General features: G+C 44.0%; 1 protein-coding gene and 1 pseudogene across 5 annotated transcripts; one reads left to right on the plus strand and one right to left on the minus strand.

Annotated features, from left to right (window-relative positions):
- Window positions 1–2528: 2528 nt before the first annotated feature.
- On the minus strand, window positions 2529–48850 carry IWS1 (interacts with SUPT6H, CTD assembly factor 1). Of its 4 annotated transcripts, none has more exons than XM_079781780.1 (14): window positions 48450–48850; window positions 46682–46800; window positions 29483–30551; window positions 28452–28638; window positions 27839–27896; window positions 21237–21334; window positions 20008–20158; window positions 18616–18698; window positions 14984–15113; window positions 13999–14116; window positions 12061–12172; window positions 11490–11546; window positions 10202–10313; window positions 2529–2891 (listed from the first exon to the last, which is right to left on the minus strand). In XM_079781780.1, exons 1-14 carry the CDS (start codon window positions 48481–48483, stop codon window positions 2760–2762), a joined length of 2460 nt encoding a protein of 819 aa, XP_079637906.1. In that variant the 5' UTR covers window positions 48484–48850; the 3' UTR covers window positions 2529–2759. The 4 variants fall into 4 exon arrangements, with proteins under 4 accessions (XP_079637906.1, XP_079637904.1, XP_079637905.1 ...); XM_079781778.1 differs by having other exon boundaries at window positions 28452–28641; window positions 48450–48845; XM_079781779.1 differs by having other exon boundaries at window positions 28452–28641; window positions 46682–46797; window positions 48450–48844.
- An 8599-nt stretch (window positions 48851–57449) lies between these two features.
- On the plus strand, window positions 57450–58178 carry LOC307106079 (non-selective voltage-gated ion channel VDAC2-like; annotated as a pseudogene). Its single transcript has one exon. The product of its transcript is annotated as a non-selective voltage-gated ion channel VDAC2-like (transcript).
- The last annotated feature ends 13911 nt before the right edge of the window (window positions 58179–72089 follow it).

Raw genomic sequence — 72089 nt, forward strand, 5'->3', positions numbered from 1 at the left:
CATCTTGACCAAAAGCCTACACCAAATTCAGAGTAAAATTCCTGTAATGAAAATGAATTCCTGATTCTTTCACTTAACCATCTGGACTAATCAGTGTTTTCTAATTACATCTGCAGACTTAAAATAGTTTAAAAGTATCCCCAAAATAGGATATAGCCATAAGTTATAATGATCTCTATCTCAATTGCCTGCCTGCTATAAGCAGTTGGTATAGTGATGCTAAATTGTATTCACACTTCCTCTAGGACAGTATTTCACAATCTTTTTTTCATTATAGCATCCCCAAAGGACAATTTAAATTGCAGACATATATCGTCTTATTGCACTCCACTTCCTTTTTTTAAAATATATTTTTATTGATTTCAGAGAGGAAGGGAGAGGGAGAAATAGAAACATCAATGATGAAAGAAAATCATTGATTGGCTGCTTCCTGCACACCCCACACTGGGGATTGAGCCCACAACCAGGCATGTGCCCTGACCAGGAATAGAATGGGCGACCTCCTGGTGCAGGGATCAAGGCTCAATCACTGAGCCACACTGGCCAGGGCTCAGAGGCTTGAGAATCGCCTGATTCTCAAGGCACGAGCCTGTCCAACTCCTCCAAATCCCTAATCAACTCTTTGGTGTGGACAGAGGAGCCACTCTCCCGGCCAGCAACGGCCGCTCCGCCCAGGCTCTGGGTTCGTTTGGTCAGAATTCCCTCCCACGCGGAGTTCCCAGCCCCGAGCCCAGGCAGCGTCTGACTAGGTGCCAGGCGGAGCAGCTGGACCAGGGGCAGCAAAACTTCTCTATGGCGATGGGAGAGGACAGAGGAAGCCTTGGGGATCACTGGGCAGCGGACACACACCTCCAGCTGGACACCATCACGAAGAACACATTCTCATGCTTCTTCCCACAGGGAGGCCCGGCTTGCTGCACTTTAGGTATGTTCTCTCCCCCCCTCCCCCCCAATGAAAGTTTGTGGCAACCCAGTGTGTGCAAGTCTATCAGTGCCATTTTTCCTGTATTTGCTCACTTTGTGTCTGCCTCATTTTGGTAATTCTTGCAGTATTTCAAACTTTTCATTACTATCTGTTATGGTGATCTATGGCGAGTTATCTTTCAGAAATCGTTTGTGAAAGGAAGTCAACTAATGCATCAAACTTCATTGTTGTCTTATTTTAAGACATCATCACAGCTCCCCCCAACCTTCAGCAAATGCCACCCTGATCAGTCAGCAGCCATCAACACGGGGCAAGACTCTCCACCAGCAAAGAGATTATGATTGCGGAAGGCTCAGGTGATGGTTAGCATTTTTTAGCAATAATGTATTTTTAAATTTAGGTAGGCACATTTAACAAACTACAGTGTAGTGTAACAACTTTTTATATACACTGGGAAACAAAAAAGCTCCTGTGATTGCTTTATTGCAATGTTTGCTTTATTGGGGTGATCTGGAACTGATCCTGCAATATTTCTGAGGTGTGGCTACAATTAAAGGCAAGTCTGGCTAGCGTGGCTCAGTGGTTGAGCATTGACCTATGAACCAGGAGGCAAGGACACATGCCCAGGTTGCGGGCTGATCCCCAGTGGACATGTAGAAGGCGGCCGATCATTGATGTTTCTATCTCACCCTCTCTGAAATCAATAAAAATATATTAAAAAAAAAAAATCAAAAGAATGAAAATTTCCCTGACAAGAGAGATACGAAGAAACAAAATTGTGTTGGTAGGTTGTTTTCCCTGCAGCCAAGATACTGCAATTCCGACATCAATAACCTGGAATTGGCACCAGACTTCCTGGCTGAAGGGCGCAGACCCCACAAGACGGTCCATTCCAGCTGCCAGCTGCCGTGGAGCCCATCTACCCTCGCTGACTGCTCACAAGTCTGAGGGCTCCCATGAAGCCCTCTGGTTCAAGAATTCACTAACATGGCTCACAGAAATCAGAAAAGCACTATCTTTGTAGTTTTATTATAAAGGATTCAAGTCAGGAGGATCAGCCCAACGACGACCCAGAGGCGAGGTCTGGGAGGAAACCGCTTCCCACCCTTTCGTGGTGGAATCAGGCATGTCGCCATCTCAGCACGTCAGTGTGCTCACCAATCAGAAAGCTCCGCTGAGTTTTGGTACCTGGAGTTCTTAATTAGGGCCTCACCATTTAGACACGATTGACAAAAATCAATCGATGCGACTGAACGGCTACTCAGTCTTTAGCACCTTGTAGGTCAGGCCTTCCCGAAGTCCCAATCCTCCACGATAGAGCTCTGGGTTCTTCCTGGTGACTTGACCCACCCTTCAGCCACATACGGGTCACAAGTCACCTCATTAGAATCACAGGTATTGCCATCACCCAGGACACCCAAAGGCTTCCGAAGCTCCTGGTCGGGAACCCAGGACAGAGACCGGGCAAATGCCCTGTTATACGACAGTAGGCAGGCTGAACTCTGAAAGATCACAAACCACTGTCATAGCTAAGATTCTCTTTCACTCACCAAGAACCAATTCTCACCCCACTGATGACTCCTCCCAGACAATGAAGACAGCCTCCCAAAACCAGACTGGCATTTATTGTGAAAGTCTACAGAAGGGGGGCTAGTTATTCCTCTGTACAAAGCCCACACCAATGGTTTTAAATACAACGGAGAGAAAGGCAAGTGCTAGGACAATATTTGATACAAGCTGAACCATTTACAGATACACTAAAAAATTTAAAATACCATCTTTCTCCGAAGAGTCCACTGCGCATTTCCTAGCGCAGGATGGGGACCCAGGAAGGTCACAAAGGCATTTTGTTGCCCTCGATGCTGATTTTCACTGCGTGTGCAGATCGGCTTTTTTTCCTGATGTCTGTGAACTTCCTCATCTGTTTATCCAGTCGACTGATACCCTTCTTGGAGGTCCCCTGAAACTACAAGTGGGATAAAAATTAAAGAGCCATCATTGAAACCCATGACCCTAGTTTAGCTTTCATCTTCGTTTATCTGAAAGTTAGCAGCCAGGAGAGCTCCTCGCTCGGGAATAACCAGACATGCTGTGGTGACTTCCGGAGCAGCAGAGCAAGGGTCCACAGAATGTTAGCAAACACAAGACACTCTCCGTGCAGAGTAACTCTGTCTGTGCCTTACTGGTAAATTTTGTCTCAGTCCATGGAAATTTCCTAGATGAGCGAAAGGAGGAAAAATAGAAACTATAACCCCCCAATTCCATCAGATTACATCTTGCCTATATGCTTTTCCCTTTCAAAGACTGACGTGGAGTTGATCACTTGACAGATGCACCTTCCAACAGTCCTGGCATCAAGAACGATGACCTTCGAGGAAAAGGAGAGTCATCTGCGAAAGAGCTGTGAGTGTGACGGCTGCGGTCAGAGGGTCAGCAAGGCAAACCCCTGAAGCAGAGCTCTGGCTTCACACCCGGGGGACCCCTGCTCTGCTCGGCAGGTTCTGTGACCCTGGCAGGTCACGCCCCGGGCCAGCACTCCTCTCAGGACTGCTGGGAGACGTAAATGAGAAAACACTGTCAGCCAGAAGGAGGGTCTGGCACAGAGCCAATGCTCAAATGTCACCATGACTATTATTACTCCTAGTAGCAATCCATTAGGCTTAGGTTTAACAAGTATATCTGACACAAAAAGAAAAGGAAATTTAGTCAATCCAGGGGGCTTCTTATTTCTTACACCTCTTCCTGCTTGTCCCTTATGTCTAGAGGTTTGGTTATTACTTTTATATTGAAAATATTGTATGTTTTAAAAAGATGTGGTCGTCAAGAAATTGACACCTTTTAGAAGTGCTGAAAAGGCCTGCCCTTCATGTCGAAGATCAGGGTGAACTCTTCTTGCTGACTCTAGGGTCGCCAACAATTCCAACCTCTTAAGAACGTTGAGTGGTTAAAAAGAGATGGGTTTTCCTAATCCCCCCTCCTGCCCATGCTGACTAGTAAGTTACCCATGAAGCTCAAGGCAAAGCTGCTAAAGGAAGGCAGGGCCTGGGAGGCACTCCAGGGTCAGTGCTGGTGTGGGAAGCTCCTGTGTCGGGAGCCTCCCCAGTCGCTATCCCACCTCCCTTGAATAAGAATCATACTGATCATCAACCCTAGATTTTCTAGGAATATCCCAATTCTAAATAGTACTTCATATCAACTTGAACATATGGCACTAATACCGAGTTAGCATACAAATTCGTTATCAGACGAGAAAGAGCTGTGCTACCCTCTCCCTAATGAATACCCCCTTGGGGGAAGAGGGATGGAGGGATGAAGAGAGGGGACTTTTGAACATCAGCCATTTGACCTTGGGGTTTTGTCTTCAGATTCCCTGAAGAGTCCCCAGTATCTGCTCCCTTTCAGACAATGTAACCCGATTTATATACTTGCAGTGAGTCCACACTGGAAGTCTTACCGGCTCAGATCTCTGCCAACTACCCAACTGCCAGCCTAGATTTCTCCTTGCTCACTCCCAGATCTCCTCCACAGTCTGAGCCCCCATCCCAGCGACTGAAATGCCCACACCCACGTCATGCTGATCTACAGCTAGTTACCGCTCGGAAGGCTTGTAGCTGCCAGATGCCTAGTGACCCCAAGCCTGAAATCACACAGAACACTGTAACTAACACACTAAATTCAACAAACTAATCTCTGATCCATCAACTCCACACCACTTCCTTAGGGATAATACAACTGCAATGCACTGGTGAACAGTTTTATCACAGTTTTACCAGTGAAAAACCAAGAGTAGCCTAAAAGATTAGCAAGAGGGGTTTGCTTAAAATAATTATGGTAGCCGAAACTGGTTTGGCTCAGTGGATAGAGCATCGGCCTGCGGACTCAAGGGTCCCAGGTTCGATTCCGGTCAAGGGCATGTACCTTGGTTGCAGGCACATCCCCAGTAGGGGGTGTGCAAGAGGCAGCTGATCGATGTTTCTCTCTCATCGATGTTTCTAACTCTCTATCCCTCTCTCTTCCTCTCTGTAAAAAATCAATAAAATATATTAAAAAAATAATTATGGTAAAACTATATTTAGTGACACAATGTCACTAAAGAATGTTTACTAAAAAGAATTTTTACCATGCAAAGTCAAAGACAAAACCCAACAAGGAATACAATATGATCAAGATTTTGCTTAAGAGTTCAACAACTCAAAACCAGCAATCATGTTTATGTATGCATTTAGAAAAGACCAAAAAGAAGTAACTCAAAATGTTAATGTTAATGTTAAGGTGCAGTGGATTTGAGTAACATTAATTTTATCTGTGCTTTCTCTATTTAAAAGTTTACATAAAAGCATGTATTGCTTTTGTCATTTTAATGTTATTTAAAAGCACTACATGGAATAAACTAACACATAAACATACAATGCAGTGTAGGCTACTGCATTATTTAGGAGGAAAAATCAGAAACTATAGAAGTGACTAAGCAAATTACATATTCACATGATACACTACTATGCAGCCATTATAAATTATAAATCTATAAGGTGATTTAAGGAGAAGTGATCAAAATTATATACAAGCATAATTTTAATTGAAACAGTAATCGAAAAAAGGCAAAAACTACAACCAAGTGCTTTTGAATAGTGAGTGCTTTTTCTCTTCACTACCTCTACACATTTTCTACAATTATAACAAGAAAAAACTAAGGAGAACCAAGATGGCGGCATAGGTAAACACCCGTACTTGCTGTCTCCCACAACCACATCAAAATTACAAAAGATGAACAACTATCATCCAGAACCGCGGGAAAGCTGGCTGAGTGGAAGTACTACAACTAAGAGGTAAAGAAGAAAACGCATGAGACTGGTAGGAGGTGCGGAGGCGTGGAACGGGCTGGCACCCAGGTGTGCTTTTTTAATCGGAAGGGATATACAAGCTCCCGCTTGCTCTGAGCTCCAGTGCTGGGCGAGATTCTGGGGGACCCAGACACATATGGAGAGAAACTGGACTGTCTGCTATTGGGCAGGAATGGGGGAGGGGGTGGCTTTCTTCCAGACGGAGGTGCTCGCAGCGGTAATTGTTCCTGTGCTGGGACCTCCCCGGTGCAGGGCTGACTGGCAGCCATTGCTGTTTGCTCTGCCCTGGAGATTCCCTGAGACCCCGCCCCACCCAAGCTGTGTGCAGCGGCTTTTGCATATGAATGGCCTGTCCTTTCTTAGCCTAAAACCTTCAAAAAAGCTGCAGCTGGGCCAGGGAGCCCCAAAGCTATCAAAAGAAGGCCCAAGGCTAGCACCAGCAGCAGCCTGCCTTGCTTCACAGCTGGACTCCTCTGGGCACTTCTACACCCCATATAAAGAGGAGGAATCTGCAGATCTGTCTGTAGGTCCTGCTGGGTGGCCCCAGGCAGTGGCTGACTTTGCACCTCTCTGGAGGCCCTAGAGCCAGTGTACCCAGTGGTCAGTGTGAGACCATACCAGATTACAACTCTACACATCCATAAGTGACACATTCAAGGGTCAGACTCAGTGAGCACCAAAGCCCCACTGAAGCAAGACCTGCCCCATAAGGGTGTCTCCTGCACAGCAGCTCTTCCAGTGTAGACACAGCTGGTCCCCACAGCCTATTGGCCTGGAGGTCAATTCCTCCCAGTGATACCAACAGCAATCAAGGCTCACCAACAAGACTGTGCACACAGCCCACAAAGTGGTGCACCAAGAGTGTCCACCTCAGGTGACTGGGGAGGCTGAGCCACTGGGCCCTATAGGACACCTACCACACAAAGCCACCCATCAACACAGGGAAGCAGCAAAAATGCGGAAACAAAGAAACAGGTCACAAATGAAAGAAATGGAAGAAAGCAAAATACTGGATATAGAGTTCAAAACCATGGTTATAAGGTTTCTCAAGAATCTTCTAGAAACCTCCGAGGAACTTAGTGAGACCTTCAAGGATTTTAGTGAGAATGCCAAAAAAATGGAAAAGGACCAGTCAGAAATTAAGCATACACTGACTGAAATAAAGAATAATATACAGAGATTCAACAGTAGACTAGAGGATCCCAAGAATTAAGTCAAAGATTTGAAATACGAGGAAGCAAAAACACCCAACCGGAAGAAGAAAAAGAAAAAAGAATCCAAAAAGTTGAAGATAGTGTAAGGAGCCTCTGGGACAACTTCAAGCGTACCAACATCAGAATTACGGGGGTGCCAGAAGAAGAGAGAGAGCAGGATATTGAAAACCTATTTGAAGAAATAATGACAGAAAACTCCCCCTACCTGGTGAAAGAAATAGACTTACCATTCCAGGAAGCGCAGAGAATCCCAAACAAGAGGAATCCAAAGAGGACCACACCAAGACACATCATAATTAAAATGCCAAGGGCAAAAGACAAAGAGAGAATCTTAAAAGCAGCAAGAGAAAAATAGTTAGTTACCTACAAGGGAGCACCCATATGATTGTCAGCTGATTTCTCAACAGACACTATGCAGGTCAGATGGGAGTGGCAAGAAATATACAATGTGATGAATAGCAAGAACCTAAAACCAAGATTACTCGACCCAGCAAAGTTATCATTTAGAATTGAAGGTCAGATAAAGAGCTTCACAGATAAGAAAAAGCTAAAGGAGTTCATCACAACCAAACCAATATTATATGAAATGCTGAAGGGTATTCTTTAAGAAGAGGAAGAAGAAGAAAAAGGTAAAGACAGAAAATATGAACAGCAAAGTGACAACAAATACATACCTATCAACAAGTGAATCTAAAAATCAAATGAATAAAAAATCTGATGAACAGAATAAACTGGCGAAAATAGAATCAGGGGCATGGAAATGGAGCCGAGTGACAATTCTTGGGGGGGGCAGGGAATGTCGGGGGAGTGCAGGAAGAGATTGGACAAAGATCTTATATGCATGTATGCAGTACCTATGGATGCGGACAGTGGAGTGGCGAGGGCCTGGGGTGGAGTGGGAACCAGGTGGAGGGGAGCTATGGGGGGAAGGGCGGGGAAGAGGAACATCTGTAATAATCTGAACAATAAAGATTAAAATAAAATAAATAATAAAAAAAGAAAAGAAAAAACTAAGCTTGAAGCATTTCGGGAGATACATTTAACACACCAAACTATTATCAGTGGTGACTTAGAGGAAGGGCAGGACTTTGGGAACCGTTTATTCTACAGTGTTTAATGTTTATTTATATAATTTCAAAAATAAAAATGACATACAGGAGTGGGTGAAAGTAGGTTTACAGTTGTGAGTACACAAAATAGACTTATTTTTGTATTAGCATTTATCCATTATTGTATTATTTTTCATTTGAACAACTGTAAACCTACTTTTGCCCACACTGGTATAAAACAAACACTTCCATTTGAAAGCCATCGACTCACTCCAATTGTCTTCGTGGACAATGTTTCGTATGAATACTCATTAGTGGTGGTGCAATGTGCGCCCCGAGTGAACATGCAGGAACCCTTCCTGAGCAGGGACACAGCCACATGGCTTAAGGACAATATACTGAAAAGTAAAATGAGACCACCAGCCCCAAAACGTGCATTTTTTTCAAGAGCTCTATAAGCCAGACTCAGGCCTAGATAAATGCCAGCACGTTATGATCTTGGGATTGCTGAGGACAAAGGAAAGGAACTGCACTAGAAGTTCCCTCTCCTCACGCGGGTCACCTGTCTGCTCTAGCAGAGGTTGGGTCACCTCATCCCACCACCTCATCAGCCACAGGGAAGGCAGGACCAGAACCATCAACAACAGCAGACAGGCGCATCCCCCCGGGACGAAAGGCAGGCTTCCAAAGAAGAGGGTCACACAGACTGCTTAAGACATTTCCTCTGCCACATCATAATTCTCCCTCTCACAAAGGCGTGTGCTGGGGAAGAGAAAAATAGGCAAGACAGGGATGAAAAGAGGGAAGAGGCAGTGAGAAAAGGTAAGGTAGGAGTGAAGGGATATCGAGGAGCATGGATATGGATGAAAGGAAAAAGGGAAGGCATTCCAGATGAAGAAGTCCGTGGCCCTGAGCTAGTGCTCTGCTACCCGCTATTTATTCTAACAAATACAAAGTAGGCTTTGTTTCGCCATTAGCTTCTCAACGAAGTCAAGTGGCAGGAAGGTGAGTGTAAATCATGAAGTAGCTGCCAAAGTGGGGTCATGGAGAAGTCACGGGAGGCACCCAGCATCCTCCGACTGTCCAGAACATACTGCGATAAAGGTGCTGTCACTCGCAGAGTGCGGCAGGTCAGAGACCGGCTTTACGAACGTTCCAAAGTCTCTTTCATTTCCAACCACATATCGAATATATAGTCATCAGATTTATCTCTTAAATATTAAGTGTCAGGCTTTATGTGATGAGTCCTCAAAGGCATGTTGCTGAGCCACTGACAGTAGTAAAAGCAGCCACATCCCTCCCACCAAGAAGCTAACTGGCTTATATGCCTGGGACACAGACTACTATGGCCCTAGGCCCTAACAAAAGCCCTTTTAATAAAAATGGGCGCAGTCAAGAAGACCAAAATGCTTCTCAGGGAAGTGATTATCTGTGGGCCTCTAGGGCACCAGTAAAGGAGGAGTCCACTTCCATGCCAATGCCAATTTCCAGATGTTCAGGAAGACCTAAAATGTCACCAAGTGCCTGTGTGGGTCATTATTTCAGAAACTAAAAGTGGACCTGGCCTTGTCTGGTTAAACACACACCCCCACACACGCACGCGCGCGCTTGTCCTCACTTTAGCTACTGACATTCAAGCGCATGCACAGAGCACGCCTCCTTGGGGATACCTCCTGGACACGCTCTGGCAGGGCCAGGCCTACAGGGGCATCCTGTTGCCTTCAATGCTGAACTTGACAGCATGGTGCACTCTGCTGAGTCGTTTCTGCTCGGCAAACCGCCTCTTATGCTTTTCCAATCGGTTTAGGCCCTTTTTAAGAATACCAGGCTAGAAAGAATGGTTGGAATGGAGAATAAAAAAAGATTACTAAAAAGCAATGACGATCACTGAGCAGTATTTACAGTGATGACAGAGGAAGTATCTCCTCTACATATTTCACAACAGAGTTACTTAAAACAGCGGAGAGGAAGGAAAGGGGACACTGCAGCAGCAGGCGAGTTCTGATTCTCCGAGTTAAAAAAAAATGACCGTATCAAAATACGAAGGCTCCAAGATTTGGTTGAAATAAAGGGATAAATAAGGAAAAACTTGACTTGCTAATGCTGCTACATGAACTGAAGTGAAGTAGTCATTGGCAGGAGAGCCACCTTGCTGGTGCCCTGCTTGCTTACCCTGGACGACTCCATTTCCACATTCCACTTGGGCCTGACAACATAGTCCTTGTTGGAGGGCATGGGCACCCTCGCGCGGGCACAGAATCCAGGATCTCCGGGTCTGAGGGCCCTGAGAGAAGAGCATGCTGCTTACGGAGCCAACCACATCTGGGCCCTCCCCTTCAGATAAACGCCCGCTTCAAACCGCCTCCGCCCTCCCAAGGTCACCCCCCGCCCGTCTCAGCTGGCCTCATCATCACTCCGATTTCTGCATGGGCCCCTCAGCTTCCCTCCCAGGGCCTGCTGCCTCCTCTCCCTTAGTGACTGCCATCCTCTCAGCTACTCAGGCTAAAATTCTGGTTGGTGTCTTCAAACCTAGCCAACTCCTCCCCCACTGCGTCACCTACTCCCAGCAACTCTGCCCCTGCAAAGGCTTCTCAACCTTCTGCTTCCCCACAGCCTTCTCAGTTTAGCCATTCACTGCTTTCAGTTACTCCCCTCCAACCCATCCTGCACACACCATCAGCACCCAAATCAAATCTGATGACTTCATGTCCTTGCTCAAAAACTTTCTATGAGAGGAGAAGTGAAAAGTCTTCATCTAGATTTAAAGCTGTTCAAAATTTGGTCCAAATCTACATTTCCAACCTTATCTTCCAGCATCTCAGGCACCACCTACTGCCCAACCACTCCAGTCCAATGGCCATTCCTAAAATAGGCCTTGCACACACTTACCCCACAGCCTTAAGCCCTCCCTTTGTCTATAATCCCTCTAAAAACTTTTTGAGAGCATGGACTATTTTACATTCAATTCTGTATTTCCAGAGCTTAATGCAGAAATCTAGTACATAGCAAGCAGCAATAAAATCTATATTATTATTTTTTTAAGACTATTGCCTTTAAAAAAATTTGATTCGGGAGAGAGGCAGGGAGGTAGAGTTAAGAAACATTGACCCGCTGCCTCCTGCACCCATCCTGACCGGGGATTAAACCCACAAACTGGTTATGTGTCCTGAGGCTGGAAATCAAATCTGCCACCCCTTGGTATATAGGACAACACTGAACCAACCGAGCTACACTGGCCAGGGCTAAAATCTTTACTGAATGAACTATTTCTCAATCTTCCTTATATCCTCCAGAGCACCCAATACAATGCGTTGTGACTATTCAATGAATGTTAAACTGAAAAGTCATCTCTTGTCAATGTGAACATACATCATTTCATTTGCTATTTTTCTTAAAACAAAGCAGCAAACAGAACATTCTCTCTACAGTCCAAGAAAGAAAACTATTGCAAAATTCTTACTTCTCCTCTCCTGTCAGCACCTTTTCCAGGTCTCTTCGGGGCGTCTGACCACCAGCGCTGGGAACAAAGTAATCAGTGAACTATTAGGGATGGTAGAATCTTGTAACTTTACAAGAAAAGAAGAGCAAAGTGGTACATCAAACATAGACCACAAGGAAGCCCTTTACAACGGAAAAGTAATTTTCAATCTTGCATGCCAGGGTTCATTATGGGTGAATGGTGACTGCCATGGATACAACTGTACCCAGTTTACTGATACAAACTGAACCAATATTCTCTTTCTTTCCTAAGAATTTGGAAATGGGACTGGAAAGACAAAGTTTTTTCTGCAAGTGGCCAGGACAAGAAAAGCAACCTCCAGACTGTGGCAGAGTCTGGGAGGGTGTGGGCCTTCACTTACACACTGTCCACAGAAATTAGTGGGTTTTATGAGCAACATGGACACATCAAGCCGAGAGGAAAGACAAAATCCTATCATCTTAGGAGGTTTCCTAATGATCTTACTGACAAAAAAGCTGAATTGCTGTAACAGTAACATTTACTCCACTTCCTCATGCCTGTTCCCTCATACCTGTTCATTCTTCGTCGCTGAGGCATTTGCTCTAGGTCTCTCTGCTCCCTCTCTTCTCTCGTCATTCCTTTGTAATTTGAGGTAAGACCAAATATAGGCCGAGACCATTCATCTGTCACCAGGAAAAGGCAATTATTTAGCCCACAGAGTTGCATTCCTCCTACCATGTCTTGAAATAGCCACACCCTAGTGTTATGCTATATTCTAGGTATTTAGAATATTCTTCCCTTAAAGATACCATTATCTCAGGACCATTCATAGGATAAACGCAGCCTAATACCAACATTACAATTAGCTCCAGTTGATTCAGGAAATTCAGTATAAAAAGGTCATTTAAATCTATAATCACCAGATGTTTGAGAGTAATTCCTGACCCACTTTAACAGTCAACAACAAGTTGTGTTGTCATTTCATAAAGACAGTCTAATTTCTAATTTACTCTATTAAAAAAGAGAAAATCTGGCCCAGCAGGCATGGCTCTATGGTTGAGCATTGACCTATGAACCAGGAGGTCACAGTTCAATTCCTGGTCAGAGCACATGCCTGGGTTGAGGGCTCAATCCCCAGTGGGGGGTGTGCAGGAGGCAGCCGACTAATGATTCCTATCATTGATATTTCTATCTCTTTCTGCCTTCCTCTCTGAAATCAATCAATAAAAATATTTTTTAAAACAGAGAAAAATCTCGAAATTCTTCTACTTTCTCATTCTAAAATAAAGTTCCCTTGGTACTTGTCAAAATGATCTAGATCTTTAAAAATTATATTTTAATAGTGTAGGTTCATTAAATCTAAGAAAGCTGCTAGGATGAACATGAAAAAAAGTACTATAGGCCGACTGTTTAGTTAGTAAAAGTCTAAAGGTGCTTTTATTTTGAAACATGGTGTAGACTATTGTTGCATTTAATATACTATCAAGTGTTGTCAAACTAATAAGAAATCAGAGGAGATGGTCTAAATATCTTTGAAAACTGACCCACCAGCCCCTCCCCTGGATTCAGAATCACTGTGAAAATGAGCAATGAGTATTATTTTTTTAGTGGAAAGGACTTAATCACTGGGAATATTCTGCTTTTCTCAGTCTAGGGCAAAAAGAGGGTCGAGAAAGACTGCACAAAAGCATCAAAAGTTTATTATTTAATAGGTAGTAAATTACAAATTATTAAAACAAGGTAAAAAATATAAAACATTTAAATTTATTAAAAAATTTAAATTTCCCTAAAAAACTTCTGATACTCTTAAACAATTCAATAGAAAAATAATTATTATCTTCAGAAGTAGTTGCTTTTTCAGTCTAGTTTGGAAGTTTAAAAATTCCTTCCCAACATGGAGCACAGCAAGTCAAGGAGAATGATGAAAATGCTCGCTTTTCATTCTTAAAACTGAAGGATTTTAAAAACATTACAGCAACTGATTAGATGAAGGCTTGGAAGCCCATTATAAAAGTAACAATGATAGCAGCAGTGGCTAACATTTCCTGAGGCGTATATATGTGTGTATGTATATCTATGGCTTTCTATATACGCTCTCATCTAATCTTTACAAAAAACCCAAAGCAAGCACACAATTCCCCGTTTTGCAGAGGACACCAGGGCCTGAGCGGAAAGCAGGAGCCTAGGGATGCGCAGTAAGGCAGGTGGCGCATCCAGGACCTGAAACCGGGGAGGACTAATGGCAGGACCAGCATTCCAGCGCCTCTTCACGACCTGCTCTTGGTCCCTGATTAGAAAATGCACATTTTACCTGCTGAACTTACTACTGAATTACACACTTAAATATACTGAGGAGCCTTTTCAGTGTAAAGGGAAAAAGCTGGTACCTATAAGAAGGCACCAAACATTTTTTCTACTCTACTTTATTGATTCATTTTAAATATATATTGGTACAAATGTAGTTACCTTTTATATATCCATAAACACAACAAACACAAAATGTACATACTGATGAGTTTCCCTGCCATGTCCTTGTTGGACCGTGACTCCTTGGGATGTTTGTAGAGATACATCACTGCCCGTCCGATCCCGCTGTGCTTCAGGGTCTCTTGGCTCACACTGGGCAGCTGAGGACATAAGCACATGCGCACAACATTAATCACGCAGAACTGGGTCCTGCCAGTCTATTCTAGAGGAGCCTCTGAGACCTGGCTCATTCACAATAGGGTAAGTAACAAAAACCTCCATTTTCAGGATCTACAGATATTGAACACAAATGTATTCTGTGTTCACATCTCGAGTTGAGAGTTCAGTATTAGTGCTGCGTCCAAGTAAAACTTAACAACGGGAGAAAATGTGAACTACGCATACTCAGAGGTTAACAGTTTAACACAAGATGCAGCACCGGCCCAGAATCAAATAGACCTAAGTCTGGACCCAAGCACAGCCATCTGAGAGCAATGTGACCTTGGACAAGTCATTTAACTTCTCTGAGTCTTAACTTCCTCATCTGTAAAATGGAGACAATACACCCACCTTGCAGGTTTGCTGTGAGGAATAAGAACACCTAGCACATAGGAGGGTTCTCGAGAATTCCCTTAGAAGTCAAGTCGCTTGCCCAAGGTGTCACGGCGATGTAAAAGCGGCCAGCTGGATTCCAATGCAGGCTTACCTGACGCTGAAGTTGGTGTTTTTTTACTTCGTTCCTCCCCCAAACATGCCCACTACTGTACTACTCTACACAGAAACCACAGCTACTCCAGGATCTCTTTCCTTCAATGCCAGAGGCACATAAAGTTTATCAGGGCCTACTTCATTTATGCTCATTTTATTTTGCTATGTTCCTAAAAAACACACTGAAGAAAACCCTTCTTCTGGCAGGCTATGGCAGAGAGAATATATAAATACCAGGTAATATAAATACAGAGACTGCAATAACACAAGACACATTAAATAATTAACGACGCGTGAACAACTAGATCACTGCCTCTAACCTCTTGTAGAATCTTCAGCAGCTCCTCTCGGATCTTTAGTGCTGGCAAGCTCCTATCCGGGAGAGGCGAGAGCCACTCTTTGATGGCAGACATCACACCACTGTCAATGAATGTTTCTTTAAGGTCCTGCCTGCAATAAGAATTAAATAAAAAAGTCATGTCTGTATATGTTGGTTCTACTATAGCTCCCTTTGGATTTTCTTATGTATTTAGTGATGCTTCCAAAGCCCCCTCCCAGAGTTAGCCTGCACTCTTGTTTACGCCCCTCTCCGCAGGTCTCAGAGCAACAGGACATTTAGATCCTATTTTCACAAGCACACTTGACAGGCTAAGATGGTTTGTTTAAAACAAAACAAACCCAAATTACACAAGTCAGGTTAATGTTAATATAAATGGTACAGACAGTAAGGATAATGAGCTCCAATTATTACAACTATAAAATTAATGCTTAATCTGCCAGGACAGTGATTCTAAAACTGTTTTGGGTGAAAGAAAACTCAGAATTATGCAAGATACCAGGGAGAAAAGCATTTGCTTAGCAGGAAAAAATTGCCAATGAATTACTGACATTTAAATTTCATTTTATGTACTAGAATCAATTATGTTAATATACAACATGACAATATCAGAGGTAGCAATTTTCTAGTAGAAAGTCCTAGACCATGCTATTGGTGCACTGGTGTGCATTTCTCTACAGCCATCAAAGAGTAGGCTATGGCTGGGTTCAAGGTGAAATCAAAATTGTTCACGCATCGCCCTGGCTGGTTTGGCTCAGTGGATAGAGTGTCAGCCTGTGGACTGAAGGTTCCTGGGTTCGATTCCAGCCAAGGTCACATGCCCAGGTTGTGGGCTCAATCCTCATTGGGGAGTGTGCAGGAAGCAGCTGATCAATGATTCTCTCTCATCACTGATGTTTCTATCTCTCTCTCCCTTGCTCTTCCTCTCTGAAATCAATAAAAAATATATTTAAAAAAATTATTCAGGCACCTGAACAAAACAATGAAAGACCATGGTAACAATGATTCATCAAGAAAGGACCCGGCAGAGAAACCAAGATGGCGGCATAGGTAAGCACCTAAACTGCTGCCTCGCACAGCAATTTCAAAACTACAACTAAAAGACAGAACGGACACCATCCAGAACCACAGGAAAGCTGGCTGAGTGGAAATTCTACAACTAGAAGGAAAGAGAAAAGCTCACGGAGAATCAGAGGAGCTGCAAAGAGCTGAGATACGGAGACACGTGCGCAGAGAGGAAGGGCAGCTGAGTGTCTGGCTGGCTTTCTCTGGCGGGAGGGGGAAGGAAGCTCCCGACAGCACTGAACCCCAATTCCGACTGCACTGAACCCCAGTTCCGGCCGAAACCCCGTGGACCCGGGCTCATACGGGGGGAGTCTGGACTGTCAGGTAGAGAGAAAGGCACTCGGAGACTCGGGGGAGCCGCGGCGGGCAGGGGTCTGGAGGCGTGCGAGAGAGTGCATGCAGAGAATCCTGACTGTGGAGGTTGCCGCAGGCTTTCCCTAATGGAAGGGAGTCGGAAGCTCCTGACTGCACTGAACCCCAGTTCTGGGCGAGCCGCTGGGGACCCACGCTATTACAGGGGAATCTGGACTGTCAGGCGGAAACTCAGGGGAGCTGCGGAAGGCAGAGGTCTGGAGGCACGCGCGCAAGGGCAGGGCTGGGGAAGCCAAGACTGTCTGCTCAGCCCGGAGACTCCGCCCCATCCAAGCTGAGTACAGAGGCTTTTGCCATTTTGCAAGTCTGGTCCTATTAGGCTGTCTCCAGCACAGAAGGTCTCCCAGCGTAGACACAGCTGATCCTCACGGCCAGTTGGCCTGGAGGTCAATTCCTCCCAGTGATACCAACAACAATCAAGACTTAACTACAACAAGGCTGTACACACAGTCCACAAAGGGGTGCACCAAGAGTGTCCACCTCAAGTAACTGGGGAGGCCGACCCACTGGGCCATATAGGACACCTAGCACACAAAGCCACTCTATCAACTCAGGGAAGCAGCCAAAATGTGGAGACAAAAAAAACAGATTACAAACGAAAGAAATGGAGGAAAACAAACAACTGGATATAGAATTCAAAACCACGGTTATTAGGTTTTTCAAGAATTTCCTAGAAAAGGCCGATAAATTTAGCGAGACGTTGAGAATATCAAAAAGGGCCAACTAGAAATTAAACATACACTGACTGAAATAAACAATATTATACAAAGACCCAACAGCAGACTAGAGGAATGCAAGAATCAAGTCAAAGATTTGAAATACAAAGAAGCAAAAAACACTCAACCGGAAAAGCAAAAAGCAAAAAGAATCCAAAAAGTTGAAGATAGTGTGAGGAGCCTCTGGGACAACTTCAAGCATACCAACATCAGAATTATGGGGGTGCCAGAAGAAGAGAGAGAGAGCAAGACACTGAAAACCTATCCTAAGAAATAATGACTGAAAACTTCCCCACCTGGTGAAAGAAATAGACTTACAAGTCCAGGAAGCGCACAGAACCCCAAACAAAAGGAATCCAAAGAGGACCACACCAAGACACATCATAATTAAAATGCCAAGAGCAAAAGACAAAGAGAGAATCTTAAAAGCAGCAAGAGAAAAGCAGTTAGTTACCTACAAGGGAGCACCCATACAATTGTCAGCTGATTTCTCAACAGAAACTATGCAGGCCAGAAGGGAGTGGCCAGAAATATTCAAAGTAATGAATAGCAAGAACCTACAACCAAGATTACTCTACCCAGCAAAGTTATCATTCAGAATGGAAGGTCAGATTAAGAGCTTCACAGACAAGAAAAAGCTAAAGGAGTTCATCACCACCAAACCAGTATTATATGAAATGCTGAGTATTTTTTAAGAAGAGGACGAAGAAAAAAGTAAAGATAAAAATTATGAACAACAAATACGTATCTATCAACAAGTGAACCTAAAAATCAAGTGAATTAAAAATCTGAGGAACAGAATAAACTGGTGAATATAATAGAACCAGGGGCATAGAAAGGGAGTGGACTGATAATTCTCAGGGGGAAAGGGGTATGGGGGGTGTGGGAAGAGACTGGACAAAAATCATACACCTGTGGATGAGGACAGTGTGGGGGGAGGTAAGGGTAGAGGGTGGGGTGGGAACCAGGTGGAGGGGAGCTATGGGGGGAAAAAGAAGAAACAATTGTAATAATCTGAACAATAAAGATTTACTAAATTAAAAAAAAAATAAAAAAGAAAGGACCCTAATTCCAGAAGTACCAATGACATAGTTCATGACAGAACAGGCCACATCAGCCTTGTACGATATGTGCTTCCCTCTTCCGTAATTTGCTCTGTTCTCACTCACACTCGGGAAACAGATGTCAATTTACCAGATTGAAAACTGTCTATAAAGAACAATATTAGTGGTTTCCAAGTTTTTCTTTCATTAATATCAGTTTGCTATCTGTTCTGTTTGCATCAGGAATCAAGGTTTAAAAGAAATTTGTAAGAAGGTAACGTAACTTAGGAAATTCTATTCATTATTGTTCTATGAATTGACAGAAGGCAATCATTCTTTAATATCTCAGGAACACCAATACATAGTTTGACTATCATTCCATTAAAAGGAAAAGACTTTTTCAATAAAACAATACTTACTTCTTAAGGTGCATAACCACAGTAGGTAATAATGTTAATTTTTTCAGTGCTGGCTTCTTTTGATTGTTCAACTGTCTGTCTTCCTATCCAGGAAGAAAAAGATTAAAAAAATAATAAAGAAATAAAGCCATTGTTAATAATGAATTTCAACCACTATACTAGTAATTTAGAGTCTAAAATAAAGCAGCAATTTCCCTATACTTTTTCCTACAAGAAAGAAAAATTAAGTTAAAAATTGACTTTTGTCCTAACTGGTTTGGCTCAGTGGATAGAGCGTCAGCCTGTGGACTGAAGGATCCCAGGTTTGATTCCGATCAAGGACATGTACCTTGGTTACGGGCACATCCCCAGGGGGGAGTGTTCAGGAGGCAGCTGATGGATGTTTCTCTCTCATCAATGTTTCTAACTCTCTATCCCTCTCCCTTCCTCTCTGTAAAAAATCAATAAAATATATTTTTTTAAAATTGACTTTTGTGTATAGCCCCAAATTTTGTATCTGTCCATGTCAATCAAACCCATAAAGCCATTAAAATAGCTTTAACAATTACAAATTGAGAAAACAATTTTAATTCAAAATACTGGCATAATTGTAAAGTTTTCAGAGTTCATGTAAGGCACAAAATTATACCTGGGAAAATTTGGTTTATCATCAGAAATAATTTTCCAGCTGAGAGGTTTGTATAATAATGGGATGTTTTAAGGAGAATTTCAGTCTTTACTTGGGCAAAAAATGCCCAATTTCGAATTCCACAACAGAAAACAAAATAATATACTCCTGTTATGTACAGTTGAACAACTAAACACACATGGTCAGTCTTATTTTAGCTATTTCTCTAGCTACTTCCCCTCAACCTTGAATTATTTCAAAACAAATCCTAGACATGTATCATTGAATGCATTAATACTTCAGGAAGTGTTTCCAAAAGATCAGCACTGTTTTTAAACATAATACTTGGTCAATTGAAAAAACTAGGGCAGAATTTTAAAGCACAATGAGTTAAATGCAATCTCTTAATCAGAGGCAAAAGAATGACATGGGTTTATAACAAAATAAACATGAGTTTATGACTTTTTATATGTGAAGAAAAATTAAACTTTGTGGCAAACCAGCCAAACTGGAGAGAAAATCATTCCCCCATAAAATTAGCAAAGCCAGTAGGCTGAAAAGGCGCATTTTACTTAATACTTCCGTCTTTTCACTTTTTCTAAACATGTTACTAAAAAATTAAAAATTTTTCTGTGCTTAAAGTTTAGAATAGTAAGTGCTTTATTACAAAATACAAAGTGTCTTAAATGTAGTGTAAGCAAGGGCTAAGCTAAAAAACAAACCAACCAAAAGCCACAGAACCAATTAAGTGGGAGAAAGATTAAGCTGGAAGTGAGCCAACTCACCTCAGCAGCTTCATTCATCTTGACGATCATGGCGCTCACCACATCGTCTGCATCACTAATAAAAGTACCACCATCACGATTACGTCTGCGCTTACCGCTCATGCTCTTTTTCCGCTGCAACATCATCTCAAAATCCGACAGAAAGTCCATACTAAGCAGTAACACAAAAATCAAGTGATATACAAACTGCCTTTTAAAACACATTTCCTTTGATCATAGTTAAGAACCAAATTTCTTAATTGTAATTCAATGGAGAATTCTCTTAAAGTATTACAAGTACTTATAACTTGCCTTTACAAGAGCATGTGACCCTGGGTTGTATGTTCAACCTCTATACTACCCCAATTGTTACACACTAAGCTTTCCACACACTATGTTAACACTTGCATGGATCAGCTGGAGAAAGAACATTTCAAATGCCAAGTTCTCGTTCAGGGGGTAGTGCCTGCAATTCCATGGTTCCGCTATTGCTGCACTGCCTTTTGGGGAGATACAGTAGTGTTCACTCCTTTGGGTGTTTTGTCTTCTACGCATGAGTAGAAAGAAAGAAAAGAAACCGCTGCTTTTCAGTGGTACAGCTCAAAATGTAAGGTCACTGAGATCAAGGTGGACATCTACAGACTTGCCGAGAGCTCAAAGCTGTAGGGCTTTCACCTGAATCCTTGCCCTCAAAGAGGAGTGAACCTGCTCTCTGCCACTGTCAGGTAAATGAGATGCGACTTAGGTGATGATTTCCAAAGGCATTCCCAAGCCCCGTCAGCGTGTCACAGGAGTAAAAGGGGAATACTTTTGAAGCATCATCTTTACAGCTGTAAGCAACAGCTAATGAGTCATTCCATGTTGGGCTTGTTCCGGACAGATGGACAGAAGTGTGTGAAATACAATCAAGTGATAATTTGCAATTACGACTTCAGCGTTATTTCCATCAGGACCCCAAAATCAACTTTCCTTCTAAAAGCACATTTTTTGGAAGCGCTTACGTGGTGAGATATAAATGAAGAGCCTGGCACCATAAAACTCCACAAACTACAACAGCTGGGCACAGGCAAAACTAACAAGAGCAGTAGTTTATGGACAGCACTGTAGACAGAGAGACAGAGGGAGGAAAATGGAACAGATTCCTTCCTCTACCTAATCAGAAGCCAACGCAAGAAAAAAACGAAGCTTGTTAGCCTTTACCTTCATTTTTATAGTCTCTTTAAAAAATTCCTTTTAAATGAAAGACTTACTGTTTTCCTCTCTTTATGTTATCATCAGAATCTGAATCGTCAGCTTCTTTTACCTGTGTTTCACTTTTTTCTTCTTCCAAATCTTCTTGGTTAAAACCCTAAAAGCAGGGTAAATTAGCCAGTTATCACAACCACATTACAGATTTCCTTCTGTGTAACTGCTCTTACTTTTCTTGTACTTTCACTGCAATACATTCACAAAGAATGAAAATTAAGTAGGTATCAAAAGGTATATAGCAAAAAAGCTCCCTCCCACCCTAGCCACTAGTGTTACTACGCTTTCTTGTGTCTCCTTCCAGTTATATTATAGTCATTTAAACAAGCACTTCTACACGTTATATTTACCCCTTTTATTATACAAACTAGAGTCCAGGTGCATGAAAATTCATGCACTGGAGGGGGGATCCCTCAGCCCAGCCTGCCCCCTCTCACAGTCTGGGAGCCCTCCGGGCTGGGAGGCGACCCGGTGATCAGGGGAAAGCAATGCCCCCATCACCCCTCTGCTGCTGCCACTGCCGGCAGCACAAGCCTTGTCCAGCCCTGGTTACCTAAGCCTTGGGTGGCCCTGGGAGGCCGGGCAGCCGCCATCCAAGGCTTGCGTGAGCCACGGGCCGGCCCTGGGTGGCTGGGGGGCTAAGGGAACTGGGGGACTCTGGAGGCAGGCACACGGAGCAGCCGGACCTGCGTGGGGGCGGGCCCAGCCGTGCTGTGCGCCTTCTACCCATCTTTGAGGGCATGGCAGTCAATTAGCATATTCCCTCCTTATTGGCTGTGGGCGCCGCCATCTTTGTGAGGTTGTGACAGTCAATTACCATATTCCCTCTTTATTAGATAGGATGGCAGCATACCACACACACTAGGTACAGTATATCGCCATGCACTTTCCACATCGTATATAATAAAAGCCTAATTGTCCCCTCAACTGGGAGTTTGACCACTTGCTATGGCATGCGCTGACCACCATGGGTGATACGGAACACAGCGGGTGTCGGTGAGGAGGCGCTGGCAGCGGGCAGCAGTGGAGGCGCAGCCATTCCCAATGGGCTTCCGGGTGAGCCGGGCCACAGCTGCTGGGACTGCAGGGGCCGGTCAGGCTCCCTGTGGGTTCGCGCAGGAGCCGGTCTGCAAGGTCGGCCGGGAGAATGTGCCCTGCCTGCCCAGCTTCCGTGCGGAGCCACCAGGCAGCCCAGAGGCCCATGCTGCGCTCTTCCACACCAGACACTCACGTTTCTAGCGCCGGTCAGGCCTAGGGACCGCACCTGTGCATGAATTTCGTGCACTGGGCCTCTAGTATAATAAAATCTGGAGACCAAGTCCTATCAGCATAAAGCATCCTCCTTCTTTTGAAGGCTTGGCTATTTCACCACATGACTGTAACCATAATTTGTTTATACATTTCCCTACTGACATTTAGATATGTGTGTTTGAAATTTTGAGAAATATTTGCCAAACTGTCTTCCATAGAGGTTATGCCAATAAACTCTCTTTCCAGTGTCATCTTCATAGGTGATCAAACACTGATATTTCCCAATCTCTGAACAAAAAACAAAGGCATCTATGTAGCTTTCTTTGCATTCTGTTATGAGTAAGGCTGGGCTTTTTTTTTTTTTCATGTTTAAAAGCCATTTGTAATTCTATGTGAACTCTCAACATCCTCTGCTATTTTACCTTGGATCTTTGCCTAATTGGTATGAAAAACCTCTTTAAAAATTAGCTCTCTTTAAGTGACAGGAACTGCAGAACCAATACAGTTTGCTTTTGTTTATGGTAATGTTTTCCAGGCATGATTTTTTATGATCAGATGTGTTGTTGTTTTTACTAGGCACGATTCTTTATGTAATTGAAATAAATGATCAATCTCTGCTTTATAGCTTCTAACTCTTAGGCCATATCTAGCAAGGACTTCCCAATGCCTGTTGGGTCGTATATTTTTCTCAATGAAATGAGTCTACAGCAAAGTTGACATTAACTCTCCAAACTAGAGAAACATATCTTATTCTTGTACAATGCTGTTTAACCAAGTATAAGCTCCATGAGGGCAATTTACAAACAACCTTTTGCAGAGAGGCTCTCAAATACTTGCTGACTCATCTAGTTTCACTCTCTTTTGCTTTAGTAATAAAAGTACTGATTTCTTTTGTAACCCAAGAACTATTTAACAAGGAAGTTTTAAATTTCTGGGTGGCAAGGGTGTTTTGGTTGCTATTTTTATTATTAATTTTCAGTTTCACTGCATTGCAATTCAGAAAATGTTGTCTATACTTTGTACTTTTTGCAAAAGCTTGATTTTAAAATTTATATAAAAATGCAAACCAAGAAAAGTCAAGTCAATCTTGAAAAGTAACAACCTTTGAGGACATAACCAACTAAATATAAAAAGACACTGCAGACACATAGTGGATAATATATACAGACACTTGATTTATGACAAAAATGGCATTATACAGTAGTGGGAACAAGTGAGCTAGGTCAACTGAATATTCCAAATGGGGGAAAATCTTGACTCTATCTCATACCTACGACACAAAAACCTGACTGTACAAGTAAATGTGAAAGATGAAACAATCAAGCTTCTAGAGAATAACTCAGGAGAATATTTTTATAACCTTGGGGACAAGCAAAAATTTTCTTAGAATTAAAAAGCTTTCAACATAAAGGAAAGGATAGGTAAAGTTGATTTATATTAAAACTAGAAGCCCGATGCACGAAGATTCATGCAAGAATGGGCCTTCCTTTCCCTGTCTGCTGGCACCGCCTTTCCGCTCCGGCCCTGCCTTCCCACACTGCCCAGAGGCCCTGAGTGGCTGGGGCGGTGCAGAATGCCTGCGTCCCGCCCCGCCCTGCCCACTCAGCACCTGTGTATGCAAATTAACCCAACATCTTTGTTGGGTTAATTTGCATACTCACTCCTGATTGGCTGGTGGGCATCACAAAGGTATGGTCAATTAGTATGTTACTCTTTTATTAGGCAGATTAAGAAGTTCTGTTCCTCAAGACTCCACCAAGAAAGTAAAAAGACAAGCCACAGAATAGAAGAAATTTTTAAGTTTTATAATCACCAAAGGATTTTTATCCAGATTATATATAGAGAGAAAAACTCTTCTGCAGTTTTTTGGTCTGCTTATTCTTTCAGTTACATTAAAACATAGATTATACATCTGTCATTTCTCTTTGCAGTTTATCAATTTTTGTTTTGTATGTACCTATTTGTTTTGTATGAACATGGCTAGGTACAATTTTAAAAACTTCTACCAGTATAAAGTGATTATCTTTATCTCAAATGTTTTTTAACTTAAAGTCTATCTCTTTGCTATTCATATAGAGCTACCATTTTTTTTTTTGGTAATGTTCAGATAAAGTATCCTTTTCTATCCTTTTATTTTCAACTTTTTTTTATCTCGTTACAGATGAATCTTGAAATTATTATACAGCAGGTTTTTTAAAATCTGTCTGACCATCTTTATCTTTAAAAAAAATTTTTTTTATTGATTTTAGAGGGGAAGGAAGACGGAGAGATAGAAACATCAATGATGAGAGGGAATCACTGATCATTTGCCTTCTGCACACCCCACAATGAGGATCGAGCCTGCAACCCGGGCATATGCCCTGAGCAGGAATCAAACCTTCTGGTTCATAGGTTAATGCTCAACCACTGAGCAACACTGGCCAGGCTCATCTTTGTTTTTTAACTGGAGCACTTAATTCAATTTAATGAAATTTCTGATATTACCAGAGTTTAAATCTGTTCCCTTACTATGTAATCTTCTCAGTGGTCATTTAGAGATTACAAGGGGCACCCTAACTTATTAAAGTCTAATGGGCTTTTACAAACATTTGCAAAGGCCTGTGAACACTTCAATTCCATGTATATTCCCAATTTGTTACTGCTGTCACGTGGTTTAGTTTTACATATACTTTAACCACACCAGACATGATTTGTTTGGTATAGATAACACTCACTTAGACTTATCCACATAATCTTGTTGCTTTCTTCCCTTCCTGCATCCCTCACCTTCCATTTGAGACTTCCTTTCTGCCTTTAGCATGTCCTTTGGTGGTACACTGCTAAGATGAAATGAGGAAATGTTCATTCCTGACAAGTGTTTTTGCTGAACGTAACAGAGTTCTAAGTTTGCAGTTATTGGATTCTATTGTTTCTGTTAAGAAGTCAGCTGTTAGTGTAATTGTAGTCTCTTTTTTTGAATGTAAATTTCCCCACCCTAGCTGCTTTTAAGATGTCTCTTTTCTTTGGTTTCTTGCAATTTTACTGATGTATTTAGATAATTTCCTTATTTATTCTGCCCGTAATTTATATCACTAGATCAGTCTATATGTGTCATTTCTTTAATACTGCTTCTTCAATGTGTATTTCTTCTCCTTCTGGGATTCCAATTCACTATGTTCAACCTTCCACATGTATAAATTATGTTTTATTCTTACATTTCCCATACTAATATATCCCACTTTATTCTAAATAGTTCCTACTAGCCTATCTTCCAGTTAACTCATTTTCTTTTCAAATACATCTAATCTGTTGTTAAATTCATTCAATGAATTTTTAATTTCAGTAACTGTATTTTTAGTTCCAGAATTTCTCCTTGGTTCTTTTCCAAATCTGCCTTACCTCTTAAGAATTATTTGCGCTATCAAAATTTTAATCTTTTATGTCCCTGACCATATATATATATATACTAGAGGCCCAGTGCATGATTAAATCATGCACGTGTAGGGTCCCCTACACACTTTTGCTTTTGATCACGGGGGAGCTGGGTGCCTGTCCGCTGGTGCAACAGGCCTTTCAGAAGCCTCTGGCGCAGCGGAGGCTTCTGAAAGGCCTGTCCGCTGGTGCACCAGGCCTTTCAGAAGCCTCCGGTGCGGCGGAGGCTTCTGAAAGGCCTGCTGCCTGAGCGGACAGGCACCCAGCTCCCCTGCTTTTGATGGTCCGTGGCGGGACGTGGGCTCGCTGCCCCAGAGGCCCCTTCTGTGCCGTAGCACAGCCATGGCGCAGACGCTGAGCTCACGCCGCCGCTGGTGACGCGAGCTCAGCGTCCCGCTGGCCCAATCGGCCACCCCGAGTCCCGCCCCCCCGCGCCTCCTGGCCATTCGTGGGCATAGCGAAGGTACGGTCAATTTGCATATTTGTCTATTATTAGGTAGGATGATATATCTATATATATCTATATATATATACATACACACACACACACACACACACACATATATATACACATATATATAGATATATTTTAAGGTAATATCTAAAATTCCTATATCTGGAGCCCCTAAGTCTATTTGTGTTGTCTGTTTTAGTGTTTTCTTTTTAACGTTATCGATGGTGTATCATAAACTATAGAAATATTTTGAGGCCTACAATTATGTTACCTTTGTCCTAAAAGGATTTCTGTTTGTATATCTCAGGTGCCCAAGAACACTAGCCAACAGGTTAAGAATCATTGTGATCAAATTTCTAAGAACAAGGTTCTTAGATTGCTAGATTTAAGCTGGCCTAAAATCTGAGCAAAGGCTATTTCACTTACAGGTCACCCATGGTATTTTCAGGGTCCTCTAACATCACTAGGCCCTCACCCCCAAATTCTGTCTCTTGAGCCTTGAGGACACCAAAATATGATCAGCCTCTCAGCCTGAACAGGCACACATCCCAGAAAAAGCAGTTTTACATGCCGAGTTTACTCTCTTTAGGCTTCTATCTCTCCTGGTTTTGACTTAGAAATTATCTGCTACCTTGTTCCTCTGATGATGAACACATTTGGCTAGACAGAAGTTCCATAACTATTGTGAATCTTTCTCTTTAGCATTACAATGTGCCTTCTGTTATCTCTTACTGTGTTCCTTCCCTTAATCCAATTTTGCCTGTTATTTTTCTTTTAGGCTTTGCAGACCTTTTTATTTCACTTTCGGAATCACTTTGTTCTAGAGTTTTAAAACATATACACTGAGTGGCCAGATTATTATGATCTCTAACGCATAATAACCTGGCCACTCAGTGTATATCCTATATAATAAAAGGCTAATATGCAAACTGTCCCCTCGACCAGGAGTTCGACCAGCAGGCAGGCCAGCCAACCGCCCATGTCCCCTCCCCCTGGCCAGGCTGGCCGGACCCCACCCATACACAAATTCATGCACCGGGCCTCATGTATATATATGTGTGTATACACACACACACACACACACTGAGTGGCCAGATTATTATGCGTTCAGAGATCATAATAATCTGGCCACTCAGTGTATATACATATATTTTTATTGATTTCAGAGAGGGAGAAGGAGAGATAGAAATATCAATGAGAGAGAATCATTGATCCGTTGTGTCCTGCACGCCCCTATTGGGGATCAAGCCCACAACCCAGGCATATGCCCTGACCAGGAACCTCCTGGTTCATAGGTCAACACTCAACCACTGAGCAACACTGGCTGGGCTAGAGTTCTATAAAAATTTTTTTTTAATTTGAAATAAAAATTTTTTTATTGAATATATCATAGTTGTTTATTCCTATTTATTGGAATCACCTATTAGAGAACCACTACCATAAAAGCAAACAAAAAAAGTCACAAAGAAAGTATTTCCATCTTATACTTACTGTAAATTCTTCTTCCTCTTCATCACCAGATTCTCCAAATATGTCTGCTATAAGATTTCTAGAAGAGAAGAAAATATAAAAAACTGTTCATTTGCTTTCTTACCTGCATAGAAACCTAAACTCTTCTTGTCACAGGGTATAATGTCATATAGTAAGATTGCCATGCTCATACCCGTTTTAGTGAGTTTTGATAAAAGTACACATTGAAGTGGTCATTACCCCAATTAAGATGAGAACAATCCCATCCTCCCAGAAAGGTTGCTTGGGGCCCTTTCTAGTCGGTTTCCCACGGCAACATCCTGGAGCCAATCACTATTCTGATTTCTATCACCGGATTAGTTTTACCCACTCCTGAACTTCACAGCAGTGAATTGGGACATGTCCTCTTTACTACTTTCATGAAAGACCATATTTTTGAGACCCACCTATGTTGTAGTATGTATCAACATTTTAGGAACTAAAAGCCTACACCCCCAATGTCATGCAATTAGACAAGATATATTGTACTATACCTCAACACAAAATTTTAATGCAAGTGTAAAAACTTAGAAGACAAACTGTGTTCTATCACCTTATATGAGGCCTTGAAAACTCATGTTATCATGTCACTTACTCTTCTTCATTCCCCGACTCACTATCACTCCCAAACAGATCCTTCTCTTCACTTTTCTTATCAGATAATTCTTTCCCTGCTTCTTCTTCACTGTCAGATGCTGTCGTCTTCTCTCTTTTGCCCGATTTGTCTGATATGACATCACTGTCAGAGTCCTCTGCGTCAGAGACAACACGGCTCTTCTTTGCTGCTGTAGAAAAAGAAATCATCACTGATCTTATTCTGTCACAGTCATTGTATGACTAAGAACAAGTACTTAAAATGGAAGTAGGTGGCAAAAATCAAAGGCCTCCTGACAGTTTTTAGAATTAAAAAACCTAAAAGTTTCATTCAGTCACCTTACAATTATTTATTGTTCAGAAAAAAGTGGCCAAAAGGTAAAAAATGAAATAGCTACCTTTACTTTTGGGGAAGAGAAAATAAGACAAGGCTGATGTACCTAACCAGAACACCTTCTAGGCGGCTTAGTATTAGCAGAGTTAAAAGGCTGAACATTCTTTGGTGGAGCCACATCGCCCCTGATCATTACTGGAATTTCTCATCTCCCTTAGAAACTCGCACGTGTGGTGCTTTTTCCTTCTCTTGGAACAACTGTCAGGTTAGAAGGGAATATGTTCTTGCAAAAAAGGTAAGTTTCATAAAAAGGTAGTCAAGTAGCTAAGACTAAAGCACTCTGCAGACATGGCATCTCTAAATAGAGGCACACACGTGCGTGAGCCCTGTCCCTGTCTGGGTGGCTTCTAGGGCATTAGCTGGCTGGTCTCACAGCTAACTCTGGTCAACACTTGGGTTTCCATATAAACATTGTTCTTGGAAATATTACCTTCCAGTAAAAAATACTACATCTTTCATATTCCCATTGAAATGAAAGCAGTCTAGCGTATTATTTTGAGGCAGTCAGAACTTAAGAAATGCTGTTAGAACTCAGAAGAAATGACAGATCTAACATTCCACAAAGAGACAGAATGCTTTAGTTATAAGCTTGGATGGTAAGTAAAGCTATGGCTAAACAGCCCCAAATAATTCCTTACATGCTTTCTCTTCTTCACTGTCAGAAAGTACAGCAGCCTTTCGCTTTGCTGCTTTCTCCTCCTCCCCTTCTTTTTCTTCATCGTCCTCACTGTCAATTCTTGGCCTTTGGGGCTCTTCCTCCTCGCTGTCAGAACTGTGAAACCTTTTCCTGTCTGTGTGGCTATCTAAATGGAAGGAGTTATTCTGCACTTCTGTATCCTCCCCCTTATTGTCCCCATCGCTGTCATCATCTGACTCTGGCTTCTGTTTGTGTCTGGAGGCCTCCTCCGTGTCTGAATCACTGGCAGGTCCCTTCTGAGGCTCCTCACTCTCAGAGTCACTAACTCGGGGTTTGGGAAGCTCTTCATTTTCAGAATCACTGGCCTGGTTCCTTGGCGGGTCCTCACTTTCTGAATCACTGATTTGACGTTTGGGACGCTCCTCATTTTCGGAGTCACTGGCTTGATGCCTTGGGGGACCCTCACTTTCTGAGTCACTGACACGGGGTTTGGGGATCTCCTCATTTTCAGAATCACTGGCCTGAGTCCTCTGAGGCTCCTCACTTTCCGAGTCACTGATCTGAGGTTTAGGAAGCTCCTCGCTTTCCGAATCACTAACTTGAGGTTTGGGAAGCTCCTCGTTTTCAGAGTCACTGGCTGGGTGCGTGGGAGGTTCCTCGCTCTCAGAGTCACTGATTGCAGGTTTTAGAGCGTCCTCTGTCTCAGAGTCACTGGCCGGACTCTTGGGGAGCTCTTCAATCTCTGAATCGCTGGCAGGATGCTTTCTGACATCTTCATTTTCTGAGTCACTTGCATGCCCATTAAGAAGCTCCTCGTTTTCAGAGTCACTAACAGGTAATTTCTTGGTCTCCTCACTCTCAGAGTCGCTCCCATGGCGAATGACACCCTCATTTTCAGAATCACTTGCAGGAGGCTCTGCATGCTCTTCAGATTCAGAGTCACTGTCCTTTTGCCTTTGAAGCTCTTCACTTTCAGAATCACTAGCATTAAGATTTGAGGGGTCTTCATTCTCAGAGTCTGTCACATGATGTCTTTTGTTGAGGCCATCCTCTCGATCACTATGTTCATTCTGAAAAATAAAGGGAGAAAAAACATGAGGAAAGTGCAAAAAAAGTTTGGTAGTGAAATGTTAACATTTTTCAACCATTTTTAAAATTGTAGGAATATACACACTTAAATGTAGAATTCTTGTCCTATATCTACACAGTAACATCCTACCTTAAAGGATGCCATCTATCTGTAGAATGGCTAACATGGCTTGAATCCCAAAATGGGAAAGAGACAACCAGCTTTCTCCAACACACATTTATAAAGCATATCCCGATTACTCCATAGACGACTTATAATTTAAAGAGCCAAGAAAGAAAGAAAGTCTAACTTTCTCACATAGTTCTAGCTCCTAAACATAGTTTTCAAAGAAATACAAACGAACATGTACTTAACTTCTTTTAAAAGGGGATTTTACAAGGTTAAAATTATTTTAAGAAAAATAAATATAAAATTTTAAAGGGTAAAAAAAAAAAAAAAAAGGCATGTTCTCCCAAGTTAATCTAAACAATCAAGGAGAGGTGTAGAACATTTACTAAGTACCTAAGCTAGATACCATGTTAGAGTCTCTCCTGTTAGTTCATTTACTCTTCACATGGTAAGAAAACAGGATTGGAGCAGTCTTAATCATACATCTAGCAACCCAGGTAGAAAAGTTTAAGTGTTAGGGAAAACATGACTAATCTAATTATACTGACACAATGTTATATGGAAGTAACCTGAAAACATATATGAACTTAGTATATGTATTTTATAGCTATGTTCTAAAATGCATAGAAAAATATACAAAATTAAACATACGAAGACACTAATAACAAAGTGTTTTAGGATCTGGGGAATATTTTCCCCTTCTAGCATCTTTCAATAACAGTGATAACATTCTGGTTTAAAGAGTGAAAGGATTTCTGGGTTAAAAATTTACTAAGTCTATTTACTAAATATTTCTCTTTAGAATATATGACTGATATTACATGAACTCACCACAGGTCAATTTCCAAGGAACAAAGAGTCTTTAATAATGTATATGCCCACCAATCATGCTATAAAATAAATTAAGTGACAAGAGAATCCAGTGACAAGATAAATGGCATGACAGGTTTTCACAATACCTATACTTTAACGGCCACTTCAGGAGCTGTTGTCTAATGAGGAGCCAGCCAAATAGGTCATACCACTATTATGAAGGTATGCATAATTATTTTGAAAGCCAATAGGAAATGAGCTGAGAGTGAGCTCTAAAAGGTGTGTAACAACAGGTTTTGCATTAGCTTGTGATGACTGAGTTAAGAAGTTAACTAGATTACTGGCGTGGAAAGATACCAGCAGAGGCAACTGAAGCAAGAGGCAAAGTAAAATTGTAACCGGCTCCTGGAATGCTTTCTATGACATGCCCCTGATATATCTCTAACACCATGTTTGTGTTGTGACTCTATTTTAGTTGCAAACAACAGAACCATCTCCAGAAAAAAGAACAATCTTTCCAGAATCAAAGTGGGATAGATGACTAAGACTAGGAAGGGTAGGACAGCTTAGGGAGCTTAGAAAAGGGAACTCCAGGGTCTTTTCACTAGAGCATCGTATAAATGAGCTAGTTAACCCTGCTAAATTTCAGCATCTGGGAGAGATCATCTAGTTGGCTACAGCAATACTAGATGCTGTGAGACTCAGTGATTCAATGGGTTATAGCCAGAGCATGGGCACAACACTGAGAGCCACTCCCCAAATCGAGAGAAACCACAAGCTGAGCAATCATCCCAAAACTTACTCTACCCCGGATTTCCTCACACATGACGCGTGCATTTCAAAACAAGCAACCATTGCAAGGACATTACATATGATAATGATTACAAAACTTATGAATTCCCAACACTTTTAAGGAGTTTCATTAAATCAATCTCTCCATTACTTGTGGCATGGTGGGGAAAAAGGGTTAAGAAATTACTGCAGTAAGAAAGTGCTATTTGATAGACTTGAGTTTGAGAATGCAGTTAGACAATGACATCATGAGGTTTGGGGAAAGAGTACATTAGAAATCATACAAGATTACAAGTTATCAAGACAATATTCCCTGGCCGGGTGGCTCAGCTGGCTAATTGTCATCCTGTGCACTGGAAGGTTGCTGGTTTGATTTCTGGTCAGGGCACATATCTGGGTTGCGGGTCCAATCCCAGGGAGTGTGTGGAAAGCAACTGATATCTCTCTCTCTCTCTCTCTCTCTCTCTCTCTCTCTCTCTCTCTCTCTCTCAGCACGTCCTTAGGTGAGGATTAAAAACAACAACAAAAAACAACAACATTCAAACATTTTAGACTGGTTTCAGATTGAAATTAGTTTAAATTGCAAACCTAAAAAAATCCAGCCCAGCTGGCATGGCTCAGTGGTTGAGCATCGACACATGAACCAGGAGGTCATGGTCTGATTCCCGTCAGGGCACATGCCTGGGTTGTGGGCTCAATCCCCAGTAGGGGGCGTGCAAGAGGCAGCCGATCAATGATCTTCTCTCATCATTAATGTTTCTCTCTCTCCCTTCCTCTCTGAAATCAATAAAAAAAAATGTTTTAAAAATATCCAAAGTACAGTTTAAGTTAGATATGAATACAATAACTCAGTAGTAGGAATTATTTTAAAAATCCCCCTAATTGTCACTGTCAGAGAAACTGAGCACTCTGAAATGACTGTAACACTTCACACCTCCCCTCTTAAAATCATTCACTGTTGTTATAAATAGCTGCTGGTTATCCATATGAACAATCTGGTCATTTATCGCAGCATACATACTGTAGGAGTCACCCTCCTTAGGGACCAGGGCTACGACACACACACAGAGATAAGTGACATTTTAAAATTACAAAGTAAATAATAAACTGTCTTTAAGCGAGTATCAATTTGTAAATTTCAAAGTAGTACATGAAAGTCAGGTAGAAATCCTTGTGAAGAACCCAACAACTTAGTTCCTCAAAAAATGAAATATGGAACTACCATTTGATCCAGTGATCCCACTTCTAGAAATCCTAAGAAACCCAAAACACCAATCAGAAAGAATGTATGCACCCCTATGTTCAATTTACAATAGCTAAGAGCTGGAAAACAGCTCTAGTGCCCACTAGTAGATGAGTGGATAAAAACACTGTGGTACATTTACACCACGGAATACTATGCAGCAGTAAAAAAGAAGGATCTCTTACCCTTTGAGACAACATGGAGGGACCTGGAGAGTATCATGCTAAATGAAGTAAGTCAGTCAGAGAAAGACAAGTATCACATAATCTCACTCATATGTGGAATCTAATGAACAAAATAAACTGATGAACAAAATAGATGCAGAGGCATAGAAGCATGGAACAGACTGCAGAATCTCAGAGGGAAGGCAGAGGGTGGGTTGGTGGGAAGTGATCAACCAAAGAACTTGTATGCGTATATGTGTAACCCATGGACACAGGCAACAGGGTGGTGAAGGCCTGGGGTGGGGGGCAGGGACGGGTTAGAAAGGTCAATGTGGGGAGAAAGAGGACATATGTAATACTTTAAAATAAAGATTTAATTAAAAAAGAAAGATTATAAAGGCTCACATTTTCTGGATGGGGAGATGTTAGCGTACACAGGTAGCTATTAATGTAAGGAAGATAGCTGGATATTCACATCAAGGAGCAAAAGGGAACTAAATCATCTTAATAACCTGGGAAGCTGCAGCAGGGGCAGGACAGCAGCATTCCAACGAGCTGACCGGTGAGCAGACCTATTCCCACACGACAGGAAACTGCCAGAGAGGAGCCTGCATCCTCAGAAGGGAGCGGACATCTCCCCAGGAAGGCCCGTCTGGGACCAGAGCGCCTGGAGGAAGCGCCTCTGCTGGGCACATGCTCAGGAGGAGCTGATGCTGTAATGGAGCCCCTGGACCTGCTCATGGGAGTCAGGGTGAGGAGCCAGAGGGGCAGGCCCGAGCCTGGGACAGGGGAAAGGGAGTCAGATTGGAGAGAGGACCTGAGACCCCCACAGCATTCGCTGGGAAGGAGCCCAATGCAGGCCTGGGAGAGTCAGGAACGTGGGCTGGGCCATCGGAACGGTGCTTTGTCCTTCCTGACCAGGAAAACAGATGGGGGACTGTCAGGGTGGTGCGGTAGCCTGCCCAGCCGCTCGGTTCCCGAGGGTGTATTACTAGCAATTCCCCTGAACTCACAACAAAATCTTGCCATTACATTCTAACTCCTCCGTGTGTGTGCCTCTGACCTTCTGTGCTCATGGCACTGCAAGAGAGCTCATTTTTCACCAGCCACAGATTGACAGCCTGAAAAGTTCCAATGGCCTGCTCCCCAGTGAAATTGGTTGAAAGTATTTAAAAACCACCATTGAAAGCCTCGGGAAATGGTCCTGTAAGCAAAGAACAAACGAAGAAGCATCTCTCCAAGTGCTACAAACACTGGCTAAGAGAATCAAGAGTCTGGTATTTGAACCAAGACCACGCCTCCCTTACAACTTCACACGTCAGTGGAGGAGCCTCCATTCCAGAGTGCTGCAGCCAAGACACAGGGTACCCTTTCCTCCAGCTCTCAGGTGGAGGGCTTTCTTCCCAGGAACAGGACATCAGCACTTCTCATCCTGCTGCAACAACCTACTCTGAAACGAAGTTCCAGGAGAATGCAACCGAGGGGGGTTCCCATCTCCTATGCAGCCCTCAATAGTGCAAAGAAGGCTCTACCTTGGTGCAGTAAACTGAGAACACCTGAATGCCCTTGCTTCAACCTGTGAGGCAGTGGCTCCATGCCAGAAGAGGTAAGCCAAGGGCACTGTCTAATCTCTACCTCCAACTGAGAGCTCAGTGTAGACCTGGGTTTCACTCAGAGAGAAGTTTTCCGTTGTCCCCCACCACCAGTTCAAGAGCCCGGACTCAAAGATGTTGCCTGTAGAAAAAGCAGGCAGTAAAACAGATAGCTCCCAATCCCTCCCCAAATAAACTGGCTTCATCTGTCACCACGCCTAGGGAATTTCAGGCTAAGGCATTTTCAAGAATATGGGAATGTGGTGGAAGGTACTTATGGGAAGTGTTTCCGCAAGGACTCGTGTATAGACCTACTTTGCAGGAGGGAAGCAGAAAATAACAGCTGGAAAAAACCATTCTGGTGTCAGAACAAGTACCAAACACAGACCTCAAACTATTCTGTCAAAGGAGCCAGAATTTGACTGAATTAACTTGTTGATAAAATTATGCTGCAGGAAAATGGAGGCCAGAAGCAGTGGGATAAAATATTCAAAGTACTCAAAGAAAAAAATAACCGGTCAACCAAGAATCCTATATCCAACAAAACCAACTTTCAAAAGTAATAATTATAAATCTAAAGCTGATAAGTTAAAAAAAACATAAAAGAAATGAAAACTTTCTCAGATAATCATAAAATGAGAGAATTTGTCTAGCAGACCCACCATAAAAGAAATATAAAGTTTTACAAGCCGAAAGCAAGTGACTTCAGATGGTAAACATAGAAAACACATGAAAAAACAATGAGCATCAGTCACAATCTATAATAATAAAAGGGTAACATGCTAATTAGACCGGACATCCTTCCGGATGTCCTTCCTGACGAAGCTGGGGCGGAGGGAAGCCAGTGCTGGCAGCTGGGGGAGGGAAGGCCCTCTCTTGCATGAATTTTTGTGCATCGGGCCTCTAGTGTAACTATAAAGGACAGTATAAACGCATGTTTTCTCCTTTCTTATTTTAACGGATTTAAATAGTAGCTGCACCAAGTAATATGTATATAGTGAGAGTTGGGCCTGTAATATATAGATATGTAATCCTATCTAATAATAGACAAATATGCAAATTGACCGCACCTTTGCTACTACGCCCAAGCCACGCCCACCAACCAATCAGGACGAGTGTGCAAATTAACACAACCAAGATGGCGGCTAATTTGCATATCAAGACAGCGTAGAAAGAAGCCAAGAGCTGCCGAAGGGAGCAAAGCTGCGGAGAAGCAAGCAATCCAGGGGGAGGAGAAGGGAGGAGCGGAGGCGGGGCCGGGGGAGAAGGAAGGAGAGCAGGCGGGCTGGCGGAGAAGGTGGGTGGGGGAGAAGGGAGGAGCCCAGGCGGGGCCGGGGGAGAAGGGAAAAGCAGGCTGGCTGGCGGAGAAGGCGGGGCGGGGGAGAAGAGAGGAGAGTAGGCAGGGCGGGGTAGAATGCAGCAGGAAACCCTATTGCAGGATTTTTCCTGCAACGGGAACGCTAGTATATGTATAATATATTTGCCAATAACACTACAAAGGAGGTAGATGGTAGCAGAGCTTTTTTAAGCTAAGGAAATTATTTCAGATGGTAAAGTAATAATTATAATAAGGTATTGTTGGGTTTGTGACATTAACAGAGGTAATATGTATAACAATAACATTACAAAAAGAGAATAAAGCTATATAGAAGTAGTATTTCTATACACCACTGGAACTAAAATACTAGAAATCTAAAGCTGATAAGTTAAGATACATGTGGCAAACCCTATAATAACTATTAAAGAAAGAACTAAAAAAGCATAGTGAACATATTAAAAAATTAAAATGCACAAAGCATAAAAAAAACCACTACAATAATTTATTAATGGATACACAGGGGAAAAGATGGAAAGTGTGACATCAAAAACATAAAAGGGGGGATAAAATAAAAATATAAAGGTGTGTTGTGTTAGAAATTAGGTTATCAGCTTAAAATAGACTTATAAATATGTTATGTAAACCTCATGGTAATCCACAAAGCAAAAACCTATATAGACAAAAAGTAAAATGAAAGGAATCAAAGCATACCACTATAGAAAATCTTCAAACCGCATAGGAAGAGAACAAGAGAAGGAACAAAGGAATTATAAAATAGCCAGAAAACAATGAGCAAAATAGCAATAGAAGTCTACACCTATCAATAGTTATAAGTGTAAATGGACTAAATTCTCCAATCAAAAGACATACAGTGGCTGAATGGATAAAGTAACAAGACCCATCTCTCTATATTTTGCCCACAAGAGACTCCCTTCAGCTTTAAGGACACACACACTGAAAGTGAAGGGATAGAAAAAGATATTCCATACAAATGGAAAACAAAAGAAAGCAGGGATGACTATATCAGACAAACAGGCTTCAAGTCAAAAACTGTAATAAGAGACAAAGCTCATTATATAATGATAAATGATATATAACCCAACAAGGTGTTAACACTTATAAATATTTATGTACCTAATATCGGAGCACCTAAGTATATAAAGCAAATATTAATATCCCTGAAAGGAGAAATAAGACAGCAATACAATAATAGTAGGGGACTTCAATACCTCATTTTCAACAACAGATAGATCATGCTACTAAACTACCAATGGGTCAAAAAGAAATGAAAATATATCTTGAGGCATATGAAAATGAAAATACAACATACCAAAATGTATGGACATAGCAAAAGCAGTTGTAACAGGAAAGGTTACAGCGATAAATGCCTACACCAAGAAAAAAGATCTCCAACAACCAAACTTTACTCCCCAATGAACTAGAAACAGCAGCAACAAAGGAAGATTGAAATAACAAAGATCAGACAGAAATAAATGAAACGGAGACAAAAAGGACAATAGAAAAAATCAGTAAAGCTTACAAACCACTAGAAAGTCAGAATTATAAACAACTATAATGGATACCACACAAATAAAAGAACCTTAGAGAGTAAGAACAATTATACCCCAACAAACTGGACAACACAGAAGAAATGAATACATTCCTAGAGACATACAACCTACTAAGACTGAATCACGAAGAAAGAGAAAGCGGAACAGACTAATTACTAGTAAGGAAATTTAATCAGTTATCAAAAACCTTCCAACAAGAAAAGCCCAGGAATAGATGGCTAGTGAATTCTACCAAACATTTAAAGAGTTAATACCAATCCTTTCAAAAAACAAGAAAGTTAAACATCCAAACTCATTTTATGAGGCCAGCATTACCTAGATACCAAAGACGTATAAGGACATGACAAGAAAAGAAAACTACAGGCCAATATTCCTGATGAAATAGATGCAAAAATCCTCAACAAACCTAATTTGACAAAGAATCATACATCATGATATAATGGGATTTATTCCAGGGATTCAAGGTGATTCAAGCAATGTGGCACACTATACTAATAAAATGAAAGATAAAAAATAGTATCTCAACAGATGCAGAAAAGGCAATGACAAAATTAAACACCCATGCATGATAAAATGCTCCACAAACTGGGTATAGAGGGAATGGTACCTCAACATAATTGATTTCAGAGAAGAAGGGAGAGAGAGAGATAGAAACATCAATGATGAGAATCATTGGTGGGCTGCCTCCTTCATGCCCCCTACCAGGGATCAAGCCAGCAACCTGGGCATGTGCTCTGACCGGGAATTAAAGCATGACCTCCTAGTTCATAGGTCGATGCTCAACCAGTCAGGCTGAAAGCTTTCATTCTAAGATCAGGCAGGTACAATAAGGATGCTCACTCTCTCCACTTTTATTCAATATATAGTACTGAAAGTCCTATACAGAACCATTAGGCAAGAAAAATAAATAAAAGCCTTCCAAAATTAAAAGGAAAAAGTAAAACTGTCGCCATTTGCCAATGACATAGGACATACAGAAAAGCCTAAAGACTCTACCAAAAACTATTAGAACTAACAAACAATTCAGTACTGTTTAGGGATACAAAATCAATACACAAAACCCAACTGTTTCAATCTACTAACAATTATCAGAGAAATGAAGAAAACAATCTCATTTACAGCTGCACCAAAAAGAATATTCTTAGAAATAAATTTACTCAAAAGTGAAAGAGCTGTACACTGAAAACCATAAGACTGGTGAAAGAAACTAAACACATAAATAAATGGAAAGATATTCATGTTCATGGATGGAAGAACTAAGATTGTTAAAATGTCCATTATTACCAAGCAATCCCTATCAAAATTCCAATGGCGTTTTTTTCACAGGAATAAAACAATCCTAAAATTTTCATGGAAACACACACACACACACACACACACACACACACACCCAAAACAATCTTAAGAACAACACTGAAGGGATCACACTTCCTGATTTCAAACTATATTACAAAGTTATCATAATCAAAACATCATGGTATTGGCATAAAATCAGGCACAAAGATCAACGGAACAGAACAGACAGCCCCAAAATAAACCCATGCATATATGGCCAATTATTTTATGACAAAGGAGGCAAGAATATACAATGGGGAAACGACAGTCTCATGAATAAATAGTATTGGGAAAAGTGGACAGCCACATACACAAAGATCAACTAAAAATGAACTGAAAACTTGAATTTAAGACCTAAATCTGTAAAACTCCTAGAAGACAGCAGGTAAGTTCCTTGACAACAGTTGTGGCAATTTTTTGGTATTTAACATCCAAAGCTAAGGCAATACAAGCAATAAACAAGTGGGAAGACATCAAACCACAAAGTTTCTGCACAGCAAAGGAAATCATCAACAAAATGAAAAGGCAACATAATGAATGGAAGAAAATATTTGCAAATATATCTGATAAAGGGTCCATAACCAAGATAGATATGAAAACCACACAACTCAACAGAAAAAAAAAAGCAATCTGATTAAAAAATGGGCAGAGGAGCTAAAGAGATATTTTCTCAAAGACATACAAATGGCCAACAGGTACATGAAAATGTGCTCAACATCAGAAATCATTAGGGAAATGCAAATCAAAAACACAATGAGAGATCACCTAAAACCTGCTGGAATGCATGTCATAAAAAATGCGAGCCCTAACCGGTTTGGCTCAGTGGATAGAGCGTCGGCCTGTGGACTGAAAGGTCCCAGGTTCGATTCCGGTCAAGGGCATGTACCTTCGTTGCGGGTACATCCCCAGTGGGGGGTGTGCAGGAGGCAGCTGATCGATGTGTCTCTCTCATCGATGTTTCTAACTCTCTATCCCTCTCCCTTCCTCTCTGTAAAAAAATCAATAAAATATATTTTTTTAAAAATGCGAGGTAACAAGAGGATAGTCACGATGGAAAATAATGTAGAAGTTCCTCAAAAAATTAAGTGTTGACCTATGAGCCAGAGATCATGGTTCTATTCCGTCAGGGCATAAGCCCGGGTTGCAGACTTGATCCCCTGCATGCATGCAGGAGGCAGCCGATCAATAATTATCTGTCATCGTTGATGTTTCTATTTCTCTCTTCCTCTCCGAAACCAGTAAAAATCTATTTTAAAAAAAAAAACAGATCCAGCAATCCAACTCCTGGATATATACCCTCAGTCAGTGGTCGGCAAACCATGGCTCACGAGCCACATGCGGCTCTTTGTCCCCTTGCGTGTGGCTCTTCCACAAAATACCACGGCCTGGGCGAGTCTATTTTGAAGTGGCGTTAGAAGAAGTTTAAGTTTAAAAAATGTGGCTCTCAAAAGAAATTTCAATCGTTGTACTGTTGATATTTGGCTCTGTTGACTAATGGAGTTTGCCGACCACTGCCCTAAGGAAATGAAAACAGGATACTGAAGAGCTATCTGTATTCCCAGGTTTACTGCAGCATTATTCACTATAGTCCAGAAATGGAAACAACCGTATCCATCAACCGATGAATGGATGAAATGTGGTATATACATGTATACAATGGAATATTCAGCCAAAAAAGAAGAAAACCTTACCTATTTTAACAACAAGGATGGACCATGAGGGCATTATGCTAAGTCAAATAAGCCAGAAAGAGAAAAACAAATACTACATGATATGCTTATATGTAGGATCTAAAAAAGAAGTCAGAAGCAGAGAAACTGAAGGTAGAAAAGTGGTTGCCAGGGGTTGGAGGGTGGGGGAAATAGGGAGAAGTTGGTAAAGGATACAAACTTTCAGCCTAAAGGTGAATAAGGTCTTGGGAACTAATGTGTAACATGGTTATTATAGTTGATAACACTGTATTGTATAATAGAAAATTTCTAAGAAAACAGAACTTAAATGTTCACACACACACACACACACACACACACAGATAAGTATGTGAGGTGATGAATTAATTAACCAGATGGAAAGAATCCTTTGACAATGTATATGTATATCAAATATCACAATGTACACTTTAAGAATCTTATACTCTTATTTGTTAACATATCTCAGAAAAGGTGGGAAAAAAATTGCATATGTGTCATGTCCTCCCCCCTCAAAAAAGATTTGAACCTTTTAAAAAAATGTTTTTTTATTGATTTTAGAGAGAGAGGAAGGGAGAGGAATAGAGAAGTAGAAACATCGATGAGAGAGAGACAGATATCACTGGCTGCCTCCTGCACACCCTCTGGGCATTGAGCCCCCAACCTGGGCATATGCCCCAACTGAGAATTGAACCCGGGACCTCTTGTTTTATGGGTCGTTGGCTCAACCCCTGAGCCACACTGACAAGGCTGAACCTTTTTAAGAGGACTGAATATCCCAAAAAGCATAATGGATAAGCTGATTTGTCCAGTACAAAATTCAATAACTAAGTTGAATTACTCTAATTTAAAGAATCTCTTATTTTGCAATGATAAAAAGAAATTTGACCTAAAAATATTTAAATGCTACATTAGAAAATATTCACTTAGTGACAATGTAAAGAACAGAATAACAACAAAAAGACACGAGACATATAGAAAACATGGTAAAATGGTACAGTCCAACTCTATCAATAACATTACCCATGAATGAACTTAGCAAGCCAATCAGGAGACAGAGATTTGATTAAAGAAATGATCCAACTATATGTTGATCACAGGAGATAACACTGTAGATTCAAAGACAGAATATATGATCTTCTTAAGTACATATGGAACATCTCCAGATTAATCATATGCTAGGCCATAAAACAAACCTCAAGACCACAACGAAGTAAATTAGAATTAATAATAAGAAAAATGTTTGGGAACAATCTAAATATAAAATTCATAAAACAAGTCCACTTACTACTAATAAACATTAAAAAAAATAACACACTTATGGACAAATTTAACAAAGAAATGCAACATTTGTACACGAGAAACTAAAATTTATTGTTGAAACAAATTACAGACCGAAATAAAAAGACATTTTATTATGGATCAAGGGACCTCATACTGTCAAGGTGACAAGACTCACTCAAACTGCTCTACGGATTCAGAACAATCCCTACCAAAACCCCAGCTCACTTCTTTGCAGAAACTGACAAGTTGATTCTAAAGCACATATGTAATTGCAAGGACCCAGAATAGACAAAACACAATATGGGAAAAAAGTGGGACTCACACTCCCTAACATCAAAACGTACTCAAAGCACTATGGCACAAAAATAGACACAGATATGAATGGATTGCAATTGAAAGTCCAGAAATAAACCCATACACCCTATGATCAACAGATTTTTTTTACCATCTAAATTTAAAATTTACTAACTTAATTTTTATTAAATTTATTGGGGAGACATTGGTTAATAAAACTATATAGGTTTCAGGTGTACAATTCTATAATACATCATCTATATATTGTATCATGTGTTCATAACCCAAGGTCAAATCTCATTCCATTTATCACCCCTGTAGGCCAACTGATTTTTAATACGGTGCCAAGACCTTCCTATCGGACAACTGGATAGCCATGTACAGAAGAATAAAATTGGATCCTTATCTCAAAGTATATATAAAAATCAATTCAAAATAGATCAAATACCTAAATATAAGAGCTAAATCTATAAAATTCTTAAAACAGAGGGGTAAATCTTCATGCCTGGATTTGGAAAAGGATTGTCAGAGATGTCACTAAAAACATAAGCAATAAAAGAAAAATTGGATAAAGTGGACTTCAAATTTAAAACTCTAGTGCTTTAAAGGACACCAATGTGAAAAGACAAATCATGCTATGCAAATATTTGCCAATCAGTCATCTAATAAAGGACTTGTATCCAAACTTAAAAACAAAACAAAAAAACAACTCTTACAACTCCATGATAAAAAAACACAGAGCCCAATTAAAAAATAAAGGATCTGCACTAGCTGTTGCTCAGTGGTTAGAGCGCTGGCCCGTGGACTGAAAGGTTGTGGGTTTGATCCCAGCCCAGGGTGCCAGCACGTGAGGGAGGCAACCAATTGATGTCTCTCTCTTTCTCTCTCCCGCTCCCTCCCTTCCATAAAAATCAATGGGAAAAACACCCTCAGGTGAGAGAAAGAAAAGGGGAGAGGGAAACATCCATGTGAGACAGAAACAGCGTTAGGTTGCCTCCTGTACACACCCTAACCAGGAACCGAACCAGCAACCTGGGCATGTGCCCTGACGGGAAATCATACCTGCGACCTTTCGGTGCATGGGACCAACTGAGCCACACCAGTCACAGGCACATACTGGTTGTTTAAGCCACAAGATTTGTGTCACATTCTAAGACATCAATAGGAAATGATACACATCTTTTAGGTGTGGGCCCTGTAATCTGTTCACTTGAATATAACTGTACTCTTTTAACATACCATTAGCTTCTAAAAACAATCCAAAATTTCTCTTTAGAAGCCATTTTAAACAGGCAAAAGAACATTAATCCAGAACGCAACACTTAGGAGTACAATTAGCACTCTCAAACTACTAACTAGTTTTATGACGAATTAGGAGAATGCTTCTGGAGGGAAATATAATTCTCCTGGCAGATTTATAAGTAACAAAAAAAATACATTTTTTAAAAAAGGACCAATGTTTATGTTCAAAAATGTTCATAGCAGCTCCACTTATAATGACTAAGTTTTTAAAAAAATTAGAAAATTATTGAATAAGTAATGCTAGTGAGAACCTTTAATAACATGGGGAAATACTTAAGGTTTAATCAGTAAAGAAGACAAAATATGTAAATACATAATAAATTCTTAAGTAAATTAAAACAAATACACCTATTATATACATGAGGGAGAATAAACATGCAGGAGAAATAATATAAAAAAGTTAACAGTCACTTCTGTAATAGGAGTATGGTCATTTTAATTTTCTCTTTAAACGTTTAAAATTTCCAAATTTTGACAGCATGCACATTTATTATTTAGAATCCATCTCATTACAAGCAGGTAGCTTAAGGTTCTAAAAGGTATGCCTTTTGATGGTTATAATTGAATCATGAGGCCACTGTGGAGCTCCTGCTACTGTTTGCCAAAGAAACTTCTGATATTACATGCTAAATATACTACAACAATATTCACATTATCAAGTAATTTCTACCTATCAAATAACATATTAATTAGAATTTAGTCTAAGTGTTTAAGGGTATACAAAAAAATTAAGTGTTATCAAAATAACTAAAAGATAAGCCTTTCTCCCAGTCCATCTAGCCTTCTGATCACACCTGCTCCTGACTCCACTCTAGCCACACTAGCTCCGGGGTATTCCTTGAAGACATCAAGCACAGTCCCACCTTAGGAGTGTCCTTCTCCCACATGGCCAAGTGGCTATTCCCTCACCCGCTTTCAGGTCTTGATTCAAATGTCACTTTCTTAAAAAGGCCTACAGTACCCCTATTTAACACCAAAACCTGCCCTTCCTCCTGGCATCCTTCACTCTGTTCTACCTTTCTCTATAGTGTTTATCATCTTCCAACAAACTATATAATTTTAAAAGTGGGACCTCATTTAGTCACTGATATGTCAAAAGAGCAAGACACAACAGGTGCTGAATAAATATTGAATATGAGAGGCCTGGTGCATGAAAATTCACCAGGCCTCTCGTATTCAATAAATATTTATTGAATATTTATTGGATAAATAATTGGGGGTCCCTCAGCCCGACAGCCCTCAGGGGCAGGAGGTGACTCGGCGATCAGGGGAAGGCGACACCCCATTACACCTCTGCTGCTGCCACTGCTGGCAGCACAAGCCTCCGGCGGCTCTGGGTGGCTGGCTGGGTAGCCGCCATTCAAGGCTTGCCTGCGCCTCAGGCCGGCCCTGGGTGGCTGAGGAGACTGGGCGCCACTGTCTCTGAGGGTGTGACAATTAGCATATTCTCTCCTTATTGGCTGTAGGGCGCCGCCATCTTTGCGATGGTGTGAGGGTCAATTAGCATATTCCCTCTTTATTAGATAGGATATGAATATACTAATGGCATGTCAAAGAACAGAGCCAATAACACAATCTCTAACAATTATACCTACCACTTAAAAAAAACTGGACAATTTTCTGCACATGCATAATCAAGCAAAATATAAGGCATATCAGTTCTTAAAAGAAAATTTGGCCATCTTTATCATTCCTATGTGTTTGTTTCAGGTTGTGTTTACCAAAAACTCATAGTTGACTTACTGAAAAGTATCCCAGTTTTATTTTGTTAACATTGTGCAATACAGATGATATAACCAGGGAAGCAAATTAAACAGTTTAAAAAATATGTATGCCCCTGGCCGGGTAGCTCAGTTGCTTAGAACATCATCCCGATATGCCAAGGTTATGGGTTCAATCCCCAGTCAGGGCACATATAAGAATCAACCAATGAACGCATAAACAAGTGGAAAACAATGAGATGTCTCTCTCTCTTTAAATCAATCAATAAGTAAAAAATAATAAAAGTTAGGAATGAGTTTAACAAAAAACTTTTACTCTTAATACTACAGAATACTGTTGAAAGAAATTAAATTAGCACTAATTCAATAGAAAAATATGTAATAGGCAAAAATGTTGAAATGCTATACACAAAACCCAGTACAACTCTGTATTATTAAGCTACAACAGCTTTTTAAATGACATGTGCTTTGTTATTTCGTACATTGGAACAGCTCAAAGCCAAATTCTGATGTAATTTTTGCCAGGTGATAGCCCTCATAACTTTTGATTTCACTAGGAATATCTTCAGTTTGCAAATGGTCATTGCTCCAGTAAGACATCATTTTGGGAACGGGGAAGCATAGTCACATGTCAAAAGCCTGGCCTATTTTCTCCATCAAAAACTGCCAAGGACTGCCTAACACCTGAAATGGGACCCAATCAGAACTTAACTCCCTGTGACTCGTATCCCTGCTTACTGTTCAAGCAGTTCTCTATACACTCACAATTCTGTTCCCCAGGGTTTGAAGCCTAAGCCTTGTGACAGGGTCTCTACAGCTCCTACAGAAGACAGATGGCACATGATGCGCGGGAAAAGCTCCCCGAAGACGTCGTTTAGCCAATACCTCTGAGTGACGGTCTACACTTCCCGTGTCTGATCCAGAGTGCTGCTCATTTACATCCTCCTCAACGTCTGACCCTGAGTCCCGTTCATCCTGCACTGGGGTAGCGCCACCATCATCTGCTTAAAAATAAAACAAAAACCCACTTCAGGTGTAAGATGGAGGACATCTCCAGGTGTAATGAACACAATGAATCAAGAATAACATAAGAGTAAAGGTTACCTCTGATGAAGCATAACTAATGTCGTAAACAAGACAACAGTGTAACACTCATAGAAATACCAACCATCATAACAGGGACTGGGACACACATGGCAGAAAAAATACACCATAAAAGGAATGTGAAGCTTAAGAAACATACTAAGGACCAAGTCAACAACCTCTAAATAACAGTGTGCTCCGTGACTACTTCAACTTCCGTCATGACTGAGTCTATTGAGACCGCAGCACTTACCCTCCTAATGGATTTGTTCCGTGTGGCTCTTCCCTCACGGGAATGAAAGCGCCACAAGAGCAGGGACGTGGTTCCCTGGGGAGTCCCGGAGCCCTGCCTGCCTGGTACCTGACGCACAGCGTGTGCTTATGAGTGAAGAGCACACGGAACCGCAGGTCAGAGGTACCGCAGTGTGATCTCCTTCAAGAAAAACATGTACTACACCATCACAAATGTGCCAATGAGCTGCTACCTCCCTTTCACCACTGCTTTAAAAATGTAAGTTAAAAGTGTACTGAGAGGAATTTAGGGCTGTTGCAGGATATGGGAAGACTTGGTTGGAAGTTTATTAAAAATAAAAACGAATCCTTTTAAGTGACGCAGTCACCTACAGGAAAACAAAAAGTTGCAGAAGAGTGGGATCACTCTCATATACAGAGCTACTCAGCTAAAGAGTAAAGACTATGTAGCATAATAAACCAGTAACTTGGAAATTTAACAATTACACTGAACAGTGAGGGCAGGGGGAGAAGAGGGCACTTAAGATGCAACTCTGTCCTCCCACAACAGACCATACAAATGCCCACAAATGGAGCAACAAGAGAGAGCGTGGGTCAGGACTGGGGAGATAACACCAAAAAAGAATGTAACGTTAGGGAACTGCTATTTTGCATGTTTTCAGCACTTAATCTTTAGACAGGTATTACATACAATTGCTTATCTAAGAAACAATGTAAAACCTTAAATGAACTGAAAAACTATTTTGAAAACATTTACAGAAAAGCAGCAGTGCATGCTTAGAAAAGCGTTTGTGGTCTTAACTATTCCCTGAACTCAAAACAGGAAGGAGGTTAAGGCTCCGACAATCCTCCAGGCACTGGGATGGGGCACAGCGCGCGGGGCGGGGCAGCGGCACGGCCGGCGTCGCCTTTTCTCCCGGTCCTGCCTCCCGCACCTCCGGGCGCAGCGCGGGCAGCGCGGACCCAGCCGCGGAGTCGGCGGGAAGGCCGAGGGGGACCTCCCGGCAGAGAAAAGGCGCCGCCGCCGGGAACTGCTCGAGATGCAGTGCGACATTTACTCCGAAGCACGTACGCGCTCCAACAGCGCCTCGCCCCCCGCCTGGACCCCGGGGCCGCGGGGGACGAGCCCAGGTGAGCCGCGCCCAGCCCACCCACCAGCCGGATTCTCAACACTCCGCTCGGCGCCGGCGCCCCCGACCCCGCGCACCGCGAGCCCTGACCCTGCACACGGAGGGGCTCCCATCCCCCGCACCTTCGCGGACCCGGAAGACAGCTCTCCCTCCGCCCCGCGCCCCCGCCCAGCCCGGCCCGGCCCCACCTGACTGGTCGCCGCGGTAATAATCCGGGTCCATGGCAGGCGGCCCCCGGCGGGAGTGTCCGCGCCCGCGCCGCCCCGCCACCTCCTTCCCGGCGGAGTGACCCCCCACCCCGATGGCGCGGTCCGGGGCGCGGAGGTTCCCGCCCGCCTGGGGGCTGGAAGGTGCGGAGAGCAGGACTCGGCCTACGCGCCCGGCAAGAGAGCCGCCGGCCGGCGGGAGGCAGCGTGCGCGCCGCCGCTCCACTTCCCAGAAGCACCTCGGGCCAAGATGGCGTCTGCTTCCGACCCTCCGCGGGAGGCAGCGCGCAGGCGCCGTCCCCCCCGCCGGCCAATGGGAAGGCGCAGCGAGCAGGACGCCCGCCCAGACGGAAGGGGGCGCGGGAGGTGCGCGGGAGCTCGGCCCGGCCCGGCTCTCCCCAGGGCGGCCGGCTCGGTGGCCCGTGGAGGTGGGCGTGCTACGGGACGGCCGCGTTGGCGCCGCGGCGGAGGAACTTCTGAGTTACTCCCCGAAGAACGAAGGCCCGGAGGGTACCCTCCCCGCCTGCCGCCCGGGCCCCCTCCCTCCCGGGCGCCCAGGACGTGGCGCGGGGCTCCCTGGTGCTTGTAGTCCCGGCCCGGGCGCTGCGAGGCGGCGCGGAGCGACCTGGTCAAAGGTCTCCTCTCTGGGCATCTTTCCGCCCTGTTCCTTAGCGACTTAGAGTCCATCTCCAGAAGCCGTTGTCAACGGGAAGTACAGCGTTTTGCTTCCAGAAAGATCCCGGCGGAAGGGGTGGCCCTGCCTGTGCCCCGGGAAACGGCGGCCGGGACCCGGGGGCCGGCGGCTGGGAGGCCGCTGTGGGCGCCGCGCCCCGCCCGCGCTCCGCTGAGACGCACTAGCCACTCACGCCGCCGCGAGATTGCCGCTGGCCCCTGGTTACCCGTGACAAAGGCGACGGCGACCTTTCCTTTTTTCTGAACCTGCTGCTTTTTTCAGATCCCCTCCCACTCCCTGCCTTTTTTATGAATGATTAGCTGAGATTAGAACTCCTTGCTCCCCTGAAGATAGTTAGACCGAGACATTTCTGCTCACCCGGCTGAAAGTTCTGATTGCAAAACAATCCCAACTGCAAACCGCCCACCTTCCTCCTGTGGCAGCCGAAGGAAAGCCACCTGCCTGGATGCTCGGATCTTCATGTGTGGTGTTAACTGGGAAACATTCAAACCTGGGAAGAATTTGTGTGTGTTTATTTGAGCCAAACTGTCGACAATGGATTGAGAAAATGCTCCGAGAATGGCAGCTTTGCACCTTGTTTTGAAGCATAGTAACCTCCACCTTGTATAAAAACTCCTGTTTGAAATTCTCTGCTATTGTTGGATAGTCCCTTGTTCTGTAAACTCTGTCATTTTTAGCCAGTCTCTTATTCCATAAAATAACTGTTTTAGTTTAAATAATAGAAAAAGGTAAAAACCTAACTGTCTGACCTTGCAAGCTAGCCATCTAACATAATGGACTAATACTGATAGTAACTCCCATATTCTTATGCCAAATGTTTGTTCTTTATGTATCCAAGATGACAAACTGTAACAATAACTCACACAGAGCTCTTTGTAAAATCGGCAAAGAGCCTGAGAGGTATAAAACGGGAAACTTCCGCTGTGTCTTCGCTCAGAGATTTGGAAGAAACACCTCCCTCTGGGCTGCATGAAATAATCCATGACTCCTAATTAATTGGCTCATTAAGGCGTCTTGTATCTATCTCGCTGATTTAGGATTCAACAGTTTATACATTATAATCAAAAGAGTAAGTGGATTACATGAAATCCATTGGTGATAGATTGGGGGGGCGGGCAGGGCAAAGCAGGGAACCCTCTGGGATTGGGGGAAAAAATAAAAGGATAGACATACTTCCTTTACACAGGTGGGTGCAGGATAATTAACAGTCAGCAATTAACTCACACAGTGAGGGGGTTTGTGATCTCCACAGAGCTGTGCCTGTGCTTTGAGGGGTCCAGAAAAAAGGAAAATCACGACATTCCAACTATGTGTTACTAGAGGCCTGGTGCATGAAAATCCATGCACTGGAGGGTCCCTCAGCCTGGCCTGCCCCCTCACAGTCTGGGAGCCCTCTGCTGCTGCTGCTGCTGCTGCCAACAGCGCAAACCTCGGCTAACCCTGGTTACCTGAGCCTTGGGTGGCCCTGGACGGCTGGGCAGCCACCATCTGAGGCTTGCCTGCACCTCGGGCCGGCCCTGGGGGGCTGAGGGACTGGGGGGCTCCGGAGGCAGGTGCGCAGAGTGGCTGGACCCGCCTGGGGGCGGGCCCAGCCGTGCCACGTGCCTGCCACCCCGGTGGGGCTGAGGGGACTGGGTGCCACCATCTTGTGGCTGTGGGCACTGCCATCTTTGAGGGCATGACAATTAGCATATTCTCTCCTTATTGGCTGCGGGTGCCGCCATCTTTGTGAGGGTGTGATGGTCAATTAGCATATTTCCTCTCTATTAGATAGGATGGTAGATGCAAAAGGACAATAGAAGGCTCAGCTAAGGTAAAGATCCACCTTGTCAGGGAAAATACCAGCCTAGGACATGACTACCCACCATAAACTGCTTTTTAGTTTAAAAAGTTTTAATTTCAGACCATCCTTTGGGGTGACTTTAGGTCTGAATTTGCAAAGCCTCCACCTAGGCCTCCCCTGAGCTTGTCAGGTTGGCATGTGGCCCCCTTTCGTCCACACTGGAGTACTCTCCCTATTGCAATGTCCTGAATAGAATCCATATCCTTACTTGTTTATTTTTGTCTTAGACAAAGAGGAGAATTTTCTTGCCTTTTGATTGGAGGAGGGACAGTGGAGGTATAAGCAAAGATTCCCCAGGAGGTGCAGACTTGCAGAAATAGGGCCTTTTGTTAGTTGGCAAAGTTGACTTGCATCTTGGACGGAATTTCTAGGCATGCCTAGCCTGCTGTAGGGCCTCATTTGGTGCTCTGGGAGGTCCACCTCCTACCTCAGAGTTGAGAGATGGGGATTCTTTGTTGCCAGCTCTGCTGCAAACTCCCAGAGTGCTCTGAGTCAAGCCGCATCCCAGCTGTAATCATCCTTGAACCCATTGTTAGCCAGTTTGCATGCTGGCAGAACAAAGGTCTAGGCTTCAGAAAAGGGCATGGGAAGGGAAAGAAGAAAGAGGTGTGGTTTCTTGCTGGAAATACTAATCCTATCTAATAATAGACAAATATGCAAATTGACCATACCTCCGACACACCCACAAGCCACGCCCACCATCCAATCAGAGCAAGTATGCAAATTAACCCAAACCAAGATGGCTACAGCCACAGAGAGCAAGGTTTCCTAGGTAACAGAGGAAGCCAAGCTTTCTGCCAGCCGTTGCAGGCCTAAGCCTCCATTCAAGCTACAAAGTTTCAATTATAGAAGGTAAACAAATTCAAACAAATGGCGGCAGAATGGAGCTTGAGAGAGCAGGCCAGGGTTGCCGCCGGCAACAGGGGAAGCAAAGCTTTCCACACACCCTGGCCAGGCCCACCCACTTAAGACAACAAAGTTTCAATTATAACCCCAACACAAATGGCTGCGGGCCTCGGAGGGAGCCCTAGGCTTGGCTCTGCTCCAGGCTACAAAGTTTCAATTGTAGAAGGAAAATAAATTCCAGATACCAGGGCCTCCGCTTGCGTTGCCAGGGGGCGTGGCCCGCCTGCAAACCATCACAGGCCCCTCACTCAGGCTGCCCCACGCCCCAAGGGAACCCCACCCTGATCAGGGACACCCTTCAGGGCAAACCAGCTGGCCCCCACCCCTGTACCAGGCCTCTATCCTATCTAATAAAAGAGTAATATACAGATTGATCATCACTGCAACACACAATATAGCTGCGCCCATGTGGTCAAAGATCCTGCCCCCATGTGGACACAGGATGGCCACCACAAGATGGCCAGCAGGAGAGGGCAGTTGAGAGGCACCTGGCCTGCAAGGGAGGGCAGTTGAGAGGGACCAGGCCTGCAAGGGAGGGCAGTTGGAGGTGATCAACCCTGCAGGAGAGGGCAGTTAGGGGTGACCAGGCCGGCAGAGGAGGGAAGTTGAGGGCAAACAGGCTGGCAGCAGAGTGGTTAGGGGGTGATCAGGCTGGCAGGCAGAAGCGGTTAGGGGCAATCAGGAAGGCAGGCAGGCAAGCAGTTGGGAGCCAGCAGTCCTGGATTGTGAGAGGGATGTCCGACTGCCCGTTTAGGCCCGATCCCAAGGATCGGGCCTAAACGGGCAGTCGGACATCCCTTGAGGGGTCCCAGATTGGAGAAGGTACAGGCTGGGCTGAGGGACAACCCCCCTCCGTGCACGAATTTCGTGCACCGGGCCTCTAGTCTACACTAATAAAAGAGAAACATGCAAATTGACTGTACCTCTGCTATGCCCACAAGCCACTCCCACCAGCCAATCAGGAGCAAGTATGCAAATGCGCCCAACCAAGATGGCTGAGGCCACGGAGCGAGCAGAAGGCTTGGGTTGCCCCAGCGATGGAGGAAGCCAAGCTTCCTGGCCTGCCCTGGCCTCTGCTCAAGGCTAAAAAGTTTAAATTATAGAAGTAAGTAAATCCCAGATACCAGGGCCTCCGCTTGGGTCGCCAGGGGGCGTGGCTGGCCTGCAAACCACCACAGGCCCCTCGCTCAGGCCACCCCATGCCCCAAGGGAACCCCCACCCTGATTCAGGACACCCTTCAGGGCAAACCAGCCGGCCCCCACCCATGCACCAGGCCTCTATCCTATATAATAAAAGAGTAATATGCAAATTGACCATCACTCCAACACACAAGATGGCTGCCCCCATGTGGTCAAAGATGGCTGCCCCCATGTGGGACACAAGATGGCCACAAGATAACCAGCAGGGGAGGGCAGTTGGGAGGGACCAGGCCTGCAAGGGAGGGCAGTTGGGGGCAATCAGGCCTGCAGGGGAGGGCAGTTAGGAGCAATCAGGCCTGCAGGGGAGGGCAGTTAGGGGTGACCAGGCCAGCAGAGGAGGGCAGTTGGGGGGGACTCAGGCCTGCAGGGGAGAGCACTTGGGGGGGACAAGGCCTGCAGGGGAGGGCAGTTGGGGGGACCAGGCCTGTATGGTATGGCAGTTAGGTGTGACCAGGCCGGCAGGGGAGGGAAGTTAGGGGCAAACAGGCTGGCAGGGGAGCAGTTAGGCATCAATCAGGCTGGCAGGGGAGTGGTTAGGGGGTGATCAGGCTGGCAGGCAGAAGCAGTTAGGGGAAATCAGGAAGGCAGGCAGGCAAGCAGTTGGGAGCCAGCAGTCCTGGATTGTGAGAGGGATCCCAGATTGGAAAGGGTGCAGGCTGGGCTGGGGGACACCACCCCCATGCACGAATTTCGTGCACCGGGCCTCTAGTCTATATATATAAAAGCCCAGTGACTGTTATGGTGGAATGACTGGACAACCAGAATGACCAGTCGCTATGATGCACACTGACCACCAGGGGGCAGACACTCAATGCAGGAGCTGCCCCCTGGTGATCAGTGCACTCCCACAGTGGAAGCGCCGCTCAGCCAGAAGCCGGGCTCACGGCTGGTGAGTGCAGCGGCGGTGGCAGGAGCCTCTCCCACCTCTGCAGCAGTACTAAGGAGTGGTGAGCCAAGTGGTAAGGAGTGAGCAGGCAGGCGGTTAGTAGTGAGGGTCGGACATCCCCCAAAGGGTCCCGGATTGTGAGAGCGTGCAGGCCGGGCTGAGGGACCCACCCACTCCTGCAAGAATTTCGTGCATCGGGCCTCTAATTTTCTTAAAAGAGAATTCATGGGTATAACGTGCCCTGTGAATGGAAACAACTTTGAAATCCAAGTCTGCCCTTTAGCTGTGAAAATGACATCTTCTCATTGTTGTGAGAATCAGAAGAGCAAGGGAAGGAACCAAACATACAAAATATAAATACTTATTTCTCTCCATTCGATGGAAGAGGGCCTAGGATCGAAGCTCTCTTCTGAAGAGAGTGAGATTGTGCAATAAAGAGAGTGAGATAAGGCACGGTGAATAGGACAGAACTCCAGGAAGAGGTTTAATGAAAGGTAATCCAGGACAAATCCTGCTAATAAGGATCTTGGATTTCACCAGAGGCACAAGAACAATGGCCATGCAAGACATTGGAATAAACACTGCAATTACAAGAGAATAATTAGTGAATTTTAAAAATAAAGATTCTAACTGTCCTGGTGGTTTGGAGAGTGGAGATAAAGCAGGATAGAAAGAAGTTGGGGCAAGTTCCTGACAAGTGGAATGAGGAAGTAGGTTGGACAACACCTGCTGATAAGCTGCTAGGTCCTCTCCCCAGAGCCCCACTCCACGCAGGACCAACGGGGAACTGTTTACGACAGGCAGTTCCTGTGGTGGCCACACGGAGTCCACAGCGGGCGCTGGCTAAAACCAGATCCATCCAAGATGGAGAAAATTGACCAGACAGGGACCCATTCGTTATACTCTCATTATAACGAAAACTGACACCTCAAGTGGAAGGAGAGCTGGGGAAGGAGGATACCATTACACCTGAGAACAGACCATATTAGAACAAGACCCCCTCCCAACCAGAAGGCAGAAATAGAACTTGGCACTACAAAGTTTAGGAAACACGTAAACTCCCAGGACTGACTGACCGCAGCGCGCGACTCACCGGTGAGTTCGCCTGTGCCCACTCAGGTGCATTTTGCTTTTTGCACAGCGGCACCCCCACCGGGGAGAGTGGGTGGCAGCAGCTTGTCCTGGGCTTCCTCCCTGATCCTGTCTCTAGGAACACCCGTGCTGGCATCTTTCTCTCCACCTGAATAAAGCTGCTTTTGCTTTCACACAGACTTGCTTTGGAACATTTTCCTGTGCGAAGTCAGGAACCTGCAGGTCACAGAGCGCTTAGGGGCCTCATTTCAGGCCCGCCTCCGTGACACAGAGAGAGAAGCAGACCGAACACACAGCAACGAGCTGACCCCGAAAGGCTGCAGAGAAGTTTTTGTACAAAAGAAGCCAACCGTTGTTAGCGAAGCAGGACACACCTTTGAAACAGTCGTAGTTAAAGCAATGTGCTTGTCAATGCAAACACAGCTCCAGGCAGTCCCCAGAGCCCCTTTTGCCAGCTGGCTGCCCCTCAGGGCCTGACTGAGAAATGAGAGGGCAGCACAGACAGGCCTTCCTTTGTCTGGCGGCCTTGAACTTTGAGGACTGCCATCTTGCCAGTCCCCTGGCGCTCTCCCACTCCGCCATGCTGGTGGGGGCGGAGGGGACGAGGCGCCCACAGGAGGTTGCTTTTCCCACCAAGGACACAAAAGCCAGAAAGGAGAAAGAAGAGACGAACTTGCAGCAGTCCAGTGCTCTCTTTCCCTTGACTGATGATGACCCAGAGTGACTGATTTCCCCAAGTGAATGCAAGATGTATTTGGCCAGCCTTTGAGACACTGTAACTTGCTGAACACGCTGGGGTGTGTGAGATCACACAGTATGAGAAACAGCTGGGCACTGGTACAGATGCAGACCAGCGCGGAGAGCCCTGGGTCTGGGCTTGGTGTGCTTGGTGCGTGGGATAAGCAGCCAGCCTTCTCGGAGTCTCAGTTGAATCAGAAAATTTCAAGGCCTGAACGTCCTTCCTGCGCTTGAGCCACTAAGGGGCGCTGCCAGCGAAGAAACAGATAAGAGCAAGTACACGGACGCCTGCTCCCCTGGCGGCCGCCCACCTCCTCGCAGGTCCCAGCCTCACAACCCATAGGACCATTGCAAGATGTGTTTTTAATACTGAAAACTGGGACTCACTTGAGTGGACAGTGAATCACGTACCATGGCACACTATGCAGCTATTAATACAACTGAAGTGGGTCTTCAGCTCTCGCATGGAAGGATGTCCAGAACACATTAAGTGACAAAAGTCATAGCCTGCTATAAATGGTGTAACTTTGTTTATGTGAACACCCAAAGAGTGAAGAAGAAGCACACACAAAAACAAGCCAAGAATTCTTTCATAGCATGGAGGGAAAGGACTTCACAGAAAGACTGAAACGCCATAGAAGCCTGACAAACTCGACTACATAAAAACAAACACTTGCCCTGGCCGGTTTGGACGAGTGGATGGAGCATCTGCCTGCAGACTGAAGGGTCCCAGGTTCAATTCTGGTCAAGGGCACATGTCCAGGTTGCGGGCTCCATCCCCAGTAGGGGGCTTGCAAGAGGTATCCAATCAATAATTCTCTCATCATTGATGTTTCCATCTCTCTCTCCCTCTCCCTTCCTCTCTGAAATCAATAAAAATATATTTAAAAAAACAACAACACTTTAAAAAAGCATGCATGGTAGAGACAACACAGCTTAGCAAAACCAAAACATAAATGAACAGGAAATTTAAAAAAATGTTTTCTGCTCCTATCATAGACCAAGGGCTGATCTCTCCCTAATTAGCATAGAACCCCTAGAAATCAGTAAGAAGAGTAATAATGGAAAAATGGGCAAAGGATATGACAGTTCACGGAAAAGAAATTATTAGCAGATCTAAGACACATGAAAAGGTATTCACCCTAAAATAAATAAGATAAAAGCAAATTAAAATCATATCGATACTATTTTTCACTTCTCAGATTGCAAAAATCTGGTAACATTCCATTGGTGAGGGACATGGAGAAAGAGACCTTCTCAGAAGGCACTGGTGGGAGTATATTGGTACAGCCGTCTACAGAAAGCCATTTGGAAATATTTATAAAAATTACGAATGGGGGTCCCTGGAGGGAGGAAGACAGGTTGCGGAATGGTGTCTCCTTCTCTCTGCCCTGCAGCCCACCCCCTGGCCCCAGCCAGCCTCCAGGGAGAAGCCCTGAGTGCCGCCCCATCACCTCCCCACAGCTTTACCATGGCCGCCAGCACAGAGAGCTGCACGTGGCCAATGCGTAGTCCTCCATCATATTCGTATGTTGACCTGGGCAAAGTTGCTAGAAGTCTTTTCAAAAGCGAATTTGGTTTTGGGTTGATCAAACGGGATGTAAAAACAAGTTATACCGTGATATGGAATTCTCAACATCTGGTTCATCCAATGCAGACACTGGTAAAGTTACTGGGACCTTGGAGACCAAACAGAAATGGTGTGAATATGGCCTCCTTTCACAGAGCAATGGGACACTGGTAACACTCTGGGAACAGAAACCACAATTGAAGACTAGATTTGTCCAGGTTTGAAACTGACATTTAATACCGCCTCTTCATCAAACATGGGAAAGAAAAGTGGTAAAACCAGGTCTTCTCACAGAGGGAGTGCCTAAACCCTTGTTGTGCTTTTGACTTTCTTGTGCTGGACCTGCGGTCATGGTGCGTCAGTCTTTGGTTATGAGGGCTGGCTTGCTGGGTTCCAGATGACCCTTGACAGTGCCAAATCAAAGCTGACAAGGACTAACTTTGCAGAGGGCTACAGGACTGGGGACTCCCGGCTGCTCACTGATGTCAAGGATGGGACAGAATGTGGAGTATCAATTTATTAAAAAGTGTGTGAAGGTCTTAACCCGTCAGCAAACCTTGTCTGGACATCAGGCACCAATGGTGCTCGCTTTGGCATTGCAGTGAAACATCAGTCGGATCCCACTGCTTCCATTTCTGCAAAAGCCAACAGCTCTGGTCTAATTGGAGTGGGCCCACTCAGACCTGAGCCTGGTGCCACGTTACCCCGCCTGCTCTGGTAGGTGGGAAGAGCATTCGTGTGGAGGCCACGGACTTAGGCTTGCCCTGGAGTTGGAGGCTTAGTCCAGCTGAAAGAAACCTCTGGGGATGAATATCAGGAGATTTGGCCTTCATATATTTCCAGGGTGCCCAGCAGCCTCCCCGCCCCAGGAAGGTGGTCAGAACAAAGGGCGATCTGAATAAGAGCTGTACTTTAAACATCTAGGCAGTTACTCGTTCCCTGGTTTCTAGTGGAATTGGTGATGTACCCAGTTACCAATGCGCCATCCTGCAGCCACTTATGCATCACTTAATGTAGTTAACTGCTGAATGCACTACCCACCAACAGACCTTTATGAAAACTGAAAAAAATTACAAATGTATATGCCATTTGGCCCACAATTTCACTTCAGAAAATGTATTCTACCAATATACTTCACCATGTACAAATGATGTATTTATAAAATTATTAATTGCAGCACTAGTTCCAAAACATTGGAAATAACCTAAGTGTCCAAACAGAAATGATCACAAAATTATGATACCTCTGTGCAATGCAATGTTATGTAGCTATAACAAAAAACGAGGAGACTCTTTTATGTGCTGATATAAACGATTCCTGAGCTGGAAAAGTGCAGAACAGTGTTAGAGTATGCCTTCTTTTGTGAAAAGGGAAGGATAAAATGTTTCTTGTTGCTTATGTTATTTTATTATATACTTAAAAAATTGAAAATTGTGTAAGAAAAAAAGCATTGGTTGTCTGTTGTGGGAAAGAGGTGGAAATGCGGTTTTAAGTTTTTAATTACATATAGTACTTACTCTCGCTCCACATGCTAACTTCTCGACTTTAACGGTCATGCACATTAAATCAACTGACAGGCCACTGACAGGCCACTGACAGGCCACTGACAGGCCACAGCCCACAGTGTGGAACTGGCATTGCTCTTCTTCAGTCGCCAGGTGTCGAGCTGCCTGGGCCGAGTGGCGATGAGTGGGCCTGTCTGCAGGCCGGGAGCCTTGTTAGAAACCCTAGGTGTGTGCCTGCCTGAGCAGGACCCACGTCCATGCACACTTTTATGTGTGTCTGAATAATTATTCCATTCACAAAGCAATGCTTTTTGGCTTAGTTTTTGTTTTGTGGCGAGCTCCACATCGATGGCAGTGTGCAGACAGAGACTGCTGGTGGCATAAAGGGAGTCCGCTTTGGAACCACGGTTAGACCAAGTGATCTGCACAGTCCTTATTTTTTAAGCTGTTCTTATTGTGGTAAAATATATATAGCACAAAACTTGCCAACTTAACCACTGGCCAGTGTACAATTCAGTGGTATTAATCAAATTCCCAATGGCATGCGGCCGTCACTACTATCTATTTCCCAAAGTTTTGATCGCCCCAAATAGAAATTCTGTAATCATGAAGCAATAACTCCCCATGTTTCCTTCACCACAGCCCCTGGTAACTTCTATTCTCCTTTCTTTCTCCATGAATTTGCCTATTCTAGACATTCCATGTAAGTGGAATAATAAAATATTTGTCCTCTTATAACTGGCTTGTTTCACTTGGCATATTTTCAAGGTTTGTCCATATGTCAAGATGTCATTTTTAATAGATAAATAATATTCAATTGTATGTTTATCTGTTCTTCTGTTGATAGACACTTGAATAGTTTTCACCTTTTGGTTACTGACAATAAAACTGTTATGAACAGCAAAGTTGTAAGATAACAAAATTAACACAAAAAATTAAGGTTATGTCTATGTATCAGTAATGAATAATATAAAAAGAAAATTAAGAAAACAACTCAAGCCCTAACCGGTTTGGCTCAGTGGATAGAGCGTTGGCCTGCGGACTCAAGGGTCCCAGGTTCGATTCCAGTCAAGGGCATGTACCTTGGTTGCGGGCACGTCCCCAGTGGGGGGTGTGCAGGAGGCAGCTGATTGATGTTTCTCATCGATGTTTCTAGCTCTCTCTCCCTCTCCCTTCCTCTCTGTGAAAAATCAATAAAATATATTAAAAATAAAAAAGAAAAAAAAGAAAACAACTCAATTTATAATAGCATCATAAATAATAAAACACTTAGGAATAAGTTTAACCAAGGAAGTATAAGACTTGTGCAAAAACTATAAGACATTGCTAAAAGCAATTAAAGAAGACATAAATAAATGAAAAGATAACCCATGTTTATAGACTGGAAGACTTAATATTGTTAACATGGTAATGTTATCCAAAATAATATATAGATCCAATGCAATGCCCATCAAAATTCCAATGGCATTTTTTTCAGAAATGGAAAACTCATCTTAAAATTCATATAGAATTTCAAGGGACTCTCAATAAGTAAAAACAATCCTATATAATAAAAGGCTAATATGCAAATTGACCAAACATTGGAAAGACTGGTCGCTATGACATGCATTGACCACCAGGGGGTAGACGCTCAAAGCAGGAGCTGCCCCCTGGTGGTCAGTGAGTTCCCACAAGGGGAGCGCTGCTCAGCCAGAAGCTGGGCTCACAGATGGTGAGCGAAGTGGCGGTGGCAGGAGCCTCTCCTGCCTCTGTGGCAGCACTAAGGATGTCCAACTGCTGGGCTGAGGGACCCCCACCCCCGAGTGCATGAATTTCGTGCACTGAGCCTCTAGTATTGAATTATAAGGAAGTTGGAGGACTCACACTTTCTGATTTCAATTTTTACTGCAAAGCTACATAAATCAAAGCAGTGTGGCATTTGAATAAGGATAGATATGTTGACCAATGGAATGGAATTGAGAGCCCAGAAATAAGCCCTACTTTTCTATAATCAACTGTTTTTTGACAAGAGTACCAAGGTCATTTAATGGGGAAAGAACAATCTCTTCAACAAATGATGCTAAAAAACAATATCCACTTACAAAAAAATGAAGTTGGATCCTTATCTTCTACCATATACAAAAATATTTCAAAATGGATCAATGATCTAAATGTAAAAGATAAAACTATAAAACTTTTAGAAGAAAACATAGAAGCAATTCTACACAACCTTGGATTTAGCGATGGTTTCTTAACTATGGCAACTGAAGCATAGGATACAAAAGAAAAAAAGATAAAGTGTACTTCATTTTATCTAAAAACGTCTGTGCATCAAATGATCACTATCAAGAGCGTGGAAAGACAACCCACAGAATGGGAGAACATTTTTGCAAATCATATCTGATGAGGGCTTAGTATCTACACTATTAAAAGAGAAATATGCAAATTGACCATACCTCCGCGATGCCCATCAGCCAACCAGGAGCGAGTATGCAAATTAACCCCAAAAGATGGCGGGTTGATTTGCATACACAGGCGCAGAGCGGCCAGGCAGGGTGGAATGCCTGCTATGAAAGGGAGGGCGGGGGCGGAGGGAGCTACAGGAGCGGTGCTCCCCCGGGAGTGAGGACTTGCAGGCTCCCGGGCAGCTGGGAGTGAAGCCAGGGGAAGGAAGGCTTATTCTTGCATGAATCTTTGTGCAATGGGCCTCTAGTTTAGAATATATGAAGAGCTCCTACAACTCAGTATCAACAAGACAAACAACCCAATTCAAAATGTGTCAAGGATTTGAATAGACATTTCTCCAAAGAAGATCTAAAAGTGGCTAATAAAGACATGAAAAGATGCTCAGCATCATTGGTCACTAGAAATGCAAATCAAAAGCACAAGATACCACTTTTATATCAGCTAGCATGGCAATAATAAAAATAATAGAAACTGACAAGTGTTGGTGAGGATATGGAGAAATTAAAATCTTCATGCAGTTGCTAATGTAAAATTGTGCAGCCACTGTGAAAAAGTTTGGTTGTTCCTCAAAAGGTGAAACAGGATTACTATATGATCCAGGAGTTCTACTCCTTGGTATAGGTGCTAAAGAATTTTAAACAGGGGCTTAAATGGATTATTTTATTTTATTTTTAAAATACATTTTTATTGATTTCAGAGAGAGGAAAGGAGAGGGGAAAAGGGATAGAAACATCAGTGATGAGAGAGAATCATTGATCAGCTACCTCCTGCATGACCCCTACTGGGATGGAACTCCCAACCTTGGGCATGTGTCCTGACTGGAAATTGAATCCTAACCTTCTGGATCATGAGTCGACACTCTACCATGTAGCCACACTGGTTGGGCTGGATTCTTTATTTTTTAATACACGTTTAATTTTGGAATTTTGTAATCCTATGTAATAAAAGAGTAATATGCAAATTGACCATCACTCCAACACAAGATGGCCACCCCCATTGGGTCAAAAATGGCTGCCCTCATGTGGACACAAGATGGCCACCACAAGATGGCCTGCAGGGGAGGGCAGTTGTGGGCCATCAGGCCAGCAGGAGAGGGCAGTTAGGGGTGACTGGGCTGGCAGAGGAGGGCAGTTGGCGGAGACCAGGCCTGCAAGGGAGGACAGTTGGGTGGGACCAGGCTTGCAGGGGAGGGCAGTTTGGGGCAACCAGGCCTGTAGGGGAGGGCAGTTGGAGGTGACCAGGATGTCAGGGGAGGGCAGTTAGGGGTGACCGGGCCGGCAAGGGAGGGCAGTTAGGGGCAATCAGGCAGGCAGGCAGGTGAGTGGTTAGGAGCCAGCAGTCCTGGATTGTGAGAGGGATCCCAGATTGGAGAGGGTGCAGGCTGGGCTGAGGGAAACTCCCCGCCCCCTCCCCCCCCCCCCCCCCCCGTGCACAAATTTCGTGCACCTGGCCTCTAGTAATTGAAGATTTATAAAAAATTTGCTAAAATAGTATAGTTTCCATATATTCCTCATCCATTTTCCCCTAATATTAGCATCTTATATTACCATTTGTCAAAACCAAGAAACCAACCCTTGTTTCTTAACAAAGAACAAAGCTCTAGACTTTACTTAGATTTGAACAGTTTTTTTTACTAATGTCCTTCTGTGTCCCTAACCCCATCCAGGAAACAACACATTGCCTCTAACTGTTAAGTCTCCCTAGCTTCCTCTGGTCTAGGACATTTCTCAAACGTCCCTTGTTTTTCATGACCTTGATAGGTTTGAGGCATCCTAGTCAGATATTTTGTCCCTCAATTTGCTTTGCCTGATGTTTTTCTCATGATTAGACTGCGGGTTATGGGTTTGAGGAATAATTCCACAGAAGAAAAGTACCCCTCTTAACACAGCATATGAAGGTGACTTATCACAGGAAATATTAAACTTGACCGCTTGTTATGCTTGTGCTGCGTAACAAAACCACTGGCGTGGGATTTTAAACACCAAGGATTTATTCTCTCACAATTCCAGAAGCTGGAAGTCCAAGATGGATGTGGCTTCAGGGTTGGTTTCTCCTAAGGCTTTTCTTCCTGGTTTGTAGATGGCTACCTTCTCTCTTTATCTTCACATGGTCCTTCCTGTGTGCGTGCCTGCATCCTAATCTTTTCTTATAAGGACATCATTAATATTGGATTAGGGGGCACCCTAATGACCTCATTTAATCCAAATTTCTCCTTTGGAGGTCATAACTCCAAATACAGTACATTCTGAAGTACTGTGGGATAGGACTTCAACATACAGATTTTGGGGAACACAATTCAGGACATAACACTTGGTTAGAGTAGTGTCTTCTAGGTTTTTCTAATGTCAAGTTACTATTTTTCTTTTTCTATACTTTAATCTATGGAAGTGAGTCACTAAGTCCAGCCTGTGAGGGGAGATTGTGGAATTCTTTAAATAAAAACAAACAAGCAAGCCGACTATTCCCTGGCCCATTCTTCTCATTTGTGCTGTGTGTGCCAGCACTGAGGTGTGGGACTGTGGAAGCCCTCCCTGCTCCCTCAGCCCAGAGTGGTTTGCTGTAGAGCAGAGGTTCAGTCAACACCCACCAAGCAACACCCACTGAGGACGCGTCATGGAGGGGCTCTCACAGCAGACCCCCTCAAGGCCCTGGGCCCCCTTTGGCTCCCACATTCTATTTGAAGACTGCTTGCATTCTTGGGTCTAGGTTTAACAGGAGGTACACAGCTGGAAAGAGAGTTCTATTAAGAGCAGATTTAGGAAAAGGGACTAGGGGTTGTATATCTAGTTTAGGGACTATGCAGAAAAAAAAGTTGCCCGGCCAGCGTGGCTCAGTGGTGAGCATCGACGGTTCAATTCCCAGTCAGGTCACATGCCAGGATTGCGGGCTTGATCCCCAGTGTGGGATGTGCAGGAGGCAGTCTGTCAATGCTTCTCTCTTATCATTGATGTTTCTATCTCCCTCTCCCTCAATGTTTTTTTTTTTCTTCAAAACCAGCTTAAAGCAGCAGTGAGCTTTCATGGACTGTTTGACACTTTTCCCAGGGCTCTGAAAAGGTCAATACTTACTAGCTCTGAAAAGAAATCCTGCCCTGCCATGCCCCGCCATGCCCTGCCACGCCCCGCCACATCCCGCCACGCCACGCCACACCCCGCCAGGCCTGCTTTGCCCTGCTGCACCATTTGCTCCCAGCTGGCCTGCAGGTCCCTCTGTCAGCTGGGGGTGGCAGCCCTCTGCACCCAGCCAGCTTCACGTATCAGAACAGGTGAGATGGACAGCACCCATCCCTGCCCCAAGGGGCTGCAGTCTCACGGACACACAAGCTCATGTTCCTGAAGCAAGTGTGGGAAAGATGGTCTAATCACTGGAAGCTCATTTATTACTCAAGTTCATTGGTTTGAATCCTGGCTCTGTCACTTTCTAGCTGTGTGACATTGGGCAAGTTACTTAATCTCTCTGCGCTTCAGGTTTCTCATCTAAAAGTTGAGGGTAATAGCAGACTTAAGTGTGTTTATATGTAAGTAATGATTTCTGGGACATAATATATATGATAGTCATTATCGTTATTATTCTCAGGCACTGTGAAGGTATAAAAAAAATCTAACATGATTCTTGCCTTGAGAAGCTTACAATCCATCAGAAGGTCCTACTCTGGGAAAAAAAATACACGCTAAGAGGTAACTTATGTACTTTGAGTAACAAGTGCTATAGGAATTAAAAGGAGGTTGAGATTACAATTAACTGTAGTACTCAGGGCCAACTTCCTGGGAGAGGAATATTTGCACTCTATTGGGAAGACAAAAGACAATTTGGACGGGAAAGGGGTCGTGTTTAATCATGTGGTTTAACTATTAGAACAGCACAATACCTTTCAGTGCCTTGTCATAGAAAGCTTATTTCTTGCTCTTGTAAATGAGCAGTGTGTCAGTGGCACGGATGTAGGTGGTACTCTTGTTATCATAGGAGCTAAATATCAACAAAGGAAGGAAAAAAAGAGAACCAGTCATTATTAAGCATAACAAACTAGGGAGCAGGAGCTTGCTTGCTTCACCACACTCCCCAGGGAACCACCTGTCTGTCCTAGCAGATTTCTGGGGGGAGGGGTAGAATAATAAAGGAGGAGGTAAACACATGTGCACTAAGCCAACATGGCTACCATAGAGGCCTGTCAGTCTAGCCTGGGAAAGGGATCTAATTGGATAGGACACAAGACCCCGGAAGATCTAAGAAATGGATAGGTTAGGGGCCCATCAGAAGTCCCCCAAAGCTTAGGAATGTTAACATAAAAACATTCAAACCTATAAAGATTTTTTGTGCGTTTATTTGAGCCAATCTGTCAACAATTGACAGGAAGCAAAATCTCAATGGATCGGGATAGTGCTCTGGAGAATGGCGGGTTACATCTATGTTTATACATTGCAATAAAAGGAGGGACATAGGTGGGTTACATGAAATCCACTGATGATAGACCAGAGAGGCGGGAGAAATCAAAGTGGGGAGACCCCTGGGATTGGATAAAAAGCAAAATTATAGACACATACTTAGGTGGGTATAGGAACAATCTCTCTATATATAAAAGCCTAAGTGACCATTACGACCAGTCAACCAAATGACTGGTCGACTGGTCACTATGACATGCACCTCCTCAGCCAACCTCCCAAGGCTGGCCAACCTCCCGCGGTCTCTCCCCCTGGCTGGCCAACCTCCTGTGGCCCCACTCCGGCCAGCTGCTGGCCCTGATTGGCCCCAATAGCCAGCCAGGCCAAGGGACCCCACTTGTGCATGAATTCATGCACTGGGCCTCTAGTTAACATGATAATAATGAAGGAATTTGTGGTATCTGTCCTGGCACCCAGTACATTAGGTTGTGCCCCAAGGGGTTCAGAAAAAGGGAAGTTACAAGTTACCCAGACATTTCAAGGGTATCCTATATAGTAAAAGCCTAATATGCTAAGTGTCCGGTCATCTGGTCAGCCATTCAACCAATCAAAGTGTAATATGCTAATGATATGCTAAGGTAACTCAACTGCTCGCTATTGTTAGGTTGAGGCGGGGGGGTGGGGGGAGTCCAGAACAAAGATCACTGGCACCTTCCCAGACCCTTGCCAGCCTTCCCAGACCCTTGCCCGAGGCAGGAATTCCACACCTCTCATGCCCTCCACCCTCCCCTCACTAAACAGCTGTATAAAGGAAGTACCTAAGCCCCCTTTTTGGCGCGAACTTCCCTGGCCCATTCTCGGACCAGTGAGTTTCGCCCGCAAGATTAAAACCTCCCCCCCCTTTTCATCACCTGGACTCTGTCTTTTTTCCTGCATCACAAACCTTTCAGCTATGACGTGCACTGACCACCAGGGGGCAGATGCTCCAACCAGTAGGTTAGCTTGCTGCTGGGGTCTGTCCGATCGGGACTGAATGAGATGGGCCAGACACGCCTTGGAGCCCTCCTGCGGTCCCTCCCTGGCTGGCCAACCTCCCGTGTCCCTCCCCGGCCCCAATTGTGCACCAGTAGGGTCCCTCAGCCTAGCCTGTGCCCTCTCACAATCCGGGCTGAGGGACAACCCCCCACTCCCCCCGCAGAGTGCACAAATTTCATGCACCGGGCCCCTAGTGTTATTATAGATGCAAAAAGACACATAGGCTCAGTTAAGGTAAAGGTTGACCTTGTCAGTGAAAATACCAGCCTAGGAGGTGATTACCTACCTTTGTGATTACTTTAGGGCTCTGAGTTAGCAAGACCACCATGCAGGCCTCCCCTGAGCTTGTCAGGTTAGCATGTGGCCCCTTGCATCCACAGGAAGTTGATACATTAGTTTGAAAAAGTGCCTGGTCTGCCCCAAGACTGAGATAATATAACTGATAGATCCTCCCTTCCCACAACTGGTGGGCGGAGTATGACGTAACCTGCAGCCCAGAAATACCTGAGTACCTAACCAGGCACCTTGTATGGACATATACATTGACTAACCAATCAGCACCTGCTAAATACCATAAACCCTAAGCCCTTGTCCCTAAGTACCTGAGTGACTAACTATGTACCTTATATGGACCATACATTAAGCCACCAATCAGCGCGCCGAGTACCCTAAACCCCCATTCCTTCCCATTCCTCCCCTCAATTCCTTCCCATTGCTCACCTCTGCACGGGTTGCTGTTCTCCTCTTGTGAGACAGCCCGGCAGGTTTTTCCCCTAATAAAGCCTGTAATCCTGGTTTTCGGCTCCCGATTGGTCTTTCAATAACCTAAGCCTAATAAAGACAAAGCCCCTCTTCTCTCTCTCCCAGTTACTTGCACTCACCATTGGCACATTCTCTTTTCTTAGCAACCATGTGGCCTTAGCAGGCATGCCACTCTGCAGACTCCAAATGCAGGGTCCAAGCAGGAGCCTGGGTATAGCAGCACAGCAATGGATCGCAGCCAAGAACAGCACTATGCTACCTGGACAGGGTCTAAGACTGCTGATGCCGACCCAATGGCACAGGATCTTGGGCACTGGCCTTTGTTTTGGCCTTGATGCAGATGAGGCTGGACCTTTTCCATGGTGGGGTAGAAGGAGATGAGACATTGGGCACCCAGGGGCAGCCTTCGAACCTTACCATGCCACAATCCCCCCACGTCTGGTTCTTTTGAAATGTTTTCCTTGGGACTCTGTGAAAGAACATGATCTCCATTGGCAGCACTCTGTTCCTTGCTGTCATTCAGGAACCCAGGCTCTTTCCATATTGTGGAAAGTGATGGGCAACCTTTTGAGCTTGGTGTGTCAAACTTCGCCAAAAAACTGAGCACAACTCGGGTAGTGTGTCACTTTGAGGAAAAAACATTATTTCGCAAATGTTTCATCCTCGGCATGCGGCCACCTCAGCGGCCGCGTGTCATCAGAAATGGCTACGCGTGTCAGTGCTGACACGCGTGTCATAGGTTCGCCATCACTGCCCTAGGGCCTTAGAATCCACTGCTGGATGCTCTGCATGCCACCAGCTGAGAGGAGAAGAAAGACAGTGTAGGATGGCACAGGAGATTTTAATGAGCCTAGCTTGCAAGTGGAACTTATCACTTGCCCTCATGCCATGGCTACCCCTAAATGTGATTGAGGCTGGAAAGAAGGTCCCAGCTATGGGTCCAGGAAGAAAATGAAACTTATCGTGGTGACAAAGAACATTACAGCCAGGAGTTAAGAAATCCATCCTAATGCTTCTTTTCCCAGAAATGAAACTTTTATCAATGAGCTCCTCACCCTCAACCTCCCCCAAGAGCTAAAAAAAAAGTATCATTATCACCATGACAATCAGACCCATCAGCATCATTTACTTGGTTTATTGAGTTTGGCACATAATCAAGTTTTGCTTTACCCTCCTGCTAACTCAGCGTCCCCAGGGCAATCAAATTAGTCACCAGGATATCATTGACCCTGGTCCTGGGGCACAGGCCCCTATCTATGATTAGTTGCCTAGGTTTAAATGCCAGGGCCCAAAACTGAGATTTATTCACTCGATTTCCCACAGCTCTCCAGAGAGGAGAAAGTGGGCCCCTTCTGCTGCCATGCACAAACCTTTGGGGGAGGGGGTCTTCAGAGGGTTATGATGACAAAGCACAATCGTAAATGAGTCATTCTTCCTGGATTGAGGGGTGGACTGAGATGGCCTCCCTGACCCATTAGGACTTGGGATCCGAGCTCTGCCCAGTCTAACAATGTCTATCCCACAGCTGCTGGTGCAGGGAGGATGGAGTACTCTGCTGGCCTGATGACACGGTCATATGGCATGTCAGAATCAAGATCCTCTAGGGAGCACTAGTCCAATAGTCCCTTTCCTGCACCCTCCACACCTTCTGAGCCATGTCTTCCTGCCGTCTGAGGAGACCAACTGTGTGGGCATCTCTTCCAGGACAACAGCCCATTCTGGCCCTTGCTGGCCTCCTCTTTCCCTCAGCCTCGACTGCACCTGGACCTGTGAGCTCTACACTGGTTCTCAGCTCGGGGTAATCTTGTCCCGGAGACATTTGGCAGTATTCAGAGACATTTTGATCGCATTACTGGGGGAGTGCATCTAGTGGGTGGAGGCCATCCTACGCTGCACTGGCAGCTCCTCCCAGTCCCCCAGCAAACAATAATCTAGTTCAAAATTTCAACAGTGCCAAGGTTGAGAAGCTCTAAGCTACCAGATAGATCATACCTTGTGATTCTCTGAAGGGTAGCTCTGTACTGTGCACAGACGTGGCTCCAGGGATATCCCTCCGCCCTCACACGGGAGACCATGGCAATGAAAGGGAAAGGCCCTTCATACCCTGCTGGAGCAGGCCAGATGGAACAGCACCTTCCTTGCAAATCTCTAAAACAGGATGTCTCGTCCATCCTTGGGCAGAGGAAGCAGGGAGGCCTGGTTGGTATGAAGGTTGGTGGGGTGTATTGAAGCGAATGAGTACTGGCCTTGGAATCTGATGGACCTTGGCTCAAACATTGCCTCACCACTTTGGCTGTGTGGCCTAAGCAAGTTCCTTAAACTCTTTGGTTTTAACTTTCTTACTATGAAGTGAGGATAACACCCCTAATTTGTAGGGTTTTGATGAAGGATGAGTGAGATGGCACATACGAAGAGCCCAGCACATTGAAGGCTCTCATGAAATGCTAGCTCTCTTTGAAACAGAATTCTAAAATTCTCCGAAGAGTAGCTCAGTGACAGAGCTCAATGCTGGCCACTCTGCTATTTTATAGCGTTAATGGATAACTTGTCTGCTGTAGGCTAGATGGGAAGATAAGGGCCACCAGGAAGCAGGGAAGTTCAGGTCATTCGATGATGCATTGGTAGAGCTGAAATGAAATGCTCACCTTGCTCTGTTTTAGTTGCTATGACAACACAGCAATGGGTTCCATCCTTGGACAGAAATGGAATGAAACATACGTTGTCCCATAGAGGCATTTTGGCTCAACTCAGAAATATATATATATAGCTAATATGCTAAGTGTCTGACTGTCCTGGTAATGATGTCACGTAGCAACACCCAGCTTTCTCTCCCTACCGACTAGCCTCCTTGCAGTTTCTTCAGCCCAGGAACACGACTTGCTTTATAGCCAGGTGGAAACATTTCACACTTTAACCAAATGTCTGTGAAGCGTTTTCATGTGCCTCATATAATTTGATCCTCACAGAAGTCCTGGAGTAGGCAGATAGGAGACTCGGTAGAATCCCATTTTCTTTTGATTAGCCAGAAAATGGAGATTTAGAAAGCTTAGAAACTTGACCCAACTGAAAAGAAGAAATGGTGGACCTTGAAAATGACTTCAAGTTTTTTCACTGCACAGAATATAGTCAAACACTGCTACAGTTAAATATTTTACCCTTTGTTCTCCCTGCGTGATCTATAGTAATAATCTGCTTCGTGTTGATATTAACTGCTGTGTTGCTGACAATTACCTGAAAGTGAAGTTGGGGTGCTTCACTGGGCTGGAAAAAGTTTAGATAAATCAGAAAACACGTCTAATTAAGCAAGTTTATTCTATATCTATAAAAGGCTGCATGCGTGATACATATAAAGCTCTTGCTGGAGCCAATTGCATGCCTGTGTTTCTATTTGTCATTGTTGATCGTGAATTTGGTTGACACTTCTATTATAGGGAAAGGGCGAATATCAATATTAAAATAATTTCCCTTCAATGAGCACAAATCTGTGCACCGGGCCTCTAGTATTTTAAAGGTTATCAGAATATTTGCATCTTGTGGGAGAGCCATGTTTGGTCACAGGTGTGACAAGGAAGAGCCTTCCTGACTGCCCTGAGCCCATCTTTTTTTATTTTCAGGGTGTGGGGCCCCTCAGCAGTGGACACCCTGAGGCACATGGCAGTCAGGCCAGGCCCTTGCAGTTGCCTGCACACCTTTCACTGGGGGGTGGGGGGGGGGGCGTTGAAGTGCCACTTGAGAAAGGCCAGCAACACAATGCTCATGCCCTTGTTTCAGTGAGCTCCCTCTGGAACAGCCCTGTGATGCCGCAATGCCAGCGAAGCTGTGAGCACACACTGGTCACTGCGGTGTGGCAGATGACGGCAAATGACCGATGCCTCCTGACATCCACAGGGAGGATGGTTTCACAAACGACGGAGCACCTGCAGGGTGAGGACGGCGCTGTCTGGAAGCCTGGCGGTGAAGGTCAGTGCAGTGTAAGAAAAGGGTTATGAGATAACTCGCACACGTAAAGAAGCAGGAGACAAGTTTGTAGGTATCTAAAATGTATTTCTATTAAATTTTGCTTAAGACAGGCTCTGGATAAAGACAGGTATTAAATTGTTTTCCTCTATTCAAATATTCTGTCCCACTATTAAAAAATTCTTTCTCAGCCTGGCCTGTGTGGGTCAGTGGTTGAGCATCAACCCATGAACCAAGAAGTCACAGTTTAATACCCCGTGAAGGCACATGCCTGCCGTGGGCTGGATCCCCAGTAGGGGGAGTGCAGGAGGCAGCTGATCAGTGATTCTCATCATTGTTTCTCTCTATCCCTCTCCCTTCCTCTCTCTCTAAAAATCAATAAAAATATAATTTAAAGAGAAAAAAAAAAGTTAATTTTTTTTTCTTTTGTACAAGGGCAATGGCAGAGGGCCGAGAGCACCCAGCCGGGTGCTGAGCCCCAGGGAAAGGCTCTCCGCATGCCCGGCCCTGGGGCTCTCCGCTCTCCTACCAGCACTTGGCTTCTGTCCTCAAGAGGCCCGACATCCGGGCTGCCGCCCACCATGGCCTCAACTCTAAAGGTGATAGCTAG

This window comes from Cnephaeus nilssonii (assembly GCF_951640355.1).
Source record: "Cnephaeus nilssonii genome assembly, chromosome: 10".
In the NCBI taxonomy this organism is placed as follows: domain Eukaryota; kingdom Metazoa; phylum Chordata; class Mammalia; order Chiroptera; family Vespertilionidae; genus Cnephaeus; species Cnephaeus nilssonii.

What these genes read in the sequence shown, in the direction of transcription:
- IWS1 (XM_079781778.1), bottom strand. Translation starts at nt 48,483, where the DNA reads ATGGACCCGGATTATTACCGCGGCGACCAGTCAG. An exon ending in GTGTAGACCGTCACTCAGAG is followed by an intron (nt 30,552 to 46,681) that starts GTATTGGCTAAA and finishes TTTATTTTTCAG; the next exon opens with AATGAACATAGTGATCGAGA. An exon ending in GAGTCGGGGAATGAAGAAGA is followed by an intron (nt 27,897 to 28,451) that starts GTAAGTGACATG and finishes CTTCTCTTCTAG; the next exon opens with AAATCTTATAGCAGACATAT.